The following is a 72,089-nucleotide window of genomic DNA, read 5'->3' as shown; positions in this document are numbered from 1 at the left end:
TTGACTTGTGGGTTCCAGTGTCATTTGTAAAGTGCCCTTGTCCACTGGATGTCACCTGTCTGAATGTGAGAGGAAGCCACTGCAAAGTTTCCGGATCCTTGACCCTGCGCCCCACTGAAGTCCCTTCTTCCACTACATGTAGAGTTGACCAGCATAAACCAAATCCTGGTACCCAGTTACTAGGATACACTGTAGCCGGGCAATCTAGAAGTTAGGTAATCTCCTTCTGTCTCAGATTCTCCCTGACATAAGCAGATTAACTGAGTCACAGGAAGGGAGCCTAGCAGATGGTGATTATCTGTGATTGTTAGAGATTATTACTTCTTCTTTTAGTTGCTTTTTGTTGTTTTTGTTTTGTTGGTCGTGGAGCCTGAACTCTGGGCCTGGGTGCTGTCTCTCAGTTCTTCAGCTCAAGGCTAACGCTCCCCACTTGAGCCACAGTGCCATTTCTGCTTTTTCTGCTTTTGTGATGCTGAGAAATCAAACTCAGGGCCTCATGTATGCAAGGCAAGCACTCTATCTCTGAGCCACCTTCCCAGCCTTTGTTTCTTCTTTTGTTATAGATACTTCCATAATTTTTTTTGAAATAATGGGGTTTGAAACCAGGACTTGGTGCTGGCTAGCTTGGCCCACTACCCCTTGAACCATGCTTCCAGTTCTAAGCTATTACTTTGTCAACTGGCTGAGATTTTTTTGTTTCTTTATTTGTTTTATTTTACAGTGTCAGATACAGGGCAAGGGTATGTGCTGAGTGAGTGCTCTCTAACTGTTGTTATAAATAATGGGAGAAATACATTCGCAAATTACTGCCAAGGTAAAATTGTCTAAAACTTACTACCTTTCCTAATTTACATAAAAAGGTATACCTATTAGTAATCTTTCAAACTCTTGCAGTTGAAACTGGTTTGCTCACTGATTGTGAGTAAAAAGTACACCAGGTAGGGAGGAACAATGTTTCGCCTATTTATATTCGAAGGCCCCTTGTCTGCATTGTTCAGCCCAGATACTTCCATAATCTCCATCTTCATTCCCCAAAGCAGATGAAAGAACTCCTATTTACCAGCTGAATAACAGGAATTATTGGGTAGTGTTTCCGGCATGTTCTGAATACAGCGAAACAAAGTCACCAGGCTCAACTCATCCCCAAACACATGGACTTTTTTCCTCTGTATTAGGTGTCCCATGGCAAAAGTGTTATCAGTGTACAAAACCTGAGGAACAAACCAAGGAACATTGTCAGGAGTGGGCCCAGAATGGAAGGTGCTGGAATGTGGAGGTAGAACTCAGGATCAGACTTACCTGACCATAAATAAAGAAGTAACCGGTTTCCCTCACTACTATTTTATTCTCCTTTTCTTCTAGGGCTTTGCCTCTTTTAAAGCTGAGTAGCCACGGAACGAATGTGTAAGAGCCTACAAACAAAAAGAATTATTCATGAGGAAACAAACTGAGAAAAGTAATTTCCACCTCTACTTAATTGCTAAATGAAATTAGAAACTTGGAAGAGAATCATATCAGAAAAGGGGGAAAAATCAAACAAATTACAGTCTTCTGTTCTCTTCCATTGCTTGTTATTCTCCTGGGCAGGTGCAGGATTCTGGGTGAATATATACAGTTTGTTTTATGGTCCTGTACATCAGCTATTTTATGAAAAAGACTGGTCACTGTGGGAGAACTTCAAGTAAAGAATGGACAAAAGCTCTCTAACACATGAGTAGAGAATTTTCTCTGGTTATTTGAGAAGGGGTGATTGTGTGAAGCTTAGAGAAAAACATCAAGAGAATTAAAAAATAAACAAAACCTCCCCTCAATCTTGCAACAGAACGAAACTCACCGGGGAAGTCACTGAGACATAAATTTTGTCTCAGGGAAACCCACTGAGAACTTGTCAACAATAATCAATCATGTTCAAGTTCAAGTGTACTCTATTCATTATACAAATTCTCAGAGCTTGCTCAGTACTGGATGAAGTTATAGTTAGAAAACATCAGCCACAGAGTAAACAGACAAGGGGTGCCTCATCACGGGCCAAAATCACGCAGGGTGAGCAGGAGAATGAAATGACGGAGCCAGAATCAAGTCTGAGTATTCTTCGACATAAACCCTGCTAAGACAATGTAAACATTCCTTTTATAAACTGTCTTTCCCACGGTTATGTTATATAACTAATGGTGTGATGATGATGCTCAAGCTAAAGATTGAGAAACCGGGGAGATATTAATGGTGTAAATACATAAATAGAAATTTAGAGATGTGGAAATGGAAGAGTGGAATCAAATAGCAAAATTTTCACAGTCTAAGTAATGGCATACAATGTTCCCAGTTAATGAATGGCTGTGACCCATATGTGTCTTGAAATTTTACTTTGCCGATTTACTTGGCTATTTTACTTGGCTATTGTGACCAGAGGGTGGATTAGCACATATGTGGCAATGACTCTTTTGTTCTCTCACTGATTGCCTCTCCTTTCTGTCTATACACCCCGAAGGTGAATTGCTGAATTATAGGTAGTTCTAGTTTAATTTCTTGAAGGACTTTCATACTATTTTCTGTAATGCCTGTACCCATTACAAATATGATTTTTGTAATAGGAATACAAAATAAGAGCCATGCACTTTCTTAAAGTTTCTAAAGAGTTAAAGAATGGTAGGTGGTAACAAAGCACACTGCACTGTAAGTTCAAGCTACAATGGACAAATTGATTAGGAGGACTTCCAAGTCATAGTACCTTAGAAAATGGGAAGGAGCAGGAGGCAGGGAGATGGGGTTGCAGGAGGGTGAAAGAGCATAGAGACAGACCTGGTCTTCCTAGCATATGCTCTTGTCTGCATTCCAAGAGCCACCCATCCTATCTCCCCAAGAATGGTGCATCCAAGTAGGGTGTCGGTGTAATAGCTAGTCAGGAGGCTAAGATCTGAGTATCACAGTTCAAAGCGAGTCCGGGTAGGGAAGTCCGTGAAACTCTTATCTCTGTAAACCACCAGAAAACAGGAAGTGGTGCTGTGGCTCACGTGGTAGAGTGCTGGCCTTGAGCTCAAGAGCTGAGGGATAGCACCCAGGCCCAGAGTTCAAGCCCCATGACCAAAAACAACAAAAAATGATTGGTGCATCCCTTAGGTGGGGATTTTCCTCATGTTCTTTTCTCAAAGAAGGGCTCCAGGAAGGTTTTCCCTAGGAAAAATTGTCCCCAAAGTGAAATTCTCCCAGGGTTTTACTAGATAAAACCATCAACACACCAGAAATCATCACCATTACTAATAGGAAATCCAAGAACATGTCTACCTGTTTGTGTACGATGTAATCCCAATAGTGGTAAAACATAGCATTTAATTTGCTTTAAATGAGATTAAATGCCCAAGGAACTTTTAAATACTGACTGCTAAAACCAGTGAAGAAGAATTATTGTAATGGGGATTGTTGTAAATATAAGCTTGGGATATTGGCATGAATGTACCAAAATCCGTTGCTTCTATGAATGCAGTTAGCAAAAATGGAAGCTATTGAATAATAAGAGGTATGGGGATGAAAATGTGAGAGTGTATTTGGGCCTTAACTGATTAATAAACTGCATATGCATGTGGGAAATACCAATATGAAACCCCTCTGAACAATTACCACACACTTTAAAAGTGAATGACAGGAATGGAAAACAGGTCCCGTCTGAAGGCTGGGCTCTAGCAGGTAGGGAAGAGACAGAGAAGGTAAAGGAGGATGAATATAATCAAACTACATTACAGAGTAGGGCACTGGTAGCTCACACCTGCATTCCTGAGCCTCATTCTGAGCCAGTCTAGGCTGACAAACCCAAGAGATTCACATCTCCAGTTAACCAGCAGAAAGCTAGAACTGGAGGTGTGGCTCAGTGACAAAGCACCCACCATAAGTGAAGACGCCTAATGAGAATGAGTCCCTGAGTTCAAGCCCCAATCCCACATGTGCACACAAAAGATATACGATGTATATGCATGACAGTTGGAACATTGAAGCTGGTTCAGACTGGTTTGGGAAGGGGAGGAGGGGCTGAGTGGGAGTGATGAAGAGTATGATCAAGGTTATTGTGTGTGCCTCCGAACACGGCAAAATGCACAACAAATCGATGCTAATAAAAAAAAAAAAAGTGGGGAAAAGAGAATGCTGATTTTTGTGCTCCAACCTTTTTCCCTCAAAACAACATGTAACTCATACTCTTCACTTCTTGGAGATCAAGGATTATCTACTTTGGGTTCACTGCAATTTCCCTGGGATTTAAAGAGATGACTAGCTCACAGGGGATATGCAGCAAAACGTGTGTGTGTGTGTGTGTGTGTGTGTGTGTGTGTGTGTGTGTGTGTGTGTGTGTGTGAGAGAGAGAGAGAGAGAGAGAAAGAGAGAGAGAGAGAGAGAGCGTGTATGTGTGTGTGTGTGTGTGTGCGCTGAACTGAAATCAGGGCCTCCCACAAAAGTACAGAAAAACTAGGTACCTGTGGCTCACGTTTGTAATCAGTTTACTAAGAGGCTGAGATCTGAGCCTCACAATTCTAGCCCAGGTAGACAAATCCCAAGAAACTCCTGTCTGCGATTAACTAGCACACGATACAGAAGTATTAGTGTGATGAAGATGGTTGAGCACTAGTCCTGAGCAGAAAAAGCCAAGCAAAAGTGTAGAGCCCTGAGTTCAAACCTCATTAACCAACATGAAATGAGTTCAAACCTCATTACCAACATGAAACAAGAAACAGGAACAGAAAGGAAAGAATCCTTTTATGTCAGGCCAGAGAGCCAAGCCATTTCTGGGGAGAAAGCTTGTTCTTGTCTCAGTTTTCCTATAAAATATTCAAGTAAACAAATTTTATAGTTGAGCACGTAATGAACATTGTTCTCATTAATTCATTTTGAAGAAAGCAACATAAAATGATTCAGACAAGAAACATATGAAGGGGTGGGGGGGAGTGGGGGGAGGATGGGATGGGAAGGGGAAACAATGGAGGAGGCTACAATGCTTGATAAGAAATGTACTCATCGGGGCTGGGAAGGTGGCTCAGTGGTAGAGCGCTTGCCTTGCATGCCTGAGGCCCTGGGTTTGATTCCTCAGCACCACATAAGCAAAAAGCCAGAAGTGGTGCTGTGGCTCAAGTAGTAGAGCGCTAGCCTTGAGCTGAAGAGCTGAGGGACAGCACCCAGGCCCAGAGTTCAGGCCCCACGACTGGACCCAAAAAAAAAAAAAAAAAAAAAAAAGAAATGTACTCATTATCTTGCTCATGTAATCGTAACCCCTCTGTACAGTATTTTCACAATAAAAAAATTTTTAAAAAAGAAACATATGAAGAAGGGAATCAGAGCCACAGGACTTATGATTATCAAATTCATCCATCTATAAAAGTAACACCAAAACACATGGCGGTTAATGTGGGATGTATACAACTAGCAAATATTGGGAAGGGGAAGATAGGTTGATAATTCATCATTTACATCATTTGTAGCATGAGTTGATAAAACACATAATAGAAATAGAAATATTTGATTGTGTATACATAAATAGAAATACCATACTGTTGTCAAAAGACAGAAAACAAAAATGTTTAAAAGAATGTTAATATTCTATTAGACTAGAGAAAGAATCAATCGATATTGTCTGAAGATTTCTAGATGCCAGTATGAAAATACTGGGAAAAATACAAGGTAGAAAACTCAAAGGCTCTGTCCCTTCACTAAATCAAACAAGCTGGTAAAACCACATAAAATCAACTTATTTAATGTTGCAAGTTAATTAAAATTTAGAGTAACCAAGAGAATGCTTAACGCAGAGAGGACAGCAGCAATTCAGTGAGGAATTCTCTAAATTGGTGGCAGTGATGGAGATGCCACCTGAGTTCTTGGTGGTGACCTCCAGGGTGGGCAAGCCCAGTATTTCCTGCCCCTTCCCCCCCCCCAAAAAAAAAAAACAGTGAAGAGAAGCATTGGGGAAACACAGGCTCTGAAAGGGCACCACATACTGGGAGCATCTGAGTGCAATGGGCAGGCCCAGATCCTGGGACATGCTCAGCGAAGAGCCTTAGGGCTCTGGCTTTGTGATGGGCTTTGTTCATGGAGGAGGTGAGGACTTAGGCAGAACTGTAGGCGACCTGGCTAGCTTTGAAGGAATGTCACAGCATGGAGCCAGTCTGTATTCTGCATTCTGTATTCTTTTTGGCTTGAAGAAAATCTTCATCAAAATTCAGACTAAAGAGGAGTGTCCTATCCACCCATCTGCAGAATAGTAGACCAAAGTCTTTGGTGGCCACATGGGATAGTAGAGACTTCACAAAATGCTGTCTTTGGAAATGTCACTGAACAAATGATCAGCCGCAGCCTACAACAATAAGCAACAAGAGTATGGAGAAAAGAGACAGAGAGAGACAGAGACAGAGACAGAGACAGAATATGGCTGCCAGAATTACCACATTGTGATTCCAAACTGTCTGATTTTTCACAGAAGATGGTAAGGCAGATGAATAAACAGGAAAATTATGGGAATGACTGGCAAGAGACATTATTTCAATGAGTACAACCTCTCTTCACCAAGATCTTCCTGTCTCACTGGTAAAAATGCCCTTGCATGGTAACAGGTAAATATGATCCAAAGGTTCATAAACTAACCTGTGTCTCTGAAAGGTCCAGGAACTGGGGCCCCCGCAGTCCAGGCTACATCCCTGCTACGGGGCAGATGCAGGCTGCACTCCACACACTGTACATTGCATGCACACTGGGGTGTACTGGACACACCATTTTCCACCACTGGAACATTCTGACTATTTTTTTCTTATATCGAGATGTGTAAAATCTTTTCCCATTACTATTTTGTTTGGGTCGGGTCGTGGGGCCTGAACTCTGGGCCTGGGCGCTGTCCCTCAGCTCTTCAGCTCAAGGCTAGAGCTCTACCACTTGAACCACAGTGCCACTTCCAGAAGGTTTTTTTTTTCTTTTTGCTTATGTGGTGCTGAGGAATCGAACCCAGGGCTTCTGGCATGCAAGGCAAGTGCTCTACCACTGAGCTATCTTCCCAGCCCCTCCCATTACTATTTTAAGCTCAAATTTGGTCCTTATGGCATTCTTCTGGCTTTGCTTTCATTCCTAGGAAATAGTTTGCTTCCTTTTAAAAAAAAATTGTGAGCATGATTTAGGAGAAAGTAGAGCATAAGCAATCACAGATTTTTCTAATGGTTTGCTTGAGTACTTGTTTGACATTTATGATAATTAACGTTACATAGGAAATCACAGATGCCAAACAGTGTTCCAAGGAACTGTTAGAAGGCCAACCCACAATCCTTATCTGCACTGGATGGTTTGCCTCGTTCCTCTGGCCCTGCTTTCGTCTGCCAGTAATCTCAGACTCCCACTCCGGGAGTCACAGCTCAGACATTCCCTGCTCCTTCCATCATAAAGTTTACCACGGGCCATTTTACCTTATGCTCTACATTTCACTTGTGTGTGGCCTCTTTTCTTTGTCTGTTTACACCAATCTGATAGTGAACTCCAGCAACATAAAAATTAAACATATGTCATTCCATACACCCATTGGTACTCCATAGTCACGGAACCATCATGTGTTGTCTCGTAAAACACGTAAAACACACAAAACATCCCATGTTCCCCTCCAGTACACTCTTATTAATTACTTTGTATTGTCTGAAGCTGTTGAATATCGTCAATTCCCAACTTGGACTTTCACAAACTTATTTGACTCGAAACTTCTTATTTCTAGAGTCATTTCTTTGGGTTAATTTTAGAGGTGGTGCTTTGTTTGGAAAATGGTTTTGAAATTTTATTTGAAAATGTATTCTCCACAAAACCTTGCTCTGGAAAATATTTAGTTGTCTAGAATTAATGCTACAGAAAGCTTCAAGAAACTGAAAATTGACTTAGGAATATTTTAATCCTCTGAGAAAATAATCAATTATCAAGTAATAATTTGATGTTAGAGAATTATAAAAATATTGTTTATGCCAGGTGCTGGTGGCTCACGCCTGTAATCCTAGCTACTCAGGAGGCTGAGATCTGAGAATTGTAGTTCAAAGCCAGCCTGGGCAGGGAAGTCTGTGAGACTCTTATCGCCAATAAAACCACCAGGAAACCAGAAGTGGTGCTGTGGCTCAAGTAGAGTGTTCGTCTTGAGCTGAAGAACCGAGGGTCAATGCCCAAGCCCAGAGTTCAAGCCCCACAAACGACCAAAAAATAAAAAATAAATAAAATTGCTGCAATCCCATTTATCCAATTTTTCTTTGATTTGATAGGTCTTTATTTAGGAAGCTCCATTCTGTGCCCAGGAACTCTAGGAGCCCTTCCTATAACAGTTTCATAGTTTCTGGCCTTACACTGAGGTTTTTGATCCATTTTGAATTTATTCTGGTACAAGGTGATACATAGGAACTAGCTTCAGTTTTCTGCATATGGATGAGCCAGTTTTACCACCACCACTTGTTAAAGAGGCTGTCTTTCTTCCAACCTGTGTTTTGGATCCCTTGTCAAATGGGATTGCATCAAACTTAAAGGTTTCTAGATGGCAAAGGACATAGCTGATAAACTAAATAGAAAGCCCACAGAACAAAGATTTTTTACTACCCATACATCAAACAAGGGCTTAATATCTGAAATGTACTTAGTGCTCAAAAAATTACCCCCCCCCAAATAAACCCTCAAAGAAACAACTCAATTAATAAATGGGCTAATGACTTAAAGAAAGACTTCTCAGAAGATGAAGTAAGAATGGCCAATAGACACATGAAGAAATGCTCAACATCTCTGGTCACAAAGGAAATGCAAATCAAAACAACTGAGATTCTACTTCACCCCAGTTAGAATGGCTAATATCAAGAAAACTAGCAATACCAGATGCTGGTATACAGTCTCAAGCTTCCTCACAAACCCTAGAAATTCCACTCCTGGCCTTTTATCCAATAGAACAAAAACAAGTCCATACTAAAGCTACCAGCACAGCCGTGTTCATTGCAGCATTTACCATAGCAAGATATAGAATCAGACCAGATGCCCCGCAGTGGACAAAAGGAATTCTACTCATCCATCAGAAAGAATGATATTGTACCATTCATAAGGAAATGGAAAGACTTTGGAAAAATTATATTAAGTGAAGTAACCCCAAGAAACATAGGTTGCATGGTTTCACTCACTTGTGGTAGCTAGAATGTACCTATAAATCCACAAATAAACATACTGAATAGTTTAAAAAATACACTGGCACATGATGAATTATACAGGTCTCTAGACATTCACACACAATGAAACCAAATGAGGATATTCTTAGGAGAGAAACACAAAAGTGCACGACCTATGGGCATCTGATCATATAAAATAGTATTTATCCGAATGAACACCAGCAAATGGAAACAATAGTTTTTGTTGCTGCTGTTTTTGTTTTCTTTTTTGTCGTATTTATTTGTTTATCTATCTTTGGGAGTATAAGAGAGAGGCACAGAAATAGAGGGGGACCAAAGGTGAACAAATGCAGCAGTGGTACTCATTAGACACTATGTTGAAAATGAACTATACAACTTTTAGGTGGGAACAGGAAGGAAATACTGGGAGAAAGCTAGGGAAGGAGTGACATTGTCCAAAAAGAAATGCACTCATTACCTGGCTTATGTAACTATGACCCCTCTGTACATCACCTTTATAAAACATTTTTTTTAAAAAACATGAAAAAGAACATATTTTTTGTTCCGTCTTGCTCTGATCATATTAAAGTTTTTATAACCACATCAATAGTAGTAATGCTTACACAGGTCCTACTGTATCCCCATAGAAGCCAAAATTATAGGCTGGGGATGGGTGGCTGACACCTGTAATCCTAGCTACTCAGGAGGCTAAGATCTGAGGATTGAGGTTCAAAGCCAGCCTAAGCAGGAAAGTCCATGAGACTTTTATCTCCAATTAACTACCTGAAAATGGCATTGTGGATCAAGTAGTAAAGTGCTAGCCTTGAGCTGAAGAGCTGAAGGACAGTGCCCAGGCCCAGAGTTCAAGCCCCATGACCAACAACAACAACAAAAAGAAGTTATAAAAAACTTGTTATGAATATAATTATTTAAAATGTCTAAATCTAGTATCTTACTGCTAATTCTGTTTATCAGATTATCAGGAGTGGAAATATTGATTCCCCAGGCATTTTGAGTCACATAAATGTTGCTGTGTGACATCTGATTGCGAGAAGTTTTGAGGCAGAATGCTACGATATAGTTGTAATGTTAGACTTGACGTGAGAGCAAGTGGACTGGACAGAATCCCGGGGGACAGAGGGTGCTGGGGGACAGGGGCCCTGGGGAAGGAGGGTGTAGCCGTTCATTACCTTTGCGGATAGTTGGCATGTCACTGTCTGCGATCAGCTGCAGGCAATCTTGAGAGACTGAAAAGCAAAACACACAATTTTGTTACTTGAACAGCAGCTGTGGGAACTAAGGTGATAAGACACAAGGGAGTGTGTGACTCATTTTCTCACAAATGCTCACACAAGCATAAATTTTACCTTGCTTTCATGCTATTATTTGAGTTATGAAATGGGCCTATTTAATATATAGATTTGAAACCCAGTACACATTAGAAAAGTTTTATCTGCTACTGAGTTGTGCAAAACACCATTGGCACAACTGAATCAAATTCACATTGACTGCTCCGGCTGTGTAGAAAGCAGGGTTAGTCATTTTGTTTTTCAAGTCTACCAAATACATGATAAACCTTATCCGATCACTCCAAACGGTATTGTGGGTATTTTGTTAAAATCTAATATTAAATAATGACTAACTGAATACATCAGTAGTACTCCTGAATTAATGCTATTGAATATACAACTTCTGCAACCACTTAAAACATAAACAATGTTTAGCACTTATTAAACATGTAAACTGTAAGCAACTTAACACTTAAGTATCCATTGTCTATCTGCCTTTACCTTTCAAGCAGCAAAAAGCATAGGAAGTACAAACACCCAACACTCAGGGGTTGAGAGTGAACCAGAACTTAAATCTCATCCATTTCAGTGAAAGCCAGAGACAAGCTTTTTGGCAAGATATCTGAATGCGAGTGAGCTCTTACTAAAAATGAAACATGAGCTTTCTGTCAGGCTGCAGTTGCTAAAACTTCCTGGAAACATCAATTCACAACATATGCCACAGGTAGAGGACTTCAGAAGATGCCCAAGGGAGAAAGGAAAGACAGAATTAAAGAAAATTCCCTAGAGCCAACTAAGTACATTTTCTATTGCATATGCAGGGAGGGAAAAATAAAACAAAACACTTTGTTTGCATAGCCTAAATCTAGCTTGCTTATTTTAACTGATGTGCAAATATAGGTTTTCGTAGTGTCCAACAAGCATTTTATTTAGAGTTGAAAGAGAACTTTATAGACCCACTTCTCAATGTGTTTTTAAAAAGATGATGGGATGATTCACAACTCAGTGTTTAATTGAAAATTTCTAAAATGTGCAGTCCGAAATTACGGAGTAATATTTACAGTTCTGAACCTGTGAGAGACAATAGCATAAGAAAGTCTGCTGAGAAATTTCCCCTGGAATTTTAAGCTAGAAATACAATGCTGAAAATAAGAAAAAAAACTTTCTTTATAAATTGCTAATTTGATCCTTTCAATTGCAACAGAAATACCAATGAAACTTGAGTAGGTAGTTAACAAATAAGAACATAAAAGACACTTTTTTTCGTGCAACACATTTTGTTTTACCTCTTCCTTTTAATGTGAAACAAATATCACACCTGAGCCACAGATAAAAATAGGATTGATCAGTTCAGCAGTGTTTTCCTGTTACAATTGAGAGAGGGAGCAGGGGGCTGGTTGATCACACCTGACATTCTACTGACTCAAGAAGCTGAGACCTAAGGATCTGGGTTTGAAGCCAGCCTGGGCAGACAAATACTTGAGACTCTTATCTCCAATTAACCAGCAAAAAGATGGAACTGGAGGCATGGCTCAAGTGATAGAGCACCAGTCTTGCGCAAAAAAGTCAAGTGACATCAAGAGGATCTGAGTTATAACCCCAGGATGGGCACAAAACAAACCAAAAGCAAAACTATTAATGACTGAGACAAGTACAATAAGCATTATTAGTAAAAATAATCAATGAAATAATAAGTAATTTTACCTTTCTGTAATCTAAAACAACTGTATTTCTTAATGGCTTTTAAATTCCAATTGACTAATAAAGGAAAAAATGGAAATGTTCCCTGATTTTTATCAATAAGCTGATTAAGTCTGGTAGCAAACATTCTGAAATAATTCACTTATCAGAGAGGTTCTGAAGATGCTTATAGTTAAATTCACAGAAATGAATAAAATGGGGGTTGGGAAGGTGGTTCAGTGGTAGAGTGCTTGCCTTGCATGCATGGGGCCCTGGGTTCGATTCCTCAGCACCACATACACAGAAAAAGCTGGAAGTGGGTGCTATGGCTCAAGTGGTAGAGCGCTAGCCTTGAGCTGAAGAGCTCAGAACAGTGCTCAGGCCCAGAGTTCAAGCTCCACAACCAGCAAAAAAAAGGAAATGAATAAAATGATACTTAGGTGAACGTTCAAATCAAGGTCATCATGATTCATTTGGAAATAAATGGTATTATGTAATATTTTCAAAGAAACATGACTTGTTATTTTTTTTTCAGTTGAGAATATCTCCAAATTAACTTACTGTTGGACTTCAAAAGGAATTTTTGGCCATGATGAGCTATTTGGCAATTTTCTAAATCATGGATTTCCCCACATTTCTGTTTATTACACTGTAATCAAACCTGACCTTCTGAAATACATTAAGGTTTATAAAATTTTAATTTGAGACAGAAAATAAATTAAGAAAAAACAAAGTGGAGCCAAATTACTAACTTTTACAACTAAATAAAAGCAGAGTTTGCTTTTGGAAAGATTGAAAGATAGCCAGGTCCATCTCTTTACTCACTATTGCCAAAAAAAAGTACTTATTCCAATTAAACACTAATGTCTCTGAAATGGATATAGTCAGCTAATGAATGAGGGTGTAAGTAGACACTTTTAAAGGAAAAGAACAAGCTAAGGCTCCTGGGTCTTCCATTAAATCAGAACAACAAGAATGGAAAGAAAAATAAAACTCTGCCTAGATGAGCCGGGTAGACTTTTCCCAATTCCAAAGATAGAATGCACTGACCAGAAAAAGGGAAAGACCTTTACATCTCACACAGCTTTCTTAGGTTCATAGATATTCATTGTAGAATAGCTAGATTTAATAAATTCCCCTCAATGAAAGGATAATAGTTCAATGTCAAGTTCAATGTCAAGGCATGGTAAACCTACCTGTCCCTGAAATTCTTATCTTCAAGCATCCATCTTGGATCTGTGGATGTTATGATATTTACTAAGTATTATGTATGAGTATACATATACTATGTGTCTTGCATATATACACATAATATATGTGTAATGTTATAAATGTAATATATGCACATATACATAACAGATATGTTCATGTAGTAATACATATATATAATGTGTGCTATATAGTCATTATTTTTATATTAAAAGTTGGTTAAAAAAAACTCTACTTATGATGGTGATTACAAATCAGCTGTAGAATCTGAGTAATTTTTGTTTGCTCTGTGAGGATTCTGTTACCAAACTGTCTACAAATTACAAATTAATATTGTAAGGAAATTTTCATTACTCTATAATTTTTGCATGCTGTAACAACACTTGAATATAAAATAGACAAACAGGAGGAAAATTTCAAAGTATCAGTATGGAGTATTTTGGCAAATTGTGACCTAGGAAAATATTCATTTTTAACTCTATTTTTATTTTTCTTTAATATCTGCTGAAATATACTCATTCAAATGGTAAAATTAAGATTAATTTAAATCACTATCTAGAAGGAAGGTAATAGTACCCTAGAAAATTAAAGGTACTTGAGGAATCCATACCATACTAGATATTGAAATCCTTTATAAGAAAAATTTACTGAATGTTGTTTATTTGAAGTTGATAAATAAAACAATAAATCAATGCTAAAATAGTCTCAAACAGACTCAAATTACATATGAAAAACTTCATTTTCCAAATGAAGAAGTTAATAAGAATCATTTGATACAATTTGCTTTAGGTAGCAGTCTGGAAGGGAAAAAAAGGAAAGAAAAAAAGAGGAAGTTAATACCAGTATAAAATGACTCACACAAACACCAGAAAGATTCCTGATAAAATCAAACAAAACAGTCATAAAACAGTCAAAGTAGCCGGAAATAGAGCAAACTAAAAGATCATGAGCACAAATATTTTTAACTGGGCTGTATTAGAGAAAGTCAAAAGAAAAGCATGGAAAAAATCCATCACAGGGATTTTCTTATATAAAAGAACAAAATTCTGCGAAAAAAATTATAAACATGACTAATTAGGAAGTTATTAAAAATGTGAAAAAGAAGACCATGAAAAGTTAAAAATAAAAATCAGCACGGCCAAAATTAGAAGTAATCAAAATATGCAGGAAATGTTGGACTTTGGTGGCTCACACCTGTAATCCTAGCTATTCAGGAGTCTAAGATCTGAGGATCCTGTTTTGAGGTCAGACTAGGCATAAATCTGAGATTTGGGTTACCAATGAATTATTTTGAGAAAGGAAGGAAGGAAGGAAAGAAAGAAAGAAGGAAGGAAGGAAGGAAGGAAGGAGGAAAGGGAGGGAGGGAGGGAAAAGAAAGAAGGAAGAAAGGGAAAAAGAAAGAAAGAAAGAGAGAAAGAAAGAAAGAAAGAGAGAGAAAGGGAGAGAAAGAAAGAAAGACAAAGGAACGAAGGAAGGAGGAAAGGAAGGGAGGGAGGGAGGGAAAAGAAAGAAGGAAGAAAGGGAAAAGAGAAAGAAAGAAAGAGAGAGAAAGAGAGAGGGAGAAAGAGAGAAAGAAAGAAGGAAAGAAAGAAAAAGAAAGAAAGAAAGAAAGACAAAGAAAGAAAGGAAGGAAGGAAGGAAGGAAGGAAGGAAGGAAGGAAGGAAGGAAGGAAGGGAGAAAGAAAGAAAGGGAGAAAGAGAGAGAAGGGAGAAGAGAGAGAAGGGAAGAAAAGGGGGGGGAAAGTGCAAAGTAGAGCTGTGGCTCCAGTAGTATAGCACTAACCTTGAGCAGAGGGACAGTGCCAGGGCCCAGAATTCAATTCCCAACGCTGGCACACATGTACACACACATGTGCACACAGAGAAAAAGGTGTTCACTGCATGGTCAGTACAACAGGCAAGACAGTAAAATAAAGTTGAGATACTGTTTTGTAACTGGGAAACTGGTCAGAATCAAAACTTAAAGACAGAATTACTGCAGCAAGAATGTAGACAAAAAGGTTCACTAAATTTTGTATTGTGAATTACACTGATAACACTCGAAAAGCATAGCGATAATTAGCCCAGTCATTCTCTTTAGCTCATAATTCACAATACAGAAATTATAAATCATACCAAATGTAAATTCTCCAGAAACTAAAGATACACACACACACACGTGTATGTTCTATATAGCACAGAAGAAATGACAATCGTCATGTCAAAAATGATTTCATAAATACAAATGAGAATTACACGTCAGTGGACTAGACTATGAGACAGAAACAAAAAAACCCACACACAGCAAACTGCCTGTGCTCTTGGGAAGGTGAAATAAAACATACAAAAAACAATTCGTGCGTGGAAGTGACTTTAAGTGCGGTTGGTTTCCGGTTTTAAATGCACAGAGCCAATTTCCTGTAGCCAGAGGCCCACAGGTTTGGTCATCGATGCCACGATCAGTGAGGCACGCGTGGGAAGGGGAGCTGGGGCCAGCGGGCCTGTGGTGAGGGAGAGAGAGCTTTGCCCTCCCCTTCGAAAATCCCAGCGAAGTGAGTCCCGCGCCCTGGGATCCCGGGTCCCTGGTAGAGACCCGCAGAGGGCGCACCGCAGGTGTGAGCACCCCCCCCCACCCCCCCTCCCCACACACCGGCGCTTTCTAGATGCCCAGGAAAACCACCTCTGCGTGGAACAGGCGCGGTGGCACGTGTCTGACCCATGGTGAAGGCACAGCACACAGACATCCCCTCGTGGGAAGAAATCCGGTGGGGAGGAGTTCCCAACTGTGGAGCCCTTTGGAGAGGGGACGCCACCCCGCAGGGCCAGGGCCCCAGGAAGGATGAGGGGTGGTGTGCAGGTGGGGAGGGACTTGCTATGTATGGGTGCATGTGCATGGGGTGGGGGGGAGAGGGGGAAGCGTGCGTGTGTGAGAGAGAGAGCATGGGCGCGCGCGCTGCTCCGCGGGGTCTTCCCCCGGTCACGCAATGCCCTCCCATGAACATGCGCCCTGCGCCGTGGGCACGCTCACCGGTGTCGGTGGCCACGCTCACCCGTGTCCGTGGGCACGCTCACTGGGGTCAGTGGGCACGCTCAGCAGCGTCGGTGGGCACGCTCAGCGGTGTCTTGGGCACACGCGCCCGTGTCGGTGGGCACACTCACTCCTGTCAGTGGCTGTTTCCCGCCTCCCCTCCTCGCCGGGCCCCTTTCCCGCTGGGATCTCTCCCTTCGCGCAGCCTCGCAGAGCTGCGAAGCCACCTGTGGCTTGGGTTCCCGGGGCCACCCCCGCCCGCCCACCCGCCGGTCTGAGCTCTGAGCGGGACCCCTTCACCCTGGGCTCACCGGTCTCCTCCGCCCCTTCCAGGGCGCGCTTGTGCCGGGCGCTCCGGCTGGCATTGCTCTGTCCCGCTGCCGCCAGGGGCACGATCGCCTGGAACAGAGAGAGCCCCGGGGTGACGGACCGGCGTCGGCGCTGGCCCGGGGCGGGGCGGGGCGGGGGGGGAGGTGGGGGACCCGGGGCTGCGCCCCGAGCCCGCGCGCCCCGCTCACCTGGAGTCGGGAAGACGCCGCACCGGGCCGGGCGGCGGCCGCCGCGCGCCGCAGGTCCGCGCGGAGGCGACGCAGCTCCCCGTGCAGGGCGGCCACGCGGTGTACCGCCAGCAGCGCCAGCGCGCCCGCCAGCAGCGCCAGCAGCGCCGCTGCCGCCAGCAGCTTCTGGTCGCGGGAGAGCCGCGCGGAGCGCGGCGGCGGCGGCGGCGGCGGGAGGCTGCGGGCCCGCGGCGCGCTCATGGCTCCCGCCTTCTCAGGGCCCCAGGAAAGGCGTGGCCGCTGCCCCGAGGCCAGCCTGCGCTCGGAGGAGCGGGGAGCCCGGGGGCCGGGTCATTTCCTCGGTGGCCGTGCGGGTCCCCCGCGCACGAGCGCTCCCCGGATTGTGGTCTCGCTGCCCCGGGGCATGGCCGCGCGCGCGCTCGCGGGGCGCAGGGTGTTCGGGGCGTTCGCCACCCGCGGATTGCTCAATCCGCCTTCCTCATTTCACTTTCAGTTTTTGGGAAGGCTTTTCCACGGCGTGCCAGACGTCCACGCCTCGCGTCGGGCCAGGGAGGACGGCTGGGATGGGGATGTCGAGGAGGGCGAGCGGGGGCGAGTGGGGGACGGGGGAGAGCGGGGAGAGCCGGTCTCTGCCGCGAAGGGCAGAGAGGCCACAAGCCTAGAGCCTCGGCGTGGAATCACACCTAGCCGTCCATCGATTTCCCCGCGGGCTGGGACCAGGAAGGGAAGTGCAGGTGGGCACCGCACAGGGGTCGGGCTGTGCTCGCCATGCTGGAGCCGAAGGTGCATGGGCATCCGCTCAGGCGTCCGGCAGTTGCTGGGAGCACGAAGGAGAATCCCACGCCCCCTGGGGGTCCCGAGTCCAGCCTATCCCGGCCACCCCTGCGCCGTCACGGCACTCCAGGATCCCGTGTCCCGTGGGGTCCGCCACACAGAGCCTCCAGGGTCCATCCAGGGAGACTCCCCTGTCACCAGAGGATGGACGTGGTGAGGGACAGAGCCCGTTGCTCACTGCAGCCAGTCACGTCTGGTCTGGAAGGCCGGCTCCCTGACCAGCACCTACATCTCCAACGGAGGTTACAGGGTCTTCCCCTGATTGGACGCCCGCCCCCGAGTGGGCATCCACCCCTGAGTGGACCTCCACCCCTGAGTGGGCACCCACCCCTGAGCAGGCACATGCTCCTGAATGGACACTCCGCCCCTGAGTGGACACTCCGCCACTGAGTGGACACTCTGCCCTGAATGGGCATCCACCCCTGAGTGGACACTCTGCCCTGAGTGGGCATCCACCCCTGAGTGGGCATCCGCCCTTGAGTGGACACTGCGCCCCTGATGACAGACTGCTACATCATTCCACGCAGACTCAGGCTTCTGCAGGGGGAATCCTTCCACACCTTCCCCTTCAGGGGACCGCGGCACCTTGGGACCTTGGTGACGTGGTCTCCTCTGTAAGTGGCGCGGTAGTAGCGTATGGGAAGGTAGAACCCTTCTTAGAACACATCCACCCTGTCATTTTCTGTCATCCACTGCACGTAAATGAGGGACAAGTGAAAGAGTGTCAACTTACAGACAGGACTGCAGGGACACTGTCACAGGTGCTGTCACACCTGCAGGCTTTGCAACAAACACTCTCAAAGTAAGCACTTTCCCTAGATGTCACCACGAGCCATCGCCTTCCTCATCTACAAGTAATGGCATCAGATTTAGTCACTTTCATCCACTGGGATTGTGTATTTCCCCTTCACTTCTGCAGGTTTTCAATACCTTTGAAAGAGATGTAATTAACATCCTCACTATACCCAAACTGCTCCTCAGCCTTTCAGGGAAATCTGCTCTCACAAGTACATATGTGCCCTCATTTGAAAGAGACACCACTAAATTCTGTTCTGGTGTCCCCGCTCAGGGTGAGGCGGCCTAGATAACATTGCAATGGCAAATCCAATTCTTTGGGAATAGAACTGAGTCCTCGATGCCAGCAGCAATTGAGATACACTTGGGAGCCAGGCATGGGGGTGCTTGCCTATAATCCCAACACTGTGGAGGCTGAGCTAAGAAGATCAGATATTTGAGACCAGCCTGGGATACATCCAGAGACGCTGTCTCAAAGAAGAAGAAAGAGAAGGAGAAGAAATTCAAGGAGTAGAAACAAAGGCTCAAGTTGTAGAGGGTCTGCCTACCCGGTATGAGATTCTAAGGTCAAACTGCAGTACTGCCAAAAAATATTGTGCATGTTTGTGCACTAATACTACTTAAACCAGTGGCTTAAATAATACAATTGTGCATCAAAGTATTGTAATTGTGTCATTCAAGGAGCTGAGGCTTTGCAATAACCATATTCTTCCAGTTGGGACTCTTAGACACAGTGCCAAGAAAGTGCCAAGAGCCAACACTCTGGTCTTCTGCCTGGCAACTGTCTCCACATGCCCTGGTAAAAACTGCTCAGGGAGTTGACCTTGCTGCTTTAGAGAATGCCCTCATTTCCTTGCTCTCCTGGATGGAGGACATCATGGCTAACTGCTCTAAGATCACATACTGCAGGGAGGTACTGCTTCAGGAAAGGGGGCTGGCAACTTCCCTCCAGCCAGAGGAGGAATGAACCAGCACCAGTGTCTGACTGTGTCCCCCAGAAATCACATAATTTAACCTTGTCTCTAAGACAGGTAGCTATCTTAGTGGTGTTCTTAGCTCTTGACTTTATTAGATGAACAAAAGAAATGATGACGACATAAATGAAGTATCTGCTTTCTTTGGAGGAAATGTTTTGACTGTCTAACTGGAATTCTATTAAGAACTCATTTCTATTCATTGACTGACACACCATGTGAGGTAGATAGCAGCGGGGCTGCATATCTAAACTGCAGATGTACCCCAGTGCCCACCATCAGTATTTGGCATTGGTTTACACATCTGTGTTTTTTTCTTCTCTAACGTAGGTAATGCTTCATATGCAATAAACAAATTGAGATGGGACCTGTGCAGAGAGGATTGTATACAATATGGGAAATGAGCTTATCCAAGGCACAGCATGAGACAGGACAAGACAGGCTTTGACTACTTGCTTCTCACAATGACAACTCCAAAAACATTCACACACACACACCCCACTTCATTAAACTTGTAGATAACTAGGGAGCATTAGCAGGCTCGGGGCTCTGTCCTGTAGCCCTTTTGTACTGAGGAAAAAGGTGTCTTGTCTGAGAGTTTGGGCCAGGTTAACACAAGAACAACAGCACTTCTGCATATGAAACAATACCTAAATTATAAAACTCAGTAGAGCTAGCAGCCTGCAGGACTCTAGACAGAGAAAATGAGTTGATACAAATGAGTGCTCTAATTCAGAACAAAAACTTGTATCATCTTTCTGGTAAATATATATTTATATAGATGCATATGATATTATATATTTGATATGTGAATATTATTTAGAAGGTCAAATGTTATTCTCAGTTAGTTTAACCACAAAGTAATGACGAGGTGGACTGCTGTGATGTCTTATATACAAAAGGATCACACAGGTGGATGGAGTTATAGTAAAAGCAGGAATATGCCTGCACTTATTCGTTCTACCTTTTAGTCAGTGGTGGTCAAATAAGTGAACCTTTTCTAACATGTTCATGGAACATCTAACTGCTTCTAGAGGTAATGCTGGTGAAGTTTATGGCAAAAGTGTGTGTTTCCTATTTTGTTTAACCTTGTATTAGCAGCAATTATCTGTACAAGGGGTTTCATTTTGGCATGTTCATATATGTGCAATGTACCTTGATCAAACTCCTCAAATCCCCCTCCCTTGTTCCCCGTTCTCCTTCCCAAGCCAATCTGCACAAACTTCTCTGCTTTTCAAACACGTAAAGCATTTTGACCATGTGCACTCTCCTTCACCCATCCTGAGCTCCCTCTCACTGTTCACCCACCCCGATAGGACCTGTCTTGTATCCTAGTTATTTATTTTCTAGTGTGTGCTAACTGTCCCAAGGGGTTTCGTGGTGATATCTCACAAATCAATAGACAGTGTTTAAATTCATTGAGTCCCTTACTTGTGAGAGTGACCTCACTTCCTCATTCTTCACTATCTCTATTATGCAAGAACTTTTATTGAGTTTTGTTTTGTTAATTTTATTTACAGATATAATCTATTTTGGTATTTTAGTATTGTTCCCTCAAAGTGTCCTATAATTATGCTCATAGATGTGTCTAGCATATGTGTGTGATCCTATGTATTATCTTGCTTGTGTTATTCTTTTAAGTCTAGTATCCACATATGAGAGAAAACATGACTTTTGTCTTTCTAAATCTAACTGATTTACTGAACATAATTATCTCCAGACCCATCTATTCTCCTGCAAATGGAATACTATATTTTCTTTCTTCTTGCATTTTTTTTTTTTTTTGTATTTTGGTCCTCTCTCTCTTCCTCTCTCTCCTTCTCCTGAAGGTACTGGGTTTTGAATTCAAGTCCTTTTGCTGGCTAGGCTGGTACTCTATCATTGGAGCCATGCCACCAGCTTTAGTTGTTTTCTAGTTAGAAATGGAGTCTAGCAAATTTAATTACCCGCATTGACCTTGAAGTGTAATCCTTCAGATTACATTGAGATTACCCAGTCTCCTAAATAGCTAGGATTAAAGGCATGTGCCCCCTGGTTATTTCACATGTTCTTGACCCTTTCATCAGTTATAAGACATGTAGCTAATTCTACATCTTGGCTACTGTGAATAGATATAATAAACATGGATATGCAAATTCTTCTATTGTATCCAGACTTACATTGTTTTAGATATATGCTCAAGAGTCGAATAGAAGAAAGTAATTAAAACAGATAGCAATGATACAATACATGATAGAATATAATTTTTAAAAGACACAGAATTGATCCTTTATAGGAAGATAAAAAGAATAAAAGTTTTCAATAGCCAATAAAAGTAATTGGTTGTTGGATCAGTTACAGACACTAAAAAGATAATGAGAAGGATTTAGGAACAAATTTATGCAATAAAAAGAAAAGGCACTATATTGGTAAACAGTTTATCCCAAATCTAATAAACAAGGGCAGAAATTTCCAGAAGCAAGACATTTGAGCATTCACTCCAGAAATGTAGTGAAGACTAGGGTATAAAAAGGAAAAACGAAGTTAATAAAAAAGATAGTGAAAGGAAAACTTGTAATCTGTCTCAAGGAGCTTAAATACTACTTTGTAAAAGTATTTTAAGTATTTTTAAATTTTATTTGATCTATGCAAAAATTTCATCCCTTTTTATTTTTTTGGTTGGTAGTTGAGCCTGAACTCTGGGCCTAGGTGCTGTCCTTCAGCTCTTCAACTCAAGGCTAGCACTCTACCACTTAAGCCACAGTGCCACATCTGGCTTTTTCTGCTTGTGTGGTGCTGAGAAATAGAACCCAGGGCCTCATGCATGCAAGACAAACAATACCACCAAGCCACCTTCCCAGCCCCAATTTCATCCCTTTTTATTTCCTTTGTATCTGTGATTAATGGTATTAAAAATCTAGGTATGACTTTTCTATTTTTCAAAAGTGCTCAAATATGTTTTGTTATACTCTATTAAAAATCAGCAAATGGATTTTTACAAATATTAATTCTTTAACTCTGAGCTTCTTAAGTTTGTTTCTGTGGTATTGTGATTTCTTTAGTTGATCATGGAATTATTGGTTTTCCTTTCTGGTTTGTTGACATGAATCTGCAGTATGCTGAATTTCCCATGAACACTGCTCAGTGAAATTTAGTTGTATCTCATATGTAGTTTTTTAAACCTATCAACGCTCAAGTAAAAACCAAGAACAGAGCACTTTGGATGCAGTGCAAAACTCATGAAATTCTCACTCTCAGGTAAAGTTCACCAGTACTAGCAATAATTAGCCAAGGATAAGATGTTGAAGAAACCAAGAATTTCCTTTATCTTAGGTTTGCTAAAATCCTTCAAGTAGTCAAATACTAATCTTAAATCTTGTTTCATAGACATTTTTTATTTTTATAAAAGTTGTGGAAAAATAAACATGAAATTTTCCAAATTAATCACCTTTTGATGCTACTCTCTTTTTGTTGAGTATCACTGACTGGTGAGTTTGTAAGCCTCTCCCCACCTCTGACAACAGAGCCTGTTTCATTTTTTGACCCCCTGGGTGTGCTCAAGCTGCTCACAGGAGACAGTCATACACCAGAGAGTGTGGACAGGTTTTATTCCCACCAAAACTCACCTTATGGCTGGATCTCTAATGGATTGGTAGTGAAAAGGGTGGAGTCTTTTTGAGGGGTGCTATGGAAAGAGGAACTATTATATTTTTTTTGTAAAGATATTGTACAGAGGGGTTACAGTTACATTAGTAAGGTAATGAGTACATTTCCTATTGAGCGGTTACCCCTCCTTTGTTTTCCCCCTACTATCCCTCTCCTCCTCACCTCCTCATGTTCCCCCCTCTATATCCCCCCCCAGGTTGTAAAGTTCATTTTCAACATAGTGTCTTGTACATCTCATTGTTACAATAGGTAAACCAGTATCCTGTTTCAGCATTTTGTTATTTCCCTTCCCCTCCCCAAATTAGAACTATTATCTTAATTATGAGAATGAATTCTTGCCTTCACAGAACTGTATTGTCACAAGAATCACATATGCATGTGTGTGTATTGCTTGTGTATTTCAAATCTCCTGCTGCTTATCTTGGGACACTTAGATTAGATTACAGCCAGTGAGCCCAGGGTAATCGTATGCCAAGATCCTCCATGTAGTCCTGTCTGCAAGGACCCTCTTTCCTGAAGGCTCGCATGCAGCTTCCAAGGACAGGAGCCTGTCTTCAGACCCATGGTTCATCTGGAAACTAAATGCATCATATGGCTTGAATCTATTTCCTGTGGCTGTAAAAGACATGATTGGGATAGAAGGCTAGATCTGAAAGTGATCTGAGAACTCGGTGTTAATCATGCTCTATTCATGTCTGGATTTTAATGCTGCATTGTGGGCTTTTAGTAAATACATGCCGAAAAACTCAGAGGTAATGGTGGATTCCTCTGGGAACTTATTTGCAAAAGGATTCTGAAAAACTTCTTTTTGCTATGTAGTAATGGTTGGGATAGGAAGTGTGGCCCTGAGAAGTTTTCAAGGTATCCTCCCCAGCTGGTGGCGCTGTTTAGCAGATAGGAGGAGGGAGGTCAAAGTTGGAATGCATTTGAAGGGGAGACCCTTCTTGCTCTCCCTCTGCTCCCCACACACCCTGAAGTGGGCGGCTGTGTGCCAAGTCCCCCTCTCTGCCATGACACACTACTCTGCCTCAGCCCCAAAGCAATGGAGCTGCTGTGAACCGGAAACCACTGAAATCCCAGATTAACTCTCCTTTTGAATCAGTCTCTTTGGGGGTGCATTGTCATAGCAATGGCAAGCTGACTAACATACTGTAGGTCAAATTCTCATCTAAATTCGTGATTTAAAAAAAAAGATAGCGAGGAGAATGAGGAACTGAGGAGAGGAAGAGAAGCAAATGACCCCTGGGAGGCAGAGAGGAGGAAGCCAGGGTTCCGAGCAGGAAGGTGATTTCATAGGATATATGGGTGTGCAGATCCCATGGAGATCAAAAGGCAGATGCTTTTATGAGCCACACCGTAATCGGGTGTGGCTTTTCTCACGTACCAGTGTACATCCTTCCTGGTGTTTCTTTATCCATTTCTTGTTAGGAGAGAAGAGCACACATTGGTGACATTACCGTCTCAGGAACAAATACTCAGGGAGAGTAGTTTTCAGGCTCTCTCTTCTTCCAGCCTTATTCATATTTATATATTCATATATGTATAACCCAAGAATGCATCTCTTTGTGGATTTAAGGCTCTGAGTAACAATAATTATTCTAAATTATACTATTAGAACACAATGTTCACACAAATACACATACACATATATGCACACCCTTAGAAAAATAATACAACACAAATACACATAATAAGCCCACCCTGAGGGAAATATCACAACACACCCACAATAAGCACACACATAAAAATCAGAAATAACATAAATGACACATACACAAATAGACACCCACAAAGATACCATGTATGTACTACATAGGAGGTAACTTTGCTTAAGAAATGCCTAAAAGTCTCCCACAAACAATACTTTTTAAAATAGAAAATTACACCTTATGAGCCACCTACCTTATCTTATATTGTAGGCAGCAAACTATGTCAGGTAAACTGAGCTTTGATGGCTGCTATAGTTATAAAAATGCTTGCTCTAATTATGTGATTGTTTCAGGAAGTATAATTATCATTTATACTGGGCTATGTCCTTTATGAGCATGTAAATTTTAGTATCTACATGAGCTATGGTCTGCTTCCTGCAGCCTTTACAAGTGATGGGGCTTTCTGCCCCTGGAGAATCATCTTCATCATGTAGTGGAGCACTTCACTCTGTCAGGGACTTTACAGTCATGCTTATTGACTCCTAAAGGTTAGTTTCAAGATATTGGTCTCTCCATTGAGGACAGATAAACAGTCCACATTCTTACAATTTCCAGGGGGGTGAAACCATAGTGGTGGCTGTGCCTCTACAGCACAAGATGCTAACAGCTAGGTAAATAATGGTGGAGATACAAAGCCTGAGAAGAATGGGGACTTTGGTGGGAAATCAGGTGTCTTCAGTGAGCAATCCAGAGTCTGATTTGGGAGGTAACCATACATTTCTATAGATGTGATGAACCATAGCAGTGTCATCCCTGAAGTTCTGGGGGCTGGACATCTAAGAATAAGTTGCTGGCACATCAGGTGAGGGCCTCTTTCCGGTTTGTAGAAAGCTGTCTTTGGTCAGCATCCTTACTCAACAGGCTAATCCTGGTGCTCCCTGTCCTAATGACGGACTTATCTTTTTATGCCATCTTCTCGGAGGTCAAGGCTTCAGCATGTGCACTGGGGGGACACAGTGGTCAGCCCTAACCCTGCCTGCCTGTGTTTTTGAGGACTTTTCCCTGGCCTGCCCCAACCCCTGGCAGCCAGCCCCGTCCGTTCTGGATTGGGTGGCAGATTTGATACTTGCACAGAGCAGCTTTCATTCACTCAGATCTCAAAATCATATCCTGAAATGAAGGCCATGAAACATGCCAATGGCTCACCTTAATTCAAGTGCCTAAGACACATCGTTTGTTTTTAAATTAATAGTGGTGAGGATAGATTTATTTCAAAGGGAGATCCTCAGGTACAGGACCAAAAAAAAGGGGGGGGGGACTGGAAGAAGAGCAGCACAGCGTTGGACCTAGGGCCTATCACGCGCAGGGTCAGGGATCACATTCTCCCTCCATGGACCCTCTTGTCCTTTCTGGTCTGGCTGGCCACTGCTATAGTCCCACTGTCCTTCATTCATGAGCTCAACCCTTTGCTCCTTTTCCTGTCTCCATTTCCTCTCTAGTGACATATGCCCTGCACAAAGACCACTCCTGTTTTCTGAAGTGATACATCCATAGGAATGACTTCCAACTTTATTGCTGAGGAGGTGTAAGCCTTAACTCCCAAGTCCGATGGGCCAAGGTGTAAATCTAAACTTGTAAGAAATACAAAACATTATAGCAATTACCTCTGCATCTTGTCCTCCTAGAAAGTTTGGATAATCGCTGCATTCAAAGTGCTTAGCACTGTGAAAGGGAGAATGAGTCTTGTGTTGGAGTAACAAGACACAAAAACCAAGAGAGCAGCATGTAGTAATAAACAAACTGAATGTGATCATAAAATCAACTATCAACGTATAGAATACTTTGAGAGCAGTGGAAATTGAGAAAAAGGACAATCATCGTGGAGATTCTGTAGGTCTGAGTCAGATTCAGAGGCCTTGAGAGGTGGGAAAATACCCCTGCGAGAGGAAAGCATCAGGTATGAGTCAACAGAGAGGAGACTGAGTTCGATTCGACAAGGAGAAAAAAGAGAACTTTTCCAAGAACGTTAAACTTCGAAGGGCTCTGGACAGTGAAGTCTGACCTTGTTTTACTGAGCCATGTAACTGCTGGCTGCCCATGGATTGAGACTGGATGCAGTTTTCCTGCCAAGTTAGGATGAGGATGGAAAATGGATGGAGTTTTCCTGCTAAGTTAGAATGAACAGAGACAATGGCTGTTGGAAGTGGAGTGGTACCAGGGATGTGGAAATCAGCTTGTAGACTATTCATTTAATGACAAGCCTACTGCAATAGTGCATGCGTATAATCATGCCCCTTTCGCTTCCCCACCTAAGGATCCGTGAGACAGGGTGACCCCAAATCCCAGGCCAGCCTGGACTACATCAAATGACAAAAAGGATGCAGAATACTGGTTTGACATACTAAGCACTCAATGAAAATGTTAGCTATGGGCTGGGAAGGTGGCTTAGCAGTAGTGCTTGTCTTGCATGCATGAGGCCCTGGGTTCAATTCCTCAGCACCACATAAGCAGAAAAATCCGGAAGTGGGACCATGGCTTAAGTGGCAGAGGGCTAGCCTTGAGCTGAAGAGCTGAGGAACAGCACCCAGGCCCAGAGTTCAGGCCCCGTGACAGACCAAAAAAAAAAAAAAAAAGAAAGAAAAAAGAAAATGTCAGCTATTAGAAAAGTTTCAGAGACTGGTCTGGTACCAGTGGGAAGGTTGTGAAAAAGAAACAGCAAGACCACATTTGAAAGCATCAGGAATTACTTTATTAGGATGACTCCTAAATTGCTTGGGGCTTGCTTATTTATGAGGCAAAGGAATGGGGACAGATCTTATGTCAACATCTAAATTTTTCTACATCTCTACACATTTAACTACTTTAAGGGCAATGTACTCTAATGCATGCTGCTAACTTTCAGTTCACAGCGGTCATTTGCAAGGGATCCTGAGCCTACTTTTAACCCCAACATTTCAACAACGGTTTTGCATCAATGCCAAATGCAGTCATTCTAGATTTGGAATGAGAGATCTGCACGTACATCTGGCCCTCCCTGATCCTGCTGTCAACTATCTGAGCTTGATTTTTATGTAGTGGAACACAAGTTACTTGGACTTTTGTAGTGAGGTCTCAGTAACAAACACATTGACCTTCTTTCTTCTGCACCCAGCTCCCCAGACACAAGTCCTATCTTTATGTCTAATTCCATGCTTGTCAGGAGATAGCAGAAAGGAAACCAAGTTTTTGGAGAATAAAATGAGAGAAACTCTTTAGGAAGCAGTGTTTCACCTTTGGACTCAGGTTTGGGATCTTTCAGAAGCACAGTAGGAGCTCTACTTCCCATGTCACATGTTGGGGATGGCTCAAGGAATCGGGGCACTACCAGTCCTAACTGTGCTGAAGAAATACTCAAGCACACAAGTGCCTCGTTAGAGAATACAGGTTATGGACCGGTAAAGGCCAAGGAAATATCACACCATTTTAATTATCTGATACCATTAACTAAAAAAAGATAGAAGAAAAAGCCTAAGAGTTTCTTGGAAAAGCACTTTATGAATCTTAAAGGCTAGAACAAAACTAGAATGGTCAGTGTATCCATTCCCAGAGCCAGTCAATGAAAGGGAGGCTTAGGGTCCAGCCTTTCAGCAGCAGTTCATAGAGAACAGTTCTAATGCTAGCTACATTAAATGCATACAGGAGGGTAACACTCTTGAGGGAGACAGAAACATAATTTCTATTTTTTACCATACCATTAGAATTAAAGTCATTTCATTTCAGTGCAAACTCAGGAAATTTATTTATCCATTTGGAAGAAACTTCAATATCCTATGATAGAATTTACATTAGCAGAAAATTCTTAAGACTAAATACAAACTATCTTAAGACATGAATCGAACTTTCAGTGATTTATTGCATTTGTCAGTACATAAAAATAGGAAGTATATTTTAAAAGAAATTTATTGTAAAAAATGTAAATGTTTCCTTGCCATGGTTTGCACACAATGTACTCTGACATTCCATAGTTATAAAATTTTATTACTATTTCCAATAAAATATGGCAGATAACAAAATGATTCACTTTACTTACTGTGAATATACTTGAATATGTTGAAAATAACTACTATTCAGTATATGCTGTACTGACAGAAACTGTTATAAATTATGTGAAACACACACCCGTCACATCTGTATTTATGGCACTCTTTGTAAAAAAAAGTGTCAGTCGTACATAATCCTATTTTTAATCTCTATTTTTAAGGTACAAAATATAAATGGAGGTATATCTCCTCTATTTGGCAAAAATGAGTCGATCAGAATTAGAATGACAGTATTTACGTTGCCATACAAACGGATTATTTCTGACTGGCTAAGATGACGTGCATGTTATGGAATAAACATTTGCTATTCCAGGAATTTAAAAAATAGACACCTGTTCTGTCATTCCCAACTTTACCTGAGTGATATGAAAATGCATGTAACTTCAAGTGGATAATCAAAGGGCTATTTATTACTCATCTTTCCTTTCATAGTTCTTTTCCATCATTATCAAGTATAGGAGGAAAAAGGGATAGTGAAGATTGAGAACTTCAATACCTCAGTTGTGTCCTAAATCAAATTAGTGACATCCTTCTAAAAGTTCAAATTTACTCTTAACCTCAAGGAAGAGAACCATGTGAACCAAACTCTGCTATTTGCCCTTGCAAGACAGTCTATATAAAATCAAATATGACCGCCTCATTGATTACATCAAACCTACTCCCACCATAGCCGAATCTCACAAATGTAACAGATGGCATAAATTCTCTATCGTAATCATCCCAGTGATGTCATGCCAGAGTTGTAATTCTTACAATAATCAAGCTGACTACAGCTCAACACAAGCTTAAGCTGCTCAGTGACAAAATTGAGGACAGTATTTTAATGAAAATATAAAAATTAAAAAGTCAAAATGTTAGGAGTTGCAGTGTCACATGCCCTGTCTGCCTTCAAAGGCTTTACCTCTAAATATTTTTAGTTCCCTTTCACTAACCTTATCAGTTAAATAGGAACTGTGTCACATTTCCTGCCTAGTGGTTTCTATCCTGTCAGCATTCTTCTGCCTGTCATAAATATTTCTTCTTTTAGTTTGTGCTATTCTTTTTAGAATACTTTTTGTTACCATACATACTGTCTCCCCCTACCACACCAGTAATTTTCCTTAAAATAATGGGGCTTTTAGATTATATTCCTAACCGAGTTTTCTCTTGTCATACTTAAGATTATGATTCCCAAATTTTCAGTACTTTTAAAGTAATTCCTGCATGTTTACAGTTGCTCTTGTACACATAAGCCAGAAATTAACATGCAAGATGGACACAAAGCCAGTCCCATTACAGATGAAGCAACAACAACAAAGGTATGACTAACGCTGAAGTCCTAGAGCTCAAGACCAACGTCTCTGGCCACAAAATTAGAAAAAGTTTCCAAACTCTTGCTAGAGGCTTCATGGCCACTGACAATACATGTTTGTTTTCGACCCCGACTGTCTGAAAAACAGTCTCAAACACATTAGTTGGTAAATAAAGATATACAACCCTAAACATAACCTCTGCCCTTAGCTGCAGAAATAAAGGTCTTTAACGGAAGAATGAAATAGAGATTGCACAAGTGTTCTAAAGTATCAAAATAAAAAAAAAAAAAAAGAAGGATGAACGAAGGGAAAGATAAAGGAAGGCATAAGAAACATGGATGCAATTTTTATAGTTCACCAGCATAATGCTTACAATTAAAGCTGCTGGAATTCCTCCAGTGTGCAGACTGCATGACGTCATGCAGACACGAGGCGTGCAGAGCACTCTGTAAACCTGAAACCATGAGACATATAAGGTGTACCACGAAAGCTCATTCCTAAATATACTATTTTGTTGCATTATTTTTTTCCATTTTAATTCATCACGATTTAGGACAGTCATTCTACAGAGCAAGGAATGACAAGATAAAAAGTAACCTTTAATTGTGGTGAATTTATACATACAAAATACACCTCCCATAATAGGAGTTATCAACTCCTAAAAAACAGGACTTTATAATAATTTATAGAAAACCATTCTTTAGAAATCACACTTTATATAATTTATCTCTTCCTAAACACTGGCATAAAGTGAATATGTTAAGAATCCTACTTGGCAAAGTATCTCTAGTCCTATCTCCAGGGAGAGGTTTTAAATTAGTGACTCCTAATTTTTCTGCTCTAGCTGCTTGAAGAAAGCCAATAAATACAGCTAAAATATTCTATGCTCAACTTGATATAATAATGTGCAGAACTCAATCATACCTAATGCTTGAAGACTGTTTGCAACAACCTGGCATAACATTCGTTCATAGCTTATATTTTTGGTAAAGGAAGTCTTGCAAGTTTCAAGCAGCTTCCTTTCTACATGAAGGCTTTTCCATATGTCTAAATACTACTTCTCACCTACAGCCATTAAATTGTTAATGTGGTAATAGGTTCTATGTCAGAAGGCTTGGGAATTCCTTCATTCTCACATGTAATAAAAAAACTAGGAATAAATAACGTTTCCTAAAATAGCCTCTTGATGTAATTCTATTTCACATCAACTAGAATATTAAGCACACATTATTTTTTAACCTTTGTAACTTTTATTTTCAAAAGGCCCAATGAGGAGGTGTATGACTGAAGTAGTAGAGCCCTAGTCTGTGAAAAAATCCTAAGAAATGGTATCTTGCTTCTGATGGGTTAGGTGCACACACCTATATACTGAGACTTCAGTGTGGAAATTTGATAAAATAGTATGTACAATCATGTAACAAGGCTTCCTAGGTTAATTGTTAGTTAAGTTCTAATCTTTATTATGACTACGATTAGTAGTTCAGCTGTAGACTTACAAAATTGACAGAAGCTAAAATTTTTTGCCACCAAAATTACAAATTTTAAAAAGTTTATGCACAAAGAGCCGCAATAAAGTTCTCTATTTCTATCAGCCATGATCCAGACTGTACCTAACAAAAACACGGTACATGTATACTGGAAAACACAGTCCCATTTATTCATAAGAAACAGCTGGATCTCAGCCTTTACCAGGGAAAAATTCAAGGGCAACCTGCACAGAGGCCTCACTTCCACTTTTTGCAAAAACAAAATAGAGTTTACATAAAAATAGATATAACCCAGGTAACCATATACATTGGTATATGTCCAGTGCTATTTACATTAAAAATGCTGCGTTGCATAAGTTGAGGAATAAAATACCATCATGCATTTCATTTTAACTTTTAAGGTGAAAAATGCAGTTACAGAACTAAGTTTGCTTACCATGATTGTCCCAATAATTACTAGAAGAGGAATAACGCCCTAAGGCCTCTTGTTCTCGTACCTCTGTCACACCTTAAGTGGAACAGACATCAAATCACTTATGCAACAAGAAACTTTTGAATAATCTCTATTATACTGACATAGTAAACAAAAGTTATGGATACAAAGCACACTGAAAGTTTTGTATGAAATAACCATAACCCAAAAAGTACAGTTCTTCAAAAGTAAAAATAAAACCATTTGGATGATCATAAAGGAGCACTGAGGTCCTTTCAGAATTTAATGTTACTCTTCAGACAAGTACAGACATGACACGCTTCTAGAAAGGAACATTCTTTATCATCCTGCACAAATTAAAATACAAATGCATTCATCAGAAAAATGGGGACACTATATAATGGTCACGTTGGATGCAGTTTTTGTCATCTCTTCTGGAGAATGGCTCTTCACCACCTCTTTGATGAACTGCTCCAGTGCAGGGAAATAGCCTTGGCACTGCCACGTGTCGTTATGCGTTCCCTCTGGGAAAATGGCCAGCCTCTTAGTCCGAGACGGGGAGAGCTCATAGAGCTGCTTCATCATCACTGGTGGAATTAGCTGGTCAGAGAGTCCGGAAATGAAGAGCGAAGGCATTCTGCACTGGGAGATTTTTCGGTAGGACAAAAACTTATTTTTGTAGCACCATAAAGGAAGGTAACGCATTGGGAAGAATGAAAACAAAGTGCTGGCCATGTGTGGTATGCTTAGAAAGGTGTTCTCCACCATGATGGCTGAAATCCTGTGTGAATTCTCGGAAGCCAGATGAATAGCCACTGCCCCCCCCAAGGAACGGCCAAAGAGGAAAACTTTGGTCTTGTCAAGGTCGGGCCTCGTCATCACGTAGTCCAGCACGGCTTCCGAGTCTAAATACAGTCCTTCCTCGCTGGCTGCACCTTCGCTTTTCCCATAGCCTCGATAGTCGACGAGCAAAAGATTCACTTTGAGGTTAACCAACATGAGCAGTGCATTTGGTAACCTGTGACCTATGTTGCCCGCATTCCCGTGAAAGTAGATGACAGTCGGGGAGTAGGGTGAATTGTCCCCGGTGTATCGTATCAAAATCAGATTCAGACGCACTCCATCTTTGGTTCTGATGAAAATGTTTTCATGAGGAATACCGGTGGGCATGGGAACATAAAGGCGTGAAGAGGATGGCTGTTCTGGGAAGTAAAGCAATACATCCTGGAACTTATACAGTATACCCGCTATTGATATGAATATTAACAAAAGCAAGATAATGCCTCCATGCAGATGGAATGTCACTATTAAAGGTAAGAGAGAAATGCGGCACAGAGCCCAAGACCAGGAAGCCAAGGCTATCAGCCATCTTTCAATGGAGTTCCAGAACATCCAGGACTTTTCCATTGTAGCTCTCTGTAAGTATCCTAAAGAGGGAAAGAGAGAGAATATCAATGATTCACACACACTGCTTATTGTAAAAGTCTGACCTACAATGTGGCCTTGGAGCTGACATCACCGGTGCCCACTAATCTTCCCTGCCCCTTCGTGTCTCAGTAGTTTCCAGTCTGCCTAATCTTTCCAAACCATACGTATGACGGGCAAGCATTCCAGTGCTTCTGGTTTATGTTAAACAAGCTTTGTGTGAATAAAAGTCCATACATGAGAGCTTGTGTTCAGTGAAACAACACATTTGCTTATATACAGTGCTTATGTGTTCTCTGTCCTCACTGACCTGAGGGAAGAACCAGTTTATGGTAGTCCCAGTTTTACATCTGAGGAGATGAAGCTGGGGCCATCCCCCAATGCTCCAGGCATAAGAGGCAGGAGGCAAAAAGCACAATTCCAACATACCTGTGAATCCACTGTCTCCGGTAAACTACTATGTGGCTAGATGACTTTAACCAGGGACACTCTGATATAATTTAATGCCATTTCTCTTTCACAATACAGAAAAATATATTATAACTGAATAATGAATCTTTTCGAACTTGAACCAAAAGCCTGTCACCTTTTCTACATTCTCACAAACCAACACTGCCACCTAGTGGTAGCAAGTGGAATGCTGAGGACAAGCACTTGGAAGGGGCAAACCTGATTCTTGGCCAGGCGGATGGTTCACACCTGTAATCCTAGCTACTCCGAGTCTGAGATCTGAGGATCACGGTTAAATAAAAAGCCAGACCAGGCAGGAAAGTCCATGAGACTTTTATCTCCAATTAACCACCAGAAAACCGGAAGTGGCACTGTGGCTCAAGTGGTAGAACACTAGCCTGGAGCTGAAGCGCTCAGGGACAGTGCTCAGGCTCAGAGTTCAAGCCCCACAACCAACAAAAACAAAAAACAAAATGAAAACCCAAAAGACGCAAAAAATACCTGATTCTCTAAATATTAAATATGGCTAATAAAGGATCATTTTACCATCTACCAGTTATTTGCCAACAACTTACAATAGTTATGTATATTCCTTTAAAGAAAATAAGCCTCAGTTAACATATATGGTCACGTAACTTAACTTGGTTGGTTTTTTATGTACAAGTAACTTCTGCATGGTTTTGGTTTGTTCCCAGAATTTTTTATTAGAAAATCTGACAGTAAACTGGCATTAACATCTCATATCAAAGTAAAGTAAGTCTGGCTGGGGATATAGGTCAGCAGTAGAGCACTTGTGCAATCCAAACATGATTTTTTTTTTTGCCCTGCACTGTAAAACAACCAAAGCAGAAACAGAGACTTTAATTTTGGCATTGCGTAGGATCTAAATGTTTTTTGGTAATTCACATATTCTGTTTACATACAGGACATATGTAAATATATAGACCATATCTCCATATATAAACTGTATATCTCCATATATAAACTATTACATAGTCTATTTACACATTCATTGAGAAAGACACACAGGTGCTATAACCCTACAGCATTTAGCAAATAGGTTACTATTTCTTTAAAAATACAGTGTAACAATGTCTGGTGCTGGTGGCTCATGCCTGTAATCCTAGCTACACAGGAGGCTGAGATCTGAGGATCCCGGTTCAAAGCCAGCCTGGGCAGGTACATGTGAACTTCCTATAGGCAGCAGTTAAAAAAAATTATTTACTAAATTTGCTCAGTCTTGGTTAAAAAAAAAATACCACAAGCCAACCACTATGATATATCATCATCCTTTTATAGACTCTGATGATCTGATAGTCAATGAAACTGAAATACTACATATAATAGTCAACTGCACAGAGGCTAAGCCAGTATTCAGTAAACGTTCCATTTCTACTTTTCTACATTAAGAAGTTAGGGGCTGGGAAGGTGGCTCAGTGGTAGAGCGCTTAGCCTTGCATGCTCGAGGCCCTGGGTTCGATTCCTTAGCACCACATAAGCAAAAAGAAAAAAGCCGGAAGTGGCGCTGTGGCTCAAGTGGTAGAGTGCTAGCCTTGAGCTGAAGAGCTGAGGGACAGCGCCTAGGCCCAGAGTTCAGGCCCCACGACAGGACCCCCCCCCCCCAAAAAAAAAATAAAAAAAAAAGAAGTTATTTTGTAAATGAAGGAGAAATTGTCTAATATATTGATCAAAGCCATAGTTACTGGAGAGCATTTAATCTGGAGGGATGATACATGTTTTGACACTTTAGAGCTGGGTAGATTGGAGCTTTGTAATAATCTACATATATATCATGAATAATTTCAGAAATCTGGTTTACTTTCAACCACTTCTTTTACAAATACTGTGCTTTCTATGTCCAGATGTCTTCTTTTCATATAAAGATATATACATATATATGTATATATAGATATTTGGTCATGGGGCTTGAATTCAGGGCCTGGATGCTGTCCTTGAGCTCTTTTGCTCAAGATTAGTGCTCTACCACTTTGAGCCACAGTGCCACTTCTGGTATTGGAAATTGGAAATAAGAGTCACACAGGACTTTCCTGAGTGGGTTGGCTTTGAATCGTGATCCTCAGATCTCAGCCTCTGGAGTAGCTAGGATTATAGGCATGAGCCACTACACCCAGACCCAGGTTTCTTTTCTTCTTCTTCTTTTTTTTTTGCCAGCCCTGAGCTCTATTCAAAGCTAGCACTCTACCATTTGAGCTAAAGAACCACTTCCAGCTTTTTTTTTGTGATTATCTGGAGATAAGAGTCTCATGGACCTTCCTGCCCAGGCTGGCTTTGAACCACAATCCTCAGATCTCAGCTTCTTGCATGGCTAGGATTACAGGTATGAATGAGCCACCAGCACCTGGTTATCTTTTCTTATTTTTAAATTCTATGGTCTTATCAATAAGATCCTCAAGATAAATATTTACCCTTTATAGTGTTCTACTTTTGATGAAAAAAATAAAGCTAGGATAATATTTCTTAGACCTGCTCGAGAGCAGGCATATTAAAAGATTCATGTAGATGAAAGAATTATATTGTTAGGAGAAAATTAAGGTAGTATTGATTATTGACAATTGCTGTGTCTGTTCAGAGGTGATGTTATTACAAATTTTGGGAAATCAAGACTACATTTTAATAGCAAACATATTTTTAAGGTGATGCATTTAACTGTTATTCTTTTATATCACATAATTTTGAAGAATACCAATTTTTCTCCAAGTTTAATTATGTGCATATGTTTTTGTGATTTTGATGTGCAGACCATCTAAATGACACTGTCTAAGTATTGATCCCTTCTTTGTGTTTTTTATTTCCATGTAAATGTACTGTTATACGTTTAAAAACAAAAAAGGAGGGTTAACAAAGCCTTTCTCTTTTTCTGTAAAAAAGCAGCCTGCGGTTAACCTTCCAGACTGTTTCCCTGGAAACCTGATAACCTGAAATATTAATGTTGTTTCTAAGCAACGCTATTTCTCATAAAAAAAAGAGCTACCTCTGGCCCAGAGGGCAGAGGAAGGGCCAAGGGACAGTGGCTAGGGGCCTCTCTGCATGAGCTCTGAGATGGAATCAGTCTGTCCTTGATGATCCTGGGTGACATGTCCAAATACTGTGACAAAGACACTATGTCTTGGGAAGCAAGCAGCTAAACCAAGTGCCTGCTCCCTTTCAAGTGTCATCTTTCTCTGGTCCTCAGCTGACTTGTGCTGACAGGGGTTCCCGACCTGAATCCTTCAACAAAGCAAAAATAGCTGGCTCTCAGGATGGAACTTGGGTCCTAGAGTATGAACAATTCAGCTGATCCCAAGTCTTGGCCATCTTGGTGAGTGAAATAATTCACTGTTCCTGAAAGTATGTACTCTGTGACAAGAACTTTATGAGAAGTGCGATGGGAAGACAAGGATCTTCTGTCAGGGTTTTCTGCCTGTTGAGATGCACTAGCTTCATAAACCACCAAGAGAAATGATGCCTTAGTCACTACCAAACGGGTTACTCCGTGGGAGAGAAACTAGATGTGTTCTGTGAAGGACACAGAAACAGCCAACAATCGTTCCTCTGCGCCTCTCCTGGGTTACTCTTGGGTAATGTTCACCTGGTTCCTGTTTCCCACGTGAAGGCTGGCCTTCGCCCTGGTCTCAGTTGTCTGTCATGTCTTCAGAGCTGATCTCACAGGCCACACAAGCATCTCTACAACTCATCAGTTTGTGGCGTTAGTCACTCCCTGTTAACTCTGTAAACACAGAGAACCTGGTGAGTGAGCTCTTGTGAACCATCTCCTAGAGGGTAGCCCTCAGCGCGGTAGCACGGGTCTCCCCTCCCCTCTCCCCCCACTGCACTGCTGCACCCTGAGGTGGTGGTCCCCCTCCCCCCTTCCCCATTGCACCCTGCGGTGGTGGTCACTCTCCACTGCTCCCCCGCAGCCAGCACACTTCAATTCCTGTTTTTCTCTAGCCTTTCTTCCTGGAGGCAATTCCCAAGGTTTTGTCCATGTCCATCCCCTTATTACTTCTTATTTAGATTGGGACAGTCCCCCCTAAATCTCAAAAACTGAACCCATCCTCCTTTGCACCAATGTTTCACACACAGTACGTTCATTATGACCAAAAAGGCAGGGCATGTAGGCAAACACATGCTTTAAAAGCATTAGCTTGATTCCAAGGCTCTGTATCTATGTAAGCTAAAATTTAATTATGTTTTATGGTATCAAAGAGTCACTAATTATAGTCAGGCACCTATAATCCTAGCTACTCCGGAGATTGAGATCCTAGCATAGAGGCTGTGTCCACAAAACACCACTTCAGGACCTGGGACTTCCACTAGAGTCCCACAGTTCATACCAAGCCTACTCCTTAAACAATCGTCATCAGGTTCTAATATATCCTACTATACTATTCAAATATGAAAGGTATCACCACAAATGATATGTGCAGATACTGCTATACAGTGGTTAGCCATTTTAATACTTGTGTAAGCTATTTAAGAATGGTAAATATGCTACAGTCTTTGCTCTCAGACAGAAACAGGTGCAGAAATACATGACTAGACTTGTGTAGTCCTTCATTTACAGAGGACACAAGGAAAATGGAAGACAACTGCTTTGAATGCAGCAAGGGAAAAATCAGAACTTTACATAATTCTAGTCATCTACTTGGGTTTCATCACACTTGACTACTTATAGAATCCAAATGAAAACTTAAACTTTTTAAAAACAGGACAAAGCATAGTTCCAGAGTTAAATATTTCTACTAATTTCTATTGAGCAGCTGTCTGTCACATATTTCTAATCACTTAGCACAATTATCCTGGAATTATTTAGGAATTGGAAGTAATTAAAAGCAATATTTAAATAGATACTTGGCAAAGACAGTGTACACATAAGCAGAGCATTGAGCTTTAAAGGCTCTAAGTCAAAGATGGACTGATGCCAGTGGTTCTCAAAAAAGGCTGAAAAGGAGCCTCTTAAGTGGCCCACAAATCAGGTCAATGGTCCACACTCACTGTAATACTACTTACCTTTTCACTGATTGACATCTGCACTACTAGTCTCTAAGCAGTGTTGGAGAAGGAGCTGGAACCTTACCAAGAATCAAGTCAGTAGACTGGGTGTGACTACAATTCACATTCCCACAAGCTCAGGAAGATCTGGAGCCTACCCAACCATCAACACAAAGGTGGGGGGTGCGGGGGGGAAGCACAACTGCCACCCACATCAATGTGAACTCATGGAAAGGAGAGGGAAGTCAATTTCACTTACCAATGGCATTAAGATGCAGTGAAAATTAACTGTACTTCAACCAGGAAATATACATCTTTTTAATTCACTGTGTGAGATATGTGATATGTGTTCTGTAGGGAAATAATTTCACCTGGAAGCTGCTCTGGCTAGTGTTTTTATTGCTTTTTTTTTAAATCTATCTTTTAAGTGGCAACATTTTAATTTAAAAAGACAGCTGACAAACTGGTTCTTAGAATGAAGTTTCTAATTGCTCCGTACCATTTAAGAGAATATTCTGATGCTTTTGCAGCTATGGCCATACTAACATATATACGTTTGGATAACATATTAAACGTGACAGAATTTACAAGAAACAGTCTAACTCAATAAACCACTATATTCTAAAATGACCAAAGAATAGTGTCACAAATTCACTCCAGCCTGAGTGAAGTGTTCATCACTGGATAAACCAATGAATTTTAACATGTCAAGACAAAACTTCATTGACATGGATTTTGGACATGATATCTAACACTTCAGGAACTGTAAGAGAACCCAGAATTCTCTGCTATGACAAGGCCATTACTTCTCTGCTTAGTTCATTTTCTCATGTCTTACTTTTCTAAAAGAGCCCAAATGCAGAACATGATACTATGCCTATCTGCTATATAAGCAGATACTATTTTTTTAATGTTAAAGAATGCCACTGTCATTTTTTGTAGTTATTACATATAAAGTATTTATAAGTACGCAATGGACTTAATGCTATTCATTTATAAATGCCCACTACTAAATTCCAACACTAATAACACCTTTATAACCCATATACAGAAAAAAATATTTGGGGTAGTAAAGTGGTCAATGGATTAAAAACTTGAAGAATGTTGTTCTTATCTAATTTAACTAACTTTATTGCTTTTCCTCTCAGATCCTCCATTCTTTCAAATTAAGACTACTACATATCATATAATTACATCCTTTGTTCATTATAAATATATTTAATGCTTTTTACTTGCTAATATGATCTAAAATTAAATGCAAACAAATACATCAAGAACCAAATCTCGAACTATAAGAATGGATGCATTTTAATTAACAATGCCCTAATACTAGCAGAGCAAACTGATCAGTCTCTTTTTTCTACCGAAGGTCAAAAGTGCCCACAAATAAAATTATTTAATACTTATTCTATATTCTAATATGTACTAATGAATTCTACATTATTCTAATTATTTTTAACTAAAACACTGCACATTGTATTGCACAGTACATATCTGCAATACTGGTTCCACAGAAAATCTTTGAAAAAGATTTTCTATAAGTGAATTACCTACATGTGAATTCTCAAATGATAAAATTTACATAATGACTAAACAGTTACAAATGTAATATATGTCTTAAATTGAAGAGAACTTTGTATTATCTGCAGAATTATAGAAGCATTATGGCTTTATAGCATCATAGGGTAAGTGTGTCTACAGGTTAAAAATGCATGCCTCCAGTAACAGAACCATGTGCAGGTTCAACTGAGTGCTGTGAAGAGTGGCAAGGTGGTGCTCACCGTGCAGAGGCTAGCATGGCTCGTTTACAGATGGGACTCGCAGCTGCCCATTGCCTTTCAGGCACAGAACACTCAGACTCAGCACCCCTACATCAGTACACCTGCTAAGCGCTGGGAAGGGAGGAAACCATGCCAGCTGCACAGCTGAAATGGAAACACAAATAGCTGCTCTCTGTGTGCTGGAGACACCACAGAATGAGCTGTCCGTTTCCCTCATTGCTACCCACATGCCATCAGTAACGAACAAGCGTATGAATAGTCCTGGGGACAAGTGCACAGCCAGTGCTCAGGGAGATGCTGGAGGCAATGCAGGTTCCAAGAGCATCTGAAACCTGTAGGAGCGTATCCATCAGAAATTATGCTGGGTAGGAACTTAGTAATATTTTTGTTTGGCTCTTTCCTGAAATACTGAAGACTTGGCACAGTAATTTTTGACAAAAACTAAAAACGACAGATTATCACCATGGAAGCCAATTACAATTTGTTCTGACATTATAAGCCCCTTCAAGTATGAAAATGGTAAACAACAGTAAGAAATCCACAAGCTTAAAAATGCAGCCAATGGCTGTTATTAGAATTTGTACTCATAATAAAATTAAGGAAGTTTGCAACTTATGTAACCTATGAACTAGATAAATGGAACTTATTTTCTTATGAAACCACTTCAAGATCCGGGTTAGTTAGGGAAGGTGCTCAGGCCATGGCCTGGAAATGCTATCGTCATAAATGATTGCAGAAGAATCACCATTCATGATCACTACCGGTTAAGATTAAGCAGGATAAGGCATAGTAATGTGCTAGAAAGCAGGTGGGGTGATTTGAAAAGAAAAGCTTGACTAAAATGAAAGCTTTTTAGCATCTACTCTAAAAGTAGTATTTAAGAACTTCTGATTTTCCCAAGACAATTAAACATGACTCTTTGAGAAAGTAGAGCTTTAAGATTTTAGGATCTTTGAGGAATTAAATGAGTTCTAAATTAGTGAAAAAAAATAGAAACACATCCCCCTGAAATAAAGTGGCAAGAGACAGACAATAACTTCTGGTATTTATACTAAAGTACATTGTTGGCCGAGGACAACTTGGTCAGTAAACCCTCTTACTCTCATTGCAAAGGATCTTGGCTGTGTCTGAGACTCGGGGCAGTGAGCCAGGAGCTACCTGCAGGCACAGGTGTGGAAGCTGCCTTGCTTTCATCATTTCTGAATTTACTGCCAATGGAAGTCAGTATGGTGCAGGCTAAAGGAGACTGTGTAGGGGAACGGCCTATTAGTAGGTATCTTCTGCCAACTTACTTGGCCTGTCTAAATGTATGTTTCCTCATAAGTGAAAGAACTGAATCATTTAACCAAAATATTGCTGAGATCAAACACAATACTGTGCTAATAATCTATGAAACAAAATGTGGAGTATTTTTCTTACCTCCTGTAGCAGGGTAAGTGAAAGCAAGTACACCTGGAGCCCTACTGGACTTGGATTAATTAGTGGAAAGGGGTTACTCATATGCACACAGGACATAACCAAGCATTGCCTCTGTTTTCTGTCCACACCAAGCTTTCTGTGGATTGACTCCCACTGCAGCCGTCCCTTATTGCCATTTGTGTGCAAACTTGCAGGGAACAACTTACTCTGGCAGTGTGATAACCAGTCTCGGAGGCTGTCAGTTCTGTGCTGAGAGTGACTTCATGTAATTCCACTCTACATTTTCAGTCTTCAGAGCTCTTTCTAGTGCATTGCAAGCTTGACTGAGTGAAGACTGCACCTTAGTCACTAAGCCAGTAACCACCAGTGTATTGTTACTTCATCATGGGAGATGATAGGTAGGAGACTGTGTCTGAGGCCCACACCGAAGAATAAAGAAAAAAAGAAAGAAAAAGATCCTACTTGAAAATAAGGTTAAAAAAAAAAAGGTATAGTGGTGTGGCTCAAGTGGTAGACGCCCCTACCAAGAAAAGATGGAGACCTTGGGTTTCAAATCCCATACCATTAGATAAAAAAAAAAATTAATATTTTAGGTAAAGATATCTGATCCACACAGCATGCACGCAATACTGATAGCGCACACCAGGAAGACCTGCTAAAGACTAGCCTCTAAACGTCCAGCCAGCACACGCTCGCATCTTCACGCTCAGAGACCCTCGCACAGCGAAACAGGTGCAGAAGCGCTGCTCAATGGCAGGCTGGTTTTGGGTTCTGATACCCGGGCCAGCCACGTCGATGCTGCACTTGGCTTAAAACCAACGAGGACAAGGATCAACCCCCCCCCCCCCACCCTCCGCCACCCCCCGGCAGACTCCCCTTTCCGCGGGCCGTCCCGGTCCTCCGGAAACACCCACCGAACTTGCAGGTATTCGGGGGTCGGAAGCGACGCGGCCAGCTCATGACGCCGGGCGTGGCGGCTGGGTGGCTCCGGGGTGAACGTTGACTTCCCCCCGGGGGGGCGCCGGGCGGGGCGGGAGGGGGCGCGGGCAGAGGGGCCAGGGAGGAGGCTGGCCCGGCCGGACACGGAGCGGACCAGGGGGGCCGGGAGGGCAGCGACGCCGGCGGCCCGGGTGGCGTGCGCACCTCGATCTCCCGCACAGGTGCGTGTGCGGTGGCAGACGGTCGAGTCGGGGTGCCGGCCCCCCTCCCCGTCGGTGCGCACGGCCCGGCCCGCCCTCCCCCTCCAGCCCCCCCAGCTCGGTCCTCCCGCCCCCTCCCTCCCCCGACCTCCCTCGGGAAGGCCCGGCCCGCGCAGCCCCGCGTCCCCGGCCTCACTTACTCAGACCTGCCGGCAGGCCGCGCAGTCGGCCGCGGGCTCGAAACCGGGCGCCGCGCAGCAGCGTCGCCCCGCGCCGCGCCGCTCGCTCCTCCTCATCGTCCTCCCGCAGTCCAGGGGCCGCCGCCGTCGCCGTCTAGCCAGGAGCTCCGGCGACGCTCTTCTCTGCGGCCCCACTTCCGGCCCGCGCCCGGGTGTCGCCCGCAAACGTCCCCGCCGGCTCCCACATCACCTGAGCGCCGTCCTCCACCCGGGGTGGGTTGGGAGGGGGGAGGCGGAGAAAGAGAGCGCGAGCCCGGCCTCCGGGCATGCGCAGAAGCCACGTGACGAAGGGGCGCGCGACGGCGGCCGGGATGGACAAGATACCCCGGCGCGGCGAGCGGGGCACTTCTGCGGGTACATCGAGTCCCTCTTTCCTTCCTCGGAGCACCGGGAGACGTTTTAAACCCATGCCCCAGGCTTCTGGGTTGAGAGGGGGCTGGGATGGAGCCGGGCTGGGAGGACTGGAGCCGGTAACTGAGCACACAAGTGCTTAGTTTCTGCAGAACCGATTGTGTCTGTCTTGCGGGGTTGTCAGGGGTGTTTAAAGTTCCAGAATTCAAAGCGTTGCCCTATTTTCCTTTTTTAACCTCTGTCAGAGTGAACCTTCAAGGACAGAGGCAGGCCTGAATCCTGCGCAACTTTTTGATGAAAAAAGAACTCAAAATTGTTTTTTCCTTTTATTTTTCCTTCCTTCCTTCCTTCCTTCCTTCCTTCCTTCCTTCCTTCCTTCCTTCCTTCCTTCCTTCCGTCCCTCCCTCCCTCCCTCCCTCCCTTCCTTCCTTCGTTCAAATTTTACAAAAGCACGAGAACATGGGAACAAGTTAGACTGCAGCCTGGGAACCTCGCACTTCGTTGGCTTTCCTGTCAAACTCGCTTTGCACTGACAGTTGACTACAGATGTTTGCGTTCCCTTCTCCATTCTATGTGTCCAAATTTATATATACAAAAGACCGTTCATAGGTTTTTGTTGTTTGTTGGTTAGTGTATTCACAATGTATCCTGGTCTCCTATTTTCACCACCTGGTAATTGCCAAGCACTAAAGCATACCGTTTACCAAAAAAAAAAAAAAAATTAAACGAATAATCACAACAAATAGAAAGGTCATTAGAGAAAAACCTTGGTTCTCTTTGACCCAAACAGATAAAATAACACAATAAATTGGAGATTGGAATTTGCCTAGCTTCATAATCTATGGCTGTTTGCCTCAGTGATACAGCTCTCAGCATTGTAGGAGCTCAGTGGAGGTCGAGAAAGACACAAATGCACAATAATAAGTAAACAGAGGAAGAATTGGGGCAGCGGAGAGAGGTGCGCATGATCAAGTAGTCCCAGTGCCGGTCTGGCTTGGCTGGTCATTGGCTGGTCACCTTCAGTTCAGGTTCGGAGGGGTAGCAGGGAAGTGGTTATCGCTGTCATCACTGGAGGAGAACAGCTGGATCTCATGATCTTATCTTCCTTTAGGGGGCAGGAGGGTGTGAGGGGAAATTGTTCCTTCCTTTGGAGACAGTTTCCCTAGTGGTGATAGTTTCAGTCCCTTGTCTAAAAGATCATCAGTGTTGCCCTTCCTGGAACCTTTCAGTTGGCAAGAAAGATTCCAAATAAAGTACAGGTGTAACATGGAGACTGAGGCGCCTAGCTTCCTCCGCTTTCAGTTCATTCGTAGCCCCAATTACAGGCTTAATTAAATTCCCGCGTCCTTCCTGGGTCCTCCCTGACCACGCCCCTGGTCAAGCCACGCCCCTATCCTCAGAGGCCCGCTCACCTCGACGGTGACGTCACGACTCAGGGCCCCAGGGCGCACGCGCTGACAGCAGCTGGCGGAACCGGCTTCTTGCAGAGGCAGCTTCCGGTCTGGTAGCGGCGGAGGCGGTACCTGCGTGAGGTTGGTGCGGCGGGCGCTGGTGGGGCCGGGGGGCCTCAGCGGGGCTCTGCGCGGGAGTGGCCGGGACTCTTCGCGCTCACCTAGCGGGGCGGCGTGCGTGTCCCGTCTCCTCAGTCAGCAGGACCCGGCCTCAGACCCGCAGCGTCCTAGGTCTTGACCGGGCACCTCCCACCCGGCTGCTGCCCGCCTGGGGAGAGCGGGGCCGGGGGCTGTGGGGGATCGGGGCCGGGGGCTGTGGGGGGATCGGGGCCGGGTGCTGTGGGGGGCCCGGGGCCCGTAGGCTGTGGGGACCGGGGGCTGTGGGGGGGATCGGGGCCGGGGGCTGTGGGGGGATCGGGGCCGAGGGCTGTGGGAGGATCGGGACCGGGGGCTGTGGGGGATCGGGGCCGGGGGCTGTGGGGGGATCGGGGCCGGGTGCTGTGGGGGGATCGGGGCCGTGGGCGGGGGGGGGGACCGGGGGTTGTGGGGGTCAAGGGCCCGGAGGCTGTGCAGACAAGGGATGGGCTTTGCGGGTGACACCGCCGCCCCAGGCTAGGCCCGCGTCCAGCTAGCGTCCAACTGGCGTCCAGGCCGCGCTGAGGCTCCTGCGGGTCCTGGGAACCGACGGGCTGGTCTGGGTCCTGCGGACACCTGGACCCCAGGTCACAAAGGGGGGCCCGTGGGCCTGGGAGTCGTCCCTGGACGGGGAGGAGGGTTTGGGATGACCTTGCGGGGCCCCAGTGCCGCCGGAATGGAAAGGAGGCCAGGTTTGGGGGGAATTGCCTTCTTGCTCCTCTTGCACTTGGTGTTTCATTAACTTTCTGCCCCCACGTTCCCCCAGCTGCTGCTTCCTTTCCACGGACTCCCGGTAGGACTGTAGGGACTGTGGACGCCCAGGGCCCCCTCCAAGCCTCACCCTCTCTCTCAGAGACAGTCTGTCGGGATTGCTAGAGAGGAATTTTATTTGTACCGTCACTTTCTTTTACTCTGATATAATAGCGCTCAATCACCTTCTGCCTTCACTAAGTAAAACCTGTTGCTTTGTTTGTTGTGGCCATTGGTAGCAGCCACATGGACGAGTCATTATTGTGTGCTGTCTTTTTTCTTGAATGCTCTGTCATATCAGTGCTAAAAAGTGGCGCATTTTCTTCTCTATCCCCCACTCCTTAATGCTGAGTGTGTTGTCAATATTAGATGTTAAATGTTGCTTGGATCAGCAGGTGATGAAGAAACAAAAGTATCACAGATCCAGTAGTGCCTCCTGTAGCAGCTTTTGCAGAGTTTACATTTGAACTTAGGTTTTTTAGACTGCAGCCTGAACCCTTACAAACTTCTTTTGTCCTAATAAAAATGGAAAGCATCACCTAAATACCCTCACATGTAAAATACAATGGCAGTTCTGATGCTTGTTCATTCAGTTTAAATAAGCAGAAATTTTTATGTCTGTTCATTTTACAGTAATTTTGTAATGCTGTTATCACATATAGTCCTTTTAGTTTCTGTGGATATCTAAGCCATTACATAAGTTTCACCATAATTATTAAGTAATTTGTTTTAATGGGATTTGTGAAGGGGACGTTTTGGGACCTATAGAATCTGCACATGAATCTGTAAAAAGTATAGACTCGTACTTGAACATCCAGAAAAGTATTTCTTAATATCATATTACCTCCTTTATGCATGAGCTGTAAATGTAGATTATATCATGATGAACCCACTTAAGGGAACCAGGTGGTGGTGTCCGTTACACAAACCAAATTCAGCAAGGGGAAGCAGTTACTGTAATCGTAGATAAAAGTCTTAAGAGTCCCAGGTGGCTTTATGTCTTGATCTAACCCAGTCAGTAGAAACTTGTGTTTCCTTTATCAGAAATTAGATTGAGAAGGTTTTGTTTTTTTTTCTCTAGCCACTAAATGGCTGTTGTGAGCCACTGCCAATGCAGTCAGAACCTAACTTCCCCCAACAGCCATGTTGGTGTGTGTTTAACCTGCCCATGACCTTTTATGATGTGCTTTTTCCAGAACTCAGTTTCAGGTATTAGCAATTCATTCAGCAAAGAAACCTACTATGTATCCATTACTGGTCATAAAAATTATAGCATGATATCTGGCCACTAGAGATTGTATTTGTGTGTCTGATTTTTTTGCTGGAGTAAAGAATTGGCATACATGGACTCTCATGTTCTTTCCACCACAGTAGATTCCTGTACTCCTTAAGAAGCTATTTGGAACAAATGGAGCAGTCAGTGGTCCTCACTAGACACTATGGTAAAAATGAACTATACAACATGTATATGGGGAGAAGAGGGAAAAACTGAGAGCAAGGGAAAGGGGTGACATTGTAAAAAAAAAATGCACTTATTACCTGACATGTAACCCCTCTGTGTATAACCTTTATAATAACAAAAAGTTAAAACTAAAAAAAGGAGAAAGTTAAAACTAAAAAAAGGAGCTACTTAGTCTAGAGAACAGTGACTCAAACCTCTTAATATCTACTAAGGTAGTTGAGATAGGAGAGGATTGGACTGAAGTTCAAAGACAGGCCAGGCAAAAAAGTTCAACAGATTTCCTTCTCAACCAAAAGCCAAAACTGGGTGTGATAGTACTTAAAGGGAGTATATTCAAAGAATTGTAGTCCAGGTATTTCCCAGGGTAAATGTGTGACTATTTGAAAAGTAACTAAAGCCAAATGTGTTGGGAATGGCTCTTAGTTGACAGATTGTCTGCATAGCAAGGTCAAGGCCTTTGATTCCATAAGCTATTCTCTCTAGCTGAGGAAGAGTAAGTCTCATTGCTGGATAAAAAGTCTGTAATGTCTTTGGTTCTTATGGCGGGCATCAGACACCCCAGTGTGAGGACAGCATATGCTGGGGTACCAGCAGGTGTCTGAAGCCATAATATAAACCATCATTTTAATTTATTCCTCCATTTAACTTGATGTCATGTTTGGTAAAGTTTGTTTTAATGCTTTATAGTTGAAACCACATTGAAACAACTTGAGTATTATACATTTCAGTAGACCTTTCAAGGATAATTTAAACTTTAAAGAAATTTCACATTTATTGCAACCACTTTAGGAAATACTCTAGATAATACCTCAATAGTATATACATGATTTATTCTGTGATTTGAGAAGACTTAAATGAAAATGCTCTGTTTTAAGACATTTTATTTTTGTTAAAGCACTCAGCATTTTATTATAGTTAGTTCTCATTGTATCCCTTTTTCTTTGCAGAATATATACTTTTTAGAAGCAGAAGCATCCCCTTTGCTGTAGTACCATCCTGGCCAATAATCACTGAATACATGGAAATAAATGGCATGAAAATATGAACAGAAAAAGTACATAAATGAATTCATATTTGCAAAACTGTAAGTAACTGTGATAAAAATGCATAGGTAAATGTGAGGAAGGCATTTGAAGTTGGGTTTTGAACACCAGTGTTTTGGCAACATTTGGAGTGAAGATGTGAATGTAGACATAGAATAAGCTTGTGTGGCTAGAAGAGGATTCCTGTTTACTCTTGATGAAGATTTCAGAATTTCTAAGCAGGAGCCTAGAAATGAAAGGACTCATCTGATTTTGTTTTTTTTTGCTTATTATTAGCAATAGTCTGTCGTGTTATATGCTGAGTAGAATAGCAATGTGATAGCTTAACTCTGAATGTTGGCCTTTAGGGAGTAAGATCATTAAGATTATCTGTCATTGCTATAAATATAAGGATGTGGGGTGACACTTTTGGTAATAAATGCTGGTTAAGACTTAAAGAAAAACTGTCATTAAATGTAGAGGTTGATCTTTTGTAGCACTGATCTTTTTTCATTTCATAAGCATTAATAAATCTTATGATTCAGATGATATCTATAAGATCACCATTGTTATTCAATTGGATTTTACCTTTCCCTTAATGTCACTCTCTCTCTGCTTTACTAGTTAAACCCAAGGATTTACTCACTCCTAACTGCCTCCATGGCTGCATCACACACTTTACAGACAGTTGCAGCTCATGTTCCCTTTGCGGATTTATGCTCAACTTTAGAACGAATACAGAAAAGTAAAGGTCGTGAAGAAAAAATCAGACACTTCAAGGAATTTTTGGATTCATGGAGAAAATTTCATGATGCCCTCCATAAGAACAAAAAAGACGTTACAGACTCTTTTTACCCAGCAATGAGACTTATTCTTCCTCAGCTAGAGAGAGAAAGAATGGCGTATGGAATCAAAGAAACAATGCTTGCTAAGCTTTATATTGAATTGCTTAATTTACCAAAAGATGGGAAAGATGCCCTCAAACTCCTGAATTACAGAACACCCACTGGAGCTCGGAGCGATGCTGGAGACTTTGCAATGATTGCGTACTTTGTACTAAAGCCAAGATGCTTACAGAAAGGAAGTTTGACTATACAGCAGGTAAATGAACTTTTGGACTCTGTTGCCAGTAGTAATTCTGACAAAAGGAAAGACTTAATAAAAAAGAGTCTGCTTCAGCTGATAACCCAGAGCTCAGCACTTGAGCAAAAGTGGCTCATCCGAATGATTGTCAAGGACTTAAAGCTTGGTATTAGTCAGCAAACTATATTTTCGGTTTTCCATAGTGATGCTGTTGAGTTGCACAATGTGACCACAGATCTGGAAAAAGTCTGTAGGCAACTGCATGATCCCTCAGTGGGGCTCAGTGATATTTCTATCACTTTGTTTTCTGCCTTTAAACCAATGCTAGCTGCCATTGCAGACATTGAACGCATTGAGAAGGACATGAAAAACCAGGGCTTCTACATTGAGACAAAGCTGGATGGAGAGCGTATGCAGATGCACAAAGATGGAGATGTGTACCAGTACTTCTCCCGAAATGGGTTTGACTACACTCAGCAGTTTGGTGCTTCTCCGAGGGAAGGTTCTCTTACCCCTTTCATTCATGGTGCATTCAGACCCGACGTACAAGTCTGTATCCTTGATGGTGAAATGATGGCCTACAACCCCAATACTCAGACGTTTATGCAGAAGGGAGTTAAGTTTGATATTAAAAGAATGGTAGAAGATTCTGACCTGCAAACTTGTTACTGTGTTTTTGATGTATTGATGGTTAATAATAAAAAGCTAGGACGTGAGACCCTAAGAAAGAGGTATGAGATTCTTAGCAGTACTTTTACACCAATACAAGGAAGAATAGAAATGGTGCAGAAAAGACAGGCTCATACTAAGAATGAAGTAGTTGATGCATTGAATGAAGCAATAGATAAAAGAGAAGAGGGGATCATGATCAAACACCCTCTGTCTATCTATAAGCCAGACAAAAGAGGTGAAGGATGGTTGAAAATTAAACCGGAATATATCACAGGCCTAATGGATGAGTTGGACATCTTAATTGTGGGAGGCTACTGGGGAAAAGGTGCTCGGGGTGGAATGATGTCTCACTTTTTGTGCGCTGTGGCAGAGAAGCCCCCTCCTGGGGAGAAACCCTCCGTATTTCACAGCCTCTGTCGTATTGGCTCAGGGTACACCATGAAAGAACTGTATGATCTGGGTCTGAAATTGGCCAAACATTGGAAGCCTTTCTCAAAGAAAACCCCACCAAGTAGCATTTTATGTGGCACAGAGAAGCCAGAAGTATACATTGAACCATGTAATTCTGTCATCGTTCAGGTTAAGGCAGCAGAGATCGTCCCCAGTGAAATGTATAAAACTGATTGCACACTGCGTTTTCCCCGAATTGAGAAGATAAGAGAGGACAAAGAGTGGCACGAATGCATGACGCTGGGTGACTTAGAACAACTTAGAGGGAAAGCATCCGGAAAGCTCGCGTCGAAGCACCTCTATGTAAATGAAAATGATGAACCTCGAGAAAAAAAGCGGAAAGCTGCCCCAAAGATGAAGAAGGTTATTGGCATTATCGAACACTTAAAAGCACCCAACCTATCTAATGTAAGCAAAGTTTCTAATGTATTTGAAGATGTTGAGTTTTGTGTTATGAGCGGAACAGACCAACATCCAAAGCCAGAGCTAGAGAGCAGAATTGCAGAACTGGGCGGTTACATAGTACAGAATCCAGGACCAGACACTTACTGCGTAATTGCAGGGTCTGAGAACATCAGGGTGAAGAACATTATTTCTTCAGATAAACATGATGTTGTCAAGCCTGCGTGGCTGTTGGAGTGTTTTAAGACCAAAAGCTGTGTCCCCTGGCAACCTCGCTTTATGATTCACATGTGTCCCTCAACAAAACAGCATTTTGCTCGTGAATACGATTGCTATGGTGATAGTTATTTTGTTGATACAGATTTGAATCAACTGCAGGAAGTGTTTTCAGGAATAAAGAATTCTAGTGAACAGACTCCAGAAGAAATGACATCTGTGATCGCTGATTTAGAATACCGTTACTCATGGGATGGTTCTCCTATTGCCATGTTTCGGCACCACACTGTTTATATGGACTTGTATGGGGTCATCAATGACTTGAATACCAAAATCGGGGGAACAAAATTAGCTATTATGGCCCTAGAACTTCAATTTTATGGGGCAAAAGTTGTTTCCTGTTTAGCTGAGGGGGTGTCTCTTGTGATTGTTGGACAGGACCAAAGTCGTGTTGGAAAATTTAAAGCTTTCAGAAGAACTTTTAAGAAAAAGTTTAAAATCTTAAAAGAAAGTTGGGTAACTGATTCATTAGACCGGGGTGAATTGCAAGAGGAAAATCTGTATTTGATTTAGAGCTGGCTTCTGAGGAAAGCTTTGGATCTGAGAATGCAAAGGTGAATGCAAAGCATTAAGCAGTATTTCATTTTTGCCTTTGAAAATCAGGACTTAAAAAGTGCTTTTACATATAAAGAAACATTAATTTCACCTTTTAAAACAGAAAAGGAACTGAATGACCCAAAGCCTAGAAATTCTCTTAGCAGTATCAGTACTTGGGATTTTTATCCAAAAAAATCGCATAATTTAAAGAATCTAAACTTTTGACTCAGATATTTAAAAAATACATTTAGAGGGCTTTAGTGAAAGTATTGAGTTAAGCAAACTTTTCTAGTCAATTAAAATTTTTGATAGATTTTTGGCTAATAAGAGTATTATACAAAAATGGGCATAAGACCTACAATTGAGCCTGCAACAATGTCTTTTTACTTGAAGATAGATACCTCCTGTGAATGGGAAATGTTGAAAACATTTATAATATCAGAGACAAACACTAATATATAATACTTGGTCATATTTTTATCTTAACTTGAATGAGACATAATAGTTTAAATACTTAAAACCCAACTGATTTTTAAAAATTAGATCACATTTAATTCTTTTCCTAAAATAGGATATCTTGGAGTGTTTTATGTGAATTTATACTGCATTATGAATAGTACTCAGAGTGATTTTCCTCGATACAATCCATTGAGTGGGTGTCATAGTGACATAATCTTATTGGCTTTTATGAATAGGCTATTTAATGTCGATATGTACAATGTATAGTGCATCTTGATTTGTGGATTTGTGAATCAAACTTGAGATGCAGCATATGTTGAAAATGTGCTTTCATGCTAGCCCTCAAAGAGGGGAATTTGGTGTCTGAGGTGCTTACTGTACATAGATTGTTTGCAAGTAATTTGCAGTTTTATTGGAATAATAGAAAGATGTTTGCTATATTTAAATAAAATATTTAATATATTATTAAAGTAACCTATGCTTATGTTTGCCTTATTTTATAACATTGACTTCATTCGATCATGGTATTAATGCATATTTGAACTCAAATATTTGCTTGTTAGTCTGGTGTTCTACCAACTGAACCTGTTTGGCTCTGATTATTTTTGAGATAGGATCTCATCTTTATTTTAGAGCTGGCCTTAACCACAATCTTTATATTTATGCTTCCCTTATAGCTGAATTAACAGAGGGAACCACCATACCCAACTTTTTACTGGTTGAGAAGAGTTTTCACATACTGCCCAGGCTAACCTTGAACTGCCATCCTCCTAGGTCTAGGATTACAGGTCTGTACCCCCATGTCCAGCTTGTAGGTCTGCTTTTTAATTGGCCTAAATCAAATACCTTTTGAGGTCCTTGCATTTCACATTACCAAATGAGCTTTAGTAAGACTTTCAATTTGTATATTTTTGTCCTTATTGGGAAAACTACAATATACAAATGAGTATAATGGGTGAAAAAGCCATAATTTTACCACAAAGATAATAGTACTGTCATTTTAAGTTGCCCGTAGTAAGTGCAAAACCACCATTCAGGGTAACAGGTGGTCATAAAGTTAGCCAGCATTACTTATTTTAATTATTTTTCAGTAAGTGGCCAGAATATTTACAGGTCACTAAGTGCATCATCACCCAATATGCTGTTGAATTACTATAACATGCCTTGTTAACCCATTACTGTTCAACTTGTAGGTTATATCGCCATACTACACCCACTTTTCCTATGAACCAGTGTGACAAATCCTTTCTGTAGTCTATGTACACAAGTGCTTTTATTTCTTAGAAGAAATAACTACTTGTTCAAAGTTATCCTTTTTTTTTCACCTTGATATACACTGAAAAACCTTTTAAAAATGGCTTTCTCGATTTCTCTTGTCTCCCTCATGTTTGCAGTTAAGTTGCTTATTGATGGGTCCACTTGTAAAGTTTATTAAAGAAAATACATATAAAAGGAGATATGAAGCTGTATACTCCATTCAGTTTGAACAGTTATCAGTGATCCATCTTTCCTGATTTTGTCTCTATATTATTTTAAAGCGGTCTGGGATCCTGTGTTGTCATCTCTTTTACTCTTCTTACTACGTAATGTAAGCTTTTCAAGCAAACAATCCTAATTGTCCTTACCTTATCCTATATTCTCACCTCTACCGCATAGTCATTTACATTAGAGCTTCATTCAGTATGTGGCCTTTTGCCACCTGTGACAACTCTCATGTGCCACTTACTCCATTGTTGAAGACTGACTTAAATGGCCTTCCTTGTGTTCTTACTGTACTGTGTTTCCTTCTCTAAAAGAACAGAACTTTACTTTCAAAGATGCCAGTGAAGTTGTGTTGCTCTCCTGGAGTTAGGAAATTCTTCCCTAACTAAGATGGCTGAGACAGATGGCTTGGGTGTTGACTAAAAGCTATCAAATCCTGCCCCACCAATAGTAATAGAACAAATTGTGAAATACAGCAGGATCTTAATAACCTGCAATCTTCATAGCCCATGGGAAATGACAGCCCTGGTGGGACCAACAAGGCACAAACCCCCAGCCCCACATTTCAGGAGGGAAGAATTGATGACTTTAGAGGTTACTGACATAACAATTTTCTTCTTTTTCTTTTTTCTTCTTTTTCTTGGTGAGTCATGGGGCTTGAACTCATGCCCTGGGCTCTGTCCCTGAGCTTTTGTGCTCAAGGCTAGTGCTCCACCATTTTGAGCCACGGCTCCATTTGCAGTTTTTTGGTGGTTAATTGGAGAAGAGAGTCTCATGGACTTTCCTGCCCAGGCTGGCTTCAAACTAGGATCCTCAGATCTCAGCCTCCTGAGTCTCCAGGATGACAGGTGTGAGCCACCAGCACTCACCTATAACCCAGTTGTCTTAGGAACAACTATGCAGACTCAATGAAGCATGAGGGTTTGGGGACCCACAGGGTAGTTCTTTTTTTGTCTGCCCACACTTTTGCTTTGTATTAATAAACCTGCTCTTGCCTAAGTCTATACTTGAATTGTTTCTTTCGTGAGACCTAGAACTTTCTTGCTTTTGGATGCAGTGGCCTGAATCCAGGGACAAAACAACAGCTACATTGCCTTCGTAACTTCTGCAGCCTGAGGTGTGACTGTGCATTGCCCAGTACTCTGACTTGCTGTGTTACTAATGGTTCTTTTCTCTGGTTGTCCTTTGTCTTAGGCAGGCCACAGATAGATGCCAGGCAAGGTGGGGATGGAGGTCATAGTTATGTAAAACGTTCTTGTCTATAGATTCACCACAACAGTAACATCAGGCCTCAACGTAACAAGTGGCACATTGTTCGCTGGCCATTCTGGCATCGACTCACACTCAGCAGCACCAGCTTCATTCTGTCCAAGGTTCACGTCTGACCCCCAGCAGCAGCTCACTGTCTAACAGTGATCCCATTGCTTTCTATCCCTCACTGGTATCTGCTTATACCCTCACTAGACAAAGTGGTATTTGGCCAAGGATGGCCAGGCAAGGCCCAGTCTCAAGGCTACATGCTACTTAAGGTAGCACATGCGAACATGACTAGGTTGCATGGATGTGTTGAGCCAGCTGTGTCCCAGTCATTGGGATGTGCAGGCCTAAAGCTTTCCAAGAGAAGCTTGGCTGGCTCCATTTACCCTACACTGTCCTTCCTGTTATCTCTCCAGCCCTGCTCAAGCACCACACCTATACCACCAGCACTTACTATCCTTTTACTCTGCCTTATTTTTTTTCCCTGAAGCACTATTTCCTCCATGAGACTAGAAGCTCAAAGCAAGCAGACACCCTGTCTGTGCTGTCACGATCAGTCATGACTATGCAGAAATAATATGCCATAGCAACCTGCTCTTGTTTGCCCAGGCCATGATTTCTTGCTAGAAAACGGGGCAACAGCTTTATGAAGAGCTCTACCCTGTCCTGCATCCCTGATGACTTTAAACTGTAATGACAATCCCCATTGATTTCTTCGGACTGAGAATAGTTTCTTGGAAAGTCAGACAGTTGGAGTAGCTGCGTCACACTTAGGCTTTGTCTGGAATCTAGGTGAAGAGGGCTCCTATGAAACTTTAGGTTCCTTACTTTGGGGAGAGTAGTTTAACTTAACAGTGTAATATACAGTTAGGAATATATCATTAGCAATCAATGGGCAGACTGGGCAGATTTTGGTTTGGTTTGTTTTTTTTTTTGAACAGGGTGTCATTGTGTATACATCTGGCCAACCACAATCTCATCATCCTCCTACCACTGACTCCTGAGTGCTGAGATTACATACAGATTGTGTTATCTATCCTGGCTTATAGTAAATATTTTTTAACTTGGATCCTGGGCTCTCTGGCTCCCCATGTTTCCTGTAGAAATCCCTTAATTTGGAAATAGGCAGACCTGAGGTTTCCTTCCTTTTGATCAACTATGAGAGAGGTGATAGAATGTTGCTCATGATTACATTATAAATCCCTCATGACCAGACATACCCAGTCTCTCTTTTTCTCTCTCTTTTCTGGTCTCCTCTTCCCACCCCCCTCACCCCCCTCCTCTAGTCACCTCATTCTCCTCTCACCCTGCTGTTACCATTTGGATCTTGACTGAAGAACTGTGCACTAAGGACTTGATTGATAGTGGTACTACTAGGAGGTGTGGACTTTTAAAATAGGACCTATTGAGACATCTTTAGGTCTGTGGGAACATGTTTTTAAAGAGGATTATTGGCTCCCTCTCTCCTTAGCTCATGATATAGGACAGTGTTCTCTACCACTCCTACTCCAGTGTGCTGACTTAACCACAATCCATAGCCATCGAGCTAACCAATCATGGCCTAGAGCCTCCAAAATGTGATCCAAAATAAACCTTTTCCTCTTTGCAAGTTGTTTATCTCAGGCATTTGTTATAGTCATGGAAATCTGGCAGACACACTGATTTGGGGAGCTGTCACGGGTCCCATAGCTGTAAGCCAAAAGCTTAAGAACAGGGAGATGCAAGCTGTCTCAGTTGAGCTACCAGATGCAGACAGACACATCATGTACACCTCAACACGTGCTCTGATCTTGAAACCTTTAATGGCTGAATAAGGTTATGTTTGCCAAGGTAGATAGCAGTCTGTAACACATAAGAGACATTAAATGAGGCCTCCTTTTTTTTTTCCTTCTGTATTTGCTAAGGCCTAAGGGAATAAAATCCAAAACAGATAATCAAAGAGGTAACTTAAAGCTAGTCTGGCTGGGCCCATGAATCAACTGAAAGGGTAAAGGGCAGACATCTTAGATCTCCTTGCTTTGCAACTGTGTCTATGACGAGCCATTCCATCCTGCAGTCACTTTGCAATCCATCCCCTTGGACTGCAGGGAGGATAGGATCTACCACCCATAGGCATCTGTGACAAAAGGACAAGAAATGCCATCTTTTTATAATCTTGTGCCAAAAGGCAAAATTACCCCAGTGAGAACAACTAACACTACATACTACCTGCCAGCCAACAATGACTGACTAGTTCTAGTTCTCCTAAAGTGTAGGCGTACCAACTTACTCTAGAGCCTATCCAGAGATACAGACTGAGAGACTGTAATGGTCCACCTGGCTGCACTTGTGATGTGAGACTTTTAACCTCCTCAGCTCACCCCAATTCCCTGGTAGTTCTTTCTTCCTTTATGACCTAAGGTGAATGTGCACATTCCTGGAGGCAACCAAAGTTGTACCTAAGTGCTCTTAAAATTGGCACATAACAAGTCCCTTTCTCTGTCCTTTACCATGTCTCTTTATTTGGCATATGGGGATGAGTGGACAGAACTTCTGGGATTGAAAACATGGTTTTAATAATAATTCATTTGAAAATGATCTTGAACTAATTTTTCCTTCTAACTTCTTGGTGCTTAGCAAGTCTACCCAACTGATTTCCTCCATACACCTCACCCTTTCAAATTCCCTTAGTTTCCTGTTCTTTATACCTAGACTACCTTTCATTAGTGTCTGTTTCATTAGTTTCTTATATTTCTAAATCAAATTAATCTCTAAGTCACAGGTTTTACATAATCTTTATCCTTAAAGTTATTCTAGCACCCTAGTCATGAACCCTTTTCAGTCTACCTTCTGGGAAACTTTGAATTTTTGTGTTCCTTATAATTTTCAGCAGTTAATGTTTATCTAAATCAACTTTTTGGTTTATCTCTTGGACAATATAAATAATTGTATATGAGCACTTCCTGTTTCAATGGAGCTTATGTCTATTGAATGTATTATGAATAACTTGGGTGTACAATTCTACTGATTACTTTTATTTTTATTTAAATATAATTTTATTATTACTATAATATAATTTTATTGTTATTACTAAGGTGTTGTACAGAGGGGTTACCATTTCATAATTCAGGTAATGAGTACTAGAAGATGCAAAATGAACTGCGTCCATTAGTGAAAACTCTGTTTAAATGAGTTTGAGTTTAGAATTGGGAGTCTGCTCAGGCAACCCATGTAACTTTTCCTCTATGCATTAGCATAATTAGAGTGTCTATTTTATTGAGTTGCTTATAGGATGAAGTGTATATGTGTGTGTGTTAGAACGATTGTACTGTGCCAGTAATTTTTGCAGAAGATATAAGGAAACAATCAGCAGAGATTCTAGTAATTGAAGTAGCAAAAGAAGATGAATTGGAGAGAAATTTATTCATAAAAGGAAACCTCGTGATGGCATTCCCAATCCTTTTGTCTTTCTTGTCGCCTGTGGAGAGGATTTTTTCTCCCCGGGATGACAACATCTGGGAACTTTCTGCTGGTAAAGCCCAAGGTGCTGTTATTGGAATCTGGCTAAAAATGTGAGTTCTGCTACGTACCTCTTGAAGCACAGAAGTCACATATAATAAGTAATTACCTACTAAAATGTTAATGGTATAGAAGCCTCTATATATAATGTTCTAGAAGCCTCTAGAATGTAATGGGAAAGACAACTCATAGCTGTGGATAAGCCCTGGGCCATGCGTGTTCACAGCTGTATTACAACTCAGCTTTCCATCCATAAAACATGCTAATCCCTGCTTGCTTGTCTTTAAAAGGGTCAGTATGTGGGTTAATTAGTGTTTGCAGTGTCCTTTGAAGATGTGAAGTCCTATGTCAGTGTTACTGAGTATTAATTAGTTTTCTGGAGACCTAAGCTGGGATCCTTCCTGTTCTCCTACATAGCCAATCCTTAAAGACCTGAACAATACCGAATTATTTTTGGTAAGTTGGAACATTTATAATGAGAAAAATAAGGACCAGGGACCTAAGCCAATGTTAGATACCAGGACTAGGACTGTACACAAATGCAAAAGGCTCACTATGATCAGGAAAACTATCAGTTTGCTATATTAGAACAGATTTCTTCTAACTTTCAATACTGTTGTATGTACAAGAAGTAGGTAACAAGTTTCAGTGATTATGGAGAAATAAAGTAATTCAGAGAAATAAATTTCAGCTATTTATATTTATGAACTGCCCTTCCCCATGAACCACAGTGATACCATAATTGTTTGGGTAACAGGAATATAATAACATAATTTACAAAACTAAAGAATCCCCTGAAGACCCTGAATTTGATCTGATTCCCCCCCTTTATATATGAAGTATAAATCCTATCTTGTGAATTTCATTTCATACTTAGATAGTATGAATGTTTTTAAGTTTCAAGATAGCTCTTGGTTTGTTATTACCTGGTCTGTAAGAACAAACACAAAAACTAATGTGGATTTGCCTATGTATTATATATTGTGTTCTGGCAAAATGCCAGTAGTGCTCTCTTTAATGAACTAAGTACAATATGGATAAAATATTGGCTGGCAACTACTGGGATCCACGTGAACTCGGTGTCCCTGTTGAAACATCAGTCACAGCAGTGCCAGATTCCCACAAAACATTGCAAGTTGAGATCAGCTCAGTGTTCACATTGCTGACATTGATTCCCAGTAAAAGCTTGATGTTTGGCCAGGGAAACTCAACTTGTGTTCCCTATTCTCTCCAAACCCTGGAGAACAAATGTGAGAAGATGATTCCTTCAGGAAGAGCAAAACTGAGGACTGAACTCTGAGAACTACAAGACAGGAGCTGGAAAAAACAGAAAAGTGACAGGGAAAACTAGGAGAGTTCCATCTCCAGCCCTGGTGGTGCTAGCAAGGAGGAGAAGCTGAAGCCCCCACTACAAGGTAAGCCAGGTGACCTCATGACAGATCAACAGCCAGTGTCTCCGGATGATTGGCAGTGATGAAGCCTGGTGAAACACTGCCAGATCACACAGTATAAGTGCCATGACTGGCAGCTGGTACACTGAAGGTGTGAGTGTGTCCATCATCTATGTCTCCATCCTCTTCAACTAGGAGTAAATCTCAGTACTTTAACAGAATCTTTGGGGCTTTGGGCCTGGGTCTGTGGAATACTCAGTGTCCAGGGCCTGTTCCCTGGTTCTGTGCTGGTACTGATGGAGACAGTGCACTCCCAGTCTCTTTAAAAGTCATCAGGATATATTTATGGTTTGATGTTAACCTCTGTATCTTTCCCTCTCTATTTTTGAAATAGAATGGAATGTTTTTTTTGTTTAAAGCCACTAAGTGTTTGGAACAAACAACTTTTGTTGTTCTACAACAAAAGATAACTAGAAATCCCTATTTTGGACCAGTTCTGGAAAAGGTATAACAATATCATTAATAACTTCTTTTACAAAAAAATGAATCTACATTGTAACTGGGTCAACATACTGTTTCAAAGTATAATTAAACAATGCACCATATATCTAAGATGTAACCTGGGGTCATCAGATCACATAATTCACAGGCACAGATGTTCTCAATTGTGATAGCCTGAGAGTGTGGCTTTAACTGCTGGCCTCTTGATGTGGTCTGGTATCAGCAGCCTCACTGGGGAGATGGTTAGAAAGGAGTCTCCTTGGTTCCCCACAGCCCCCCACATCAGAAGCAGTGTTCTAACAGAGTCCCAGAGATTCATCAGCACAGTGAGCCCCGAGAAGCACAAGTATAGCGGCTTCTTTAGAAGCAAAGCGAGTTTATGCAATGGCAAGGAACATTCTTGCTTCATTGTGGGAAGTCTCTTCTAAACTATTTGGCCTGTGGTTAAATCTAAAGGGAACATATTCCCTATACCTGTATTCTTCCTTTTCCAATAATAATAGTTTCTATTATTGTCTATCATTTATACACTTTAATCACTGTCAAGTTGGTGTTATAAGCAGAACTTTTTAGCACCAAGAAGAAAAGAATAGGAAAAAAATATGCTTTCATGTTGACATGCATATGTAACACCATAGTGAAATGTAGAATTCCGTTTTGTTAGTTCTTTGGAGTGCTTGCTGGTTTGTCTACTTGAGCCTGGACTATCTCTCACTTTCAGATAGGCTCAGACCACGATCCTTCTTCCCCCTTTCCCAGAGCAGCTGGAATTACAGGCCGTGCCACCACCACATGAAGCTGAAAGTACATTTTATATAATTTAAGTGAGTAGGAAACAGGTGCTAAGGAAGTATTGCCACTTACAGAGTAATCAAACCTGTTCTTGTTTCTCATGCTGGAAAAGGCAACCAGAGAAGAGAAATTGATCTCGTAAACACAAGATCTCTCTGACAAACTTAGCTCCAAGTGCCATCCCGCAGGCCCAGGCTGACCACACCCCATCACTGGCTATTCTTTCAGCAGCTTTCCACTGCTGCCACCTTGTGGTCAATGGTGAATACTTCTTTCAGTAACACTTGGTATTCATTTTCTGTTATTCTTTGTCTATCTATCTATCTATCTATCTATCTATCTATCTATCTATCTATCTATCTATCTATCTATCTATCTATCTATCTATCTATCTATCTATCGTTGGTACTAGAGCTTGAATTCAGGGCCTCATCTACTAAGAAACTCTGAAGGTAAGACCTAGAAGTCTATATAAGAATTGTCAAATGCACAGTCATATTTTAAAACCTGACATACAGAAAGGACCCACCCATTATACTCTACTCAAAATATTTGCAGTGAAAATCCACTATTTTTAAAATTTTATTTTATTGTAAAGATGCTGTACAGAGTAGTTGCCATTACATGAGTAAGGTAATGAGTACATTTTTTTTTAATTTTATTTTATTTTATTTGAGAACATACTGTACAGAGGGGTTACAATTACATGGGCAGGATAATGCATACATTTCTTACCAAGCATTGCAGCTTCCTCCTTTGTTTACCCTTCACCTCCCTTCCCAGCCTCCCCCTCCCTCCCACCCAATCATACCCCCCCTATTGTTACCCCCTCCTTTGTTGTTCTCCTACTATCCCTTCCCTCCCTCACTTCCCTCACTCCCCACCCCTGAAATTGTAAAGTCCATTTCCAATATAGTGTCTTGTGGGTATCATTGTTGCAATGGATCATCCTGTGTCTTTGTTTTAGTGTTTTGTTATTCCCCTTTCCCAAATTAGACAAATGTATATACAAGATGCAGGGTACCAAAATGAAGTGGCAACAAGGGATAGATCATGGGGAGAAGAACATACAAAGGAAACAAAAAAATCACATAGTACATTAAAAACAACAAAAAAGAAAGACCTCTTATGTCCATATCTTGGGATTCATTTCACTTGCATCATCTTATATGGTCATATGTACATAACTTATGAGCTTTTCTGCTCATCTGATAAAATTATCTTAGATGTATACTAATTATTGCAAATGAGAGAAACCATATATACATATCTACATACCATTTATATACAAATATTCCATGAAGTGTCAAAAGCACCATGTTAAGGATTAAAAAATTATTTGAGTTTAACTTTTTTTTGTTTGGTTGGTCATGGGGCTTGAACTCTGGGCCTGGGCGTTGTCCCTCGGCTCTTCAGCTCAAGGCAACCACTCTACCACTTGAGCCACAGACCACTTCCGGTTTTCTAGTGGTTCATTAGAGATAAGAGTCTTACGGACTTTCCTGCCCAACTAGCTTTGAACTGCAATCCTCAGATCTCAGCTTCCTGAGTAGCTAGGATTATAGATGTGAGCTACCGGTGCCCAGTGGGACAGGGTTTTTTTAAATTGTTATTATAAAGTTGATATACAGAGGTTTTTAAAATTTTTAAACATAATTTTATTGTTATTATGAAGGTGTACAGAGTAAGGATATTTAAGAATATCCTAACATTTCTCCCAGAAAATGCATACAGTTTTTTGTTGTGTAATATTGTTTATTATTTACTCAATATATATAGTCAGTAGATACTTGTATAAATATTAGGGAGAGCTCTGAACCCTATTGAAATTCACAGTGTGTATGACTTTTTAACTATTAAGCAAGGAATTCCATAATGCACAGATATTAAAAGCAAATTGGGTTTTAGGAAGTTTCTTTCCCATCATATCAACAAGGGAAAGTCAGAAATGAAGAAAAGCAAAGGAAATAGGTTCCTGTTTATTAACTTGAAAGTATTTCCACATAAGGCTAGAATTCTGTTTTGTGTAATGTAGACTAGATGTTTAGATTCCTTTGACATGCTTTGTATCACCTAAGGACTGTCTTTGTCCCCAGAGCCCACAGCTATTCACACTGCGCTTATATAACACAGAGCAACATGTCTAGTAAAATTAGGCCATACTGTAGAAAGGGGCTCTTGTTTTTGTTATCTGAAGAATGTTTAGGTAGTATTTCAAGCTTCAGTATTATAATGAGAGAAAACCAGTTGCTCATTCTCTACTTATGTTAGATTTTTATTAGCAGCTCACTCTTGTGCCCAATGACAAATATCTATTTGGAACACTTCATGCTTAGGATCTCATGCTTAGCTTTGATGATTTCATGCATAACTAGAAGACAGATGCTTGTTTTGAATATGTTCAGAAAGTTTTCTCATTCTCATTGAACTCTCTCTCTCTATCTGCTTACTTGGGGTCTAAGTTCTAATTTTAGGGAAAAATAAGGTGACCAGTGGGCAGGTAAAACTGTGAGACTTGAGAGTCTTTTATAGCTTCCTGGGAATGAAAGTAGATTCCTCAATGGCAAGTGTAGACATTGTGGTGGAAACTCCAGTTCCCTGTTTCCTATTTAGCAGGCAGGCAGCTGTGCACCTATGATCCGCACTTGCCAGGGTGACATGTAGGTATGCCGGTGCAGTCACAACTGCCACTCACTTTCAAATGCACGTGAGAAAAGGTGGCAAAGCTCTTCCACACCAAAACTATTACAGATAAACTGTGCCCTTCCACTTCCTTCTCCCTCCTGATCTGCTCAAGAGGCAGAGATAGGAGCAACTCAGATCCTAAATTAACCATTGGGAAGGATGACTGTGGCATCGCTAGTGATTGATGATGATGGTGGTGGTGGTGGTGCTGGTGCTGGTGGTGATAATGATCCTCCAGTGGCTGATGATGATGGTGATGATGATGGTGATGGTGATGAAGATTTTGACTGAGAAATAAGTGGTTATGAGGCACCATTTTACACTTTTTTTTGTTGTTGTTGGTCATGGGGCTTGAACTCTGGGCCTGGGTGCTGTCCCTCAGCTCTTCAGCTCAAGGCTAGTACTCTACCACTTGAGTCACAGCGCCACTTCTGGTTTTCTGAGTGGTTTATTGGAGATAAGAATCTCACAGACTTTCCTTCCTGGGCTGGCTTTGAACGGTGATCCTTAGATCTCAGCCTCCTGAATAGCTAGGATTACAGGTGTGGGCCACCAGTTCCCAGCACCCATTTTCCTTTTTGAGACTTCATCACAGATTCACCAGTCTTTATTAAGATGGGGAAATGATATGGAAAGAGTGGAAACAGTACAGGGCAGGGTGGAGGGAAACCAGGGAGATAGACATCCCAATTCATATTTCCCCATGACTTCTCCCCACGTTCAGCAAGTGCTGTAGTGTTTAGTTGATGCAACGTCATTTCTTTTGTTGGCAAATTGTTAAATAGATTTTTCTTTTTTTTGTCAGTCATGGGGCTTGAACTCTGGGCTTGGGCGCTGTCCTTGTGCTCTTCAGCTCAAGGCGAGCGCTCTACCACTTGAGCCACAGCACCACTTCCGGTTTTCTAGGGGTTTATTGGAGATAAGAGTCTCATGAACTTTCCTGCCCGAGCTGGCTTTGAACCTCGATCCTCAAATCTCAGCCTCCTGAGTAGCTAGGATTACAGGCATGAGCCACGGTTCCTGGCAAATAGAATTTTCTTACTGATCTTTTTTTATAAAAAAATATATCGAGGTTAACTGTACTAGCTCAATATGTGTGGGTGGGGGCGGGGCAGGTGACCAGGCCATCAAGAAAAGGCCAGTTTATGCTGTACAGACCTGATGAAAGGTTTGGGCCATTGCAGCAGAAGAAGGGAAGAGAGCTGGGATAAGATGGAGTTTGACAAGAACTGTGGAATCCTGGGAAAGGAAGCCTCTGTCCGGAGGAAGTGGCATGATCTGCCTGCCTCCAAATCTCAAACAAGAAATCAAAGTTGTTTTTTTTTTTTTATAAGGCTATGTTCACTAAGCTACAAACTAAAAAACAATTTCAAAAAGTAGATAAAATGAGAATGCCTGGCAGTCTTTTATAAATTAAAAATAATAGAGTAGATGGAACAGAAGTAGGCAGCAGTGGGCTGTGCAAAGATCCAGAGTCTTGAAATAAGACACTGAGGGGGATCATTCCACCATCCACAGCCCTAAGAGAGGTAAGAGTGGCAGGCGGCAGGAGAAAGCAGGAATGAGCGTCTTCATCTTCGGTGTGTTGGATCTCCTTAGCATGATTCTATGTTTCTTGTCTTGTCTTTGTGACTGTGCTGTCCCAGCACCTGCTGTCATGTTTCACACCGGTTGCTGGGGCTCCAGAAAGAAGAAGGCATTGTGTATGTGTCCAAGTCAGGGGCCCAACTCACACAATTGGCTGATGCTTACTGATATTGTCATTATTAGCTAAATCTAATGAAAATTCTAAGTATTCGATAGAGTAATGGATTTAAAAAAGAGCAAACTATACCAAATGGAGTTCTGTGGAGCTATTATGAGATAAATAGTTGGATAGCTAACCGCCAAATAATACATGTCCAATTTTCATAAAATGGTGATTCCAGTTAAATAGTCAAAGTTTTATTAAAATATTTTTAATTCAATGTCCCCTATTTTCCTTTTGGCTTGTCTACATGTACATGAACTTGTAGGACAATAATTAATGGCTATTGAAAAAGGAAGAAATAGAAGAAAAACATAAAGGAATATAAAGTAATTATGTTTGTTCAGATTAAAAACCTTATGTAGTTTTAATTATGAATTTGGAAGGGATTTTATTAGAAAACCAAAGCAAGACTATTATTGTATGAGTAAACCTGACCTAGATAGGATGAATTAGATCACAAAGACCTAAAATTTCAAACTAAGGACATTTTCAAGTTAGAGCTCAATTGAAGAGCACCCTTGATTTAACAACTCAGCTCTAAGAAACTCAGATGTGGAAGCTAAAGGGGAGGTAGGGAGACACTATAGAAATACTATGACTACAAGGCAGACCTTCCAGGGTGGTGTACCATGGTACAGTCAGTGAGTCCCAGAGGCTCATGAGCAATGGTAGATGCCTCCCTCCTATCCCTGAAAGGACTGTGACTCTCAACAGGTAGGGTTGAGACTGATGGACAGTGATGACAAGGGTAACATTAATCACGATACCTTGTACTCACAAACCGACATGTTGAATCAAAAGCCCTTTAGGTACAACTACCCAAAGACAATAACAATAAAATTTAATCTGGTGTCCTCCCATATTTATTTGTTCCCTGGAAAATAGTGTCAACAGTACATAAACATCCAGGTCCCTATGGAGACCACACCTGTGAATCCCGTTACTAACCTGGACTACTGAAGAGGCACCCGGAGCACTAGAGCAGCAGTATTTTGATTGAAGAAGTACCCTGACTATGAATAACCTAGACCTGTGAAGAAGGAGTGTTTGGGCTAGTAAGGTAGCAGGTGAGCTTCTATCCTAGGTAAGGAGCTTCTCTGGCTGCTTTGTTGTGCCACTATCCACAAGGACGTTTATTATATGGAAGTGGGATTGTTTCCCTGCTCCCATGACTTTGGCATCATATATAGTGTAGAATAGAGAACAGAGAAATGCTAGGATCTCTGACATCTTCCCGTTGTGGTTCTGGCATCGTCCCGGGGCTCCTGCCACTCCTGTGGCTACCTGGGAGCCTTCCAGAGTCTGTGCAGATGTAAGGATTGAGAAGAGCCTTGAGGCAAAGGCACTTTAAGACAACTGCCTACAGCCACTGAGCCTGTGATGTGAGGTCATTTCTTTCGAAAGTTATGTTAGGTAGACATATAAGCGCAACAAGAATTAGAAAGGAAATGCAATGGAATTCCCATAGTCATCGTCCATCAATAGTCGTCAGCTCATTGAGATTTCATTTTACCGGAGTTTGATTCCATTTCCTCCATTTCCCGCCCCCGCCCCAACTATCATCCTAGCACAAAAAAACCTTCCTAAAGCTGTAAGGTCCCCTCCTGGATGGCTAGCAGACTCCACCCTCCTCACAGCAAAGTCTCCACCCATTACCTGCGTTACCTAGGCAACTGGGACACCTGGAAGAGGTCACATCTGCATCCGCTGAGGTCACATCTGAATTTGATGTGGCCACACCTTTCCCCGCCCATACCCTAGATAAGGCCTAGCCCAGGCCCAGATGCTCTCTTGCTCTTCTTTTCTAGCTCTCTCTGCTCTCTCTCTGCTCTAGCTCTTTCCTCTCTCTTTCCCAGCCACGTGGAGTGCCAACCTTGCCTGGTCCCAGCAGGTCTACTGAATAAACCTACCCCTTACCTGAATACCACGTGCGTGCTGCTGCTGTTCTTACTCGGTTACCTCTTTTTAAAAACCTAACAAAAGCAACCAGAGCACTGTAAGGGACAAAGTAATTTCCCAACATCCAGGGTGGGATTTCTTGCAGATGTTGGGGAATTAGTCGGTAACAAAACTATGAGCCTTGCTGAACCTCGGCAGAGAGGAAGACCACTGCCTGCCATTGTGAGAGCCTGAAAATCCACGCTGTGAGAACCTGAAAGGACTGGGAGTTTGGAGTGCCTTCTCCCGATACACTCTTAGACCACTGGGAGCTTTCCTGGAAAGGTCAGTCAGCCCTGGCTTAAGGGAACTCCACCCTAAAAACGTGTGGGAGCCTGAGGGTAGACTTAGGTTTATGCAAATTGAAGGCTATTTACGTTTAGCTCTCCTTCCAGAAAAAGAAGGTCACCTACCTACCACTTGCATACAAAAATATTGTCACCTGTTGAAGTCTGTACCTTATTTCCTGGCACAAGACCAGTAAAATCCTTGGTTAATGTAACCTTGGGCTCTGTTGCTGGCAGAAGGCTACAGGTCTGTTGGGCTCCAAACCTCAGTTCTACAGGGAGATCCAGTTTCCTTTATTGTGTTGCTTCCCGTGGCAGTAGATTAAGGAGCACAAGGTGGGTTGCTATTTGCTACTTGCCATGTCCCCCACATTAGGATTCTTGTAAAGACAAATGAATAAACCTAATGTTCCATTCAGATTTGTAGCAATGATGGCAAAACCAATATGACCTTTGTCAGGTCTTGACTTCCACGGGACAGAGGGTCACGGGAGCTGAGACACTATCTGTCAGATCCTGTAACACCCAAATGTATGTGATTAAGCAATTTTAGACCCGAAAGGCAGTTACAATGTGTGTTTGCTGAGAACATTGATTATGGGCATTAACGAGCTAGAAAGAGAAGTCATTTGGTGTTTTGGTTGATGTTTTCCCAAAATATGTACTAAAAATGGAAAGCAAGTCCAAGGACACAGTGTCTGAAAGAAAAACAAATCAATCAAGTTTATTGTAAGAAGTCATTCTACTTGATATTTATATAACATCTCCCTTCTGATGAATTCAGATTTGTTGGCGTATAATATTAGGCTCTGTTGTTCAGTGAAGTTGAAATATTAATGGGCCATTGAGGCAAAGAGCTTGTCTCTGTCCCCAGCGATTTCAGCTATTCAGCCATAGGATGGTGGTGATGTTGGGGACTGTTGGTTCCTTTCATACCTACATCACTGCCATGCTTCAGCCATTTACGAGTCATCCAACTGACTAGGGAGTTAAATTCTCTGGGCTCCAGTAATCTTACCTGTGAGATCTGCCTCATAGGGTTGTTCTCCAACTTCACCATAGTATGTATGTACATATACATCTGACATTTGTATCTGACCTGCTGAAGATAATCTAATTATTAATCCATTTAATTTGGCTACACTCTGTACTCCTACCTGAGCCAAGTGCCTGACAGCTATGATGGTGTGTTCTGTAAGCAACATCTCTGCCCACTTGTTCTTCCCTCACTCTCTGTCCAAGACAAGGACTTGAGAAGGTCCATGACTCTGTACTGCAAATGTGTCCAGGTTCAGTGAATCCAAAGGTTTTGTTATGGTAGTACTTGGGACTTGGATCTTACTCTTCTAGCCCCGAGACAAACCAAGAGAAGACCATAGCTCTTCAAATGTATTGTGTGACAAAATACTACAGCAGACAACTAAGAGGAAGTTAAGAGTGAATCAGGATTGTTGCTTTCAGGAAAAGAAGAGCACAATTATTGGACGACTTAGACAAAATCAGAGCTGACCTGGACAGACCTACTTTGACCAACTCGAGATCTCAATAGTTCAGCCGTCAGCTTCTGGCTCTGGCCGGGGGAGAAGTTCTGAGGCTTCTTTGTGGGTAAGGAAACGCCTTTCACTGTGAGTGTCCATCACTGTAAGCCTACATTTATGGAAAGAAAGGACGAAAATTCTGCCTGTCTGCATTTTTTCTATTTTAACCCTAGAAAATTAGATTCTATTTCCTTTCCATTGTAGGAAAGAAGAGCTGAAGTTGCTCTGAATGTCATATGGAATTGGGAAAATATCTCATGAGAGGAAAATAGCATATGTGTCACCAGCTCCTAACTTCCAGTAGAATATCCAATTTTGGCCTCTTAAGAATTTTAATCTAGGTGATGTGAATGGACTCAGAGTTCAGCTGTTTTGGGTTACTTTGGCCTGTGTACACTGATCTTATTCTGTGTTTCCCTATCTCACTCTCTTATCCCCTTTGCAACAGGAAAAGTCATGGACTGGATTTTGGAAGGTACATATTGTGGCACTGGGGACATTAGTGGGGTTTTCCAGGCCAGGTCCACACTCTAAAAGCAAAATCATGTTTCTTTTGGAATTGCATAATTTCTAGACTCTTCCATCTACTTGAAAGTTCTATGACTGTACTTCCTTGGTTTCCATTTTTTCTTTCTCCTCTTTCCTCACCTGGAGATGCCTTCAAGAAACAGGTAACCTGAATGTCCGGTTGTGGTTCATGTGAAGTCACATGCTTGAGCCCAATTCTTTACACACAACTATACAGCAAGCAGGGGATTCTGTATCCATTTGTATCCATGACGACAGACAGCCTTACACTTACTAGGTAAGGAGCTCAAGCAGAGTTAAGGTTCCAGTCTAACACTATGTACATGCCTGAGGCAGAAGAAGAGTGTTACGTGGACCACGTCAAGATTCCTTTCTATTTAGGCTGGCACTGTACTGCTGAGCTACACCTCCAGCCTCCCTTCTATTTAGCCAGCAACTTTTTAAGCCTGTGACAGTGGAGAGTAGGCTCCATAGAAACCCAGACATCATGGCAGACAATGCCTGGTGTCCTGAGAGACGGGGATCTGGGTACTGAGCCAAAGTGAGTATCTTTACTTTCTAAATGATGGCAAAAACCAAATTACCTGAAGTTTATCCTCCAGACAGTTTTTATCACTATATTCCATATTCCAGGCACTGACAATGACCTCTTTGCTGCTGCTGTTGTTGTTGTGTTTAATTGGTTTTTCTGAGACAAGGTCTCATTTTGTAACCCAGCTCACCTCATACTTACTGTAAAGATCAGGCTGGCATGAACTCAGGATCATCTTGCCTCAGCCTCCCGGTGCTGGGATTACAGGTGTGAACCATCGCTCCTAGGCTTTGTTTTGAATTGCTAATATTGAGGATGTTTACTTCTTATCTCAACTGGAGATGTCTAGGTGGAACCCTGGTGCTCACCCTCACCATGGGGAGCAGAGGCAGTTATCTTGGTCATCCTTCCAGCTTCTTAGTGTACGTGGACTTTAGGGTCCCCTCACATTCTCCAAACCCTTTTTCAAAGCAAATATGGCTTTCCTTGTCCCTCATGCATTTCATTCCCTCTGCCTCTATGGCCACCATCCTTTCAAAGACTCAGCCCCTCATGAGGCAACTTCTAAAAGCCATCTGTGAGCTTCTACTAGTTGTGCTTCTGCTGCCAAGAAACAACAAAAACTTGTTGTCTTCTGGACACTTCTGTAGGAAGCTGCCATTCATCCCCAATACTCAGGAATCAACTCCAAAACTTTCCATTTGCATTTCAAGACCTGAGAAGTGAAAAGATCAATGGGTTTTTATTTTCTGTTTATCTTCCCAAACCAATGAGCTCTCATGTGTGTAAATCTGACTGTCATGTAAAAACCACGTAAAAGTAGTGTTCTGCAATGATTACAACACACCCACAAAAATACAAATGGATTCTCTTTTCCATGAGTAAGACTAGATTGAAATAAGATGTCCAACAATATGGAAGGCAAAAGTCTTAAAACTGGTGTTGAAGATTTTATTCACTCACCCAAAGAACAGATTCTTCTGCTTCACCATCTGGAGATGCTGAGTCTTTGGCATACTATGAAGACTCTATTGATACACGATTGGCATATATATCTGTAATAACATAGGTCCCTCTGACACAATTGGAATCATGGCCTTTTGAATTTCTTCATGAGTTGTTTTTAGCCCAAGACTAAATTTACTTTTTCTAGTTTAGTGTTAGGAAGTTTCTTAGATATGATAAAATTCAAAGATGATTTACCCTGAGAGGCCTAGAAGATTCAAGTGCCTGGCCTGTGTGAAATGGATCATCAAAACCTGGGGTGGGGTGTGAGAATATTCATAGTTATTAATTGCTCTCTGTTGGTTCCTTGGCTGGCAGTGGACACAGGAATGTGATGTAGATGAAAAGGACGGTCTTGAGAGGGGCAGAGTTGAGCTCCCACAGCAGAGCT

At 41.8% G+C, this 72,089-nt stretch overlaps 3 protein-coding genes across 5 annotated transcripts in view; 1 reads left to right on the top strand and 2 right to left on the bottom strand.

Moving 5' to 3' along the window:
* Tnfsf13b (TNF superfamily member 13b) overlaps window positions 1-17,071 on the bottom strand; it is a 20,383-nt gene extending 3,312 nt beyond the window's left edge. Inside the window, exons 1-5 of the mRNA XM_042696998.1 lie at window positions 16,796-17,071; window positions 16,625-16,712; window positions 10,319-10,375; window positions 1,300-1,412; window positions 1,061-1,211 (exon numbers count right to left, since the gene is read on the bottom strand). Coding sequence (XP_042552932.1) covers window positions 1,061-1,211; window positions 1,300-1,412; window positions 10,319-10,375; window positions 16,625-16,712; window positions 16,796-17,071 — 685 coding nt within the window. The remainder of the gene's footprint in view (window positions 1-1,060; window positions 1,212-1,299; window positions 1,413-10,318; window positions 10,376-16,624; window positions 16,713-16,795) is intronic.
* An 11,531-nt stretch (window positions 17,072-28,602) lies between these two features.
* Window positions 28,603-43,676, bottom strand: Abhd13 (abhydrolase domain containing 13). The gene is made up of 2 exons (XM_042697129.1): window positions 43,426-43,676; window positions 28,603-33,446 (listed from the first exon to the last, which is right to left on the bottom strand). Exon 2 carries the CDS (start codon window positions 33,424-33,426, stop codon window positions 32,413-32,415), a length of 1,014 nt encoding a protein of 337 aa, XP_042553063.1. The 5' UTR covers window positions 33,427-33,446; window positions 43,426-43,676; the 3' UTR covers window positions 28,603-32,412.
* A 1,646-nt stretch (window positions 43,677-45,322) lies between these two features.
* Window positions 45,323-52,988, top strand: Lig4 (DNA ligase 4). 3 transcript variants are annotated; one of them, XM_042697270.1, is made up of 4 exons: window positions 45,323-45,347; window positions 47,523-47,593; window positions 48,561-48,697; window positions 49,260-52,988. In XM_042697270.1, exon 4 carries the CDS (start codon window positions 49,296-49,298, stop codon window positions 52,029-52,031), a length of 2,736 nt encoding a protein of 911 aa, XP_042553204.1. In that variant the 5' UTR covers window positions 45,323-45,347; window positions 47,523-47,593; window positions 48,561-48,697; window positions 49,260-49,295; the 3' UTR covers window positions 52,032-52,988. The 3 variants fall into 3 exon arrangements, with proteins under 3 accessions (XP_042553204.1, XP_042553206.1, XP_042553205.1); XM_042697272.1 differs by lacking the exon at window positions 47,523-47,593 and having other exon boundaries at window positions 45,326-45,347; XM_042697271.1 differs by lacking the exon at window positions 45,323-45,347 and having other exon boundaries at window positions 47,464-47,593.
* Window positions 52,989-72,089: the final 19,101 nt, after the last annotated feature.

This window comes from Dipodomys spectabilis, unplaced genomic scaffold (assembly GCF_019054845.1).
Source record: "Dipodomys spectabilis isolate Male_0828 unplaced genomic scaffold, ASM1905484v1 ptg000215l, whole genome shotgun sequence".
NCBI classification, from domain to species: domain Eukaryota; kingdom Metazoa; phylum Chordata; class Mammalia; order Rodentia; family Heteromyidae; genus Dipodomys; species Dipodomys spectabilis.
This window is presented reverse-complemented; position numbering and strand designations above follow the sequence as displayed.

What these genes read in the sequence shown, in the direction of transcription:
- Abhd13 (XM_042697129.1), bottom strand. Translation starts at nt 33,426, where the DNA reads ATGGAAAAGTCCTGGATGTTCTGGAACTCCATTGAAAGATGGCTGATA.
- Lig4 (XM_042697270.1), top strand. Translation starts at nt 49,296, where the DNA reads ATGGCTGCATCACACACTTTACAGACAGTTGCAGCTCATGTTCCCTTT.